Source organism: Rattus norvegicus, chromosome 7 (assembly GCF_036323735.1).
Source record: "Rattus norvegicus strain BN/NHsdMcwi chromosome 7, GRCr8, whole genome shotgun sequence".
NCBI classification, from domain to species: Eukaryota; Metazoa; Chordata; class Mammalia; order Rodentia; family Muridae; genus Rattus; species Rattus norvegicus.
Window position 1 is genome coordinate 91619075 of NC_086025.1, and position 71545 is coordinate 91690619.

A 71545-nucleotide genomic window follows, 5' to 3' on the forward strand; every position below is an offset into this window, starting at 1 on the left:
AGCAGTTGTAACAGGCTGAGGACATGCGAAAAGCCACGATCCGCTAACCTCAACACTGTCACTCAGAATCACTGTGGCTGGCCTGCCTGCCTGCCTTCCTCCCTCCCTCCCTCCCTCCCTCCCTCCCTTCCTTCCTTCCTTCCTTCCTTCCTTCCTTCCTTCCTTCCTTCCTTCCATCTACACCCTACATTCTTAATGTAAAACTGATTCTGGGGAGAAGAGTCAAAAAACCAAAATCAAACAGGAAACTCTTATCTGTTACGGTGTTTGTAATCTCCAAGGCTCAACTTTAGACTTCTAACTTTTCTATATAAAGGAAATCTTGTTCTTTTACATGTTCCTTTTCTCATTACAAACCTTTAAATTCAACTTAATTTCCCAGGAAATGGTGCTGAAAAAAAACCAAACATGGAGAACTTGTGGTGTAAGCACAGCTGTGAGATCCTGCCAGTCAGGGAGGCCCACAGTCTCCATTGGCCCGTACAGTACCGACCCGAGGGCGCTCTAACCACCAAGGAAGAGTGTGGACTGCCCCTGCCTTCTTCCTGCTCATGCTCGGCCATCTTTCCTCTCCTAGGACCACCCCAAGCATCAGTGCTTCGGTCACACCACACCTTCACATTTACATGGAACAAACGCCTATTTCTGCTTATTTTGCCAAGGGCATGCATAGTGGCAATTTTATTTGGAGATTAAAAAAAAAAAGCAAATACAGTTGCAAATATATGTACATTGTAGAAAAGCAACACTCTATAAAAAGTAAAAAATGAAAACATTTCCCCCACCCCAGGAATTAACTCCTTAAGCCCTGAGATCTCCTTTCTTCCACAGTGTTCATGTCTCTGCCTCGAAAGAACCCCTGGGATCCTTTTTCTTTTAATTTTCTTTGTTCTAACTCGGTCCCGAAACAAGCTTAAGACGAACACGTCTATCTGGCCGGAACTCCAGGCTTTCTTTTAAATCACGCCTCTGTGAAAAGTCCCAGTTCAGGATGACCCGAGTTTAATGTTGGACCTAAAGAACAGACAGAGCCTCAGCTCACTGCCCCGCCCAGGGGAAGCAGCCGCTGTCAGGATGCTTAACTGACTAGTATGAAAAAAACGTGTCTCTCAGGCCTCAGTTCACAGACTCCACTAAAGGTCCCAGATATTCACTTATCCATGAAGACACCCAAGAAGCCCAGACAGGCCCAGAAGTTAGAAGTTAGGAAGAAGGAAGAGTTAAACTGGGAGTGTTGCAGAGCCTAATTCTCTCTTCATGGCTTCTGCTGCTCTTTAACTGGTCTCCTGGTTCCCAACAGGAGCTACACCATGGAAGGAAAAAAGACGAAGGTACTGAGAGGGGTTGGGGGATCAGGAAGTCAGAACGAGACAGGGCTCTTTTTTCTCTCTTTCTGCCAGCCTTCCCAGCTTAGAACACTTTACAGAGTATAGAACTTACATGAAACACAGACTTTGCCTGCTAGATAATGTATGTTGCCAGAGAGCACGCTATGCTTTTAGAGGTAGACCATTGTGTGGCATCTTCATAGGCTAAGGACTCAGGCCCGTGCAGATTTCAGGTGGGTGGACTTCTTTGCCTCTTCAAAGCAAACCCCGAATCCAAACCCGAAGCCCAAGGGTTTCTCAATCGTAGCTTCCTTCTCCTTCTCCTTCTTCCTTGTTTTGTCCCAACAACATTTTCACATTATAAAGAGTGTTCCATCTTGTCCTTGAGTTTTGCCTTTTTCTTCCTAGGGAACTTAAGAGGACTCCATGTTCATGGCGGACACAGAGTTCTTGCCCTTATAGTCTTGCTTGCAAATTGTTAGGGGTGGGGGGGGGGAAACATCTATTTACAGTATTTTTTGCTTTTCTGTACCAGTTGTAATGTGAAATTCACATTTGTAAGTTTCCATTGGCAACCGCATCTCTTCCCACCGTTGTCTTCTCCATGACGTATCCCAGCAGTTTCAGGCCAATGCTTCAAATGTACACTATTTACAAACGAAGTGTCCAGACTCCCAACCATCCAATCAGGGGCCTTCTGAAGTGTTGGCGTGTGCGTGTTCAGAACTTGAACAAGTTAATAAAGTCTTGGGGTGAAAGTGAGACGGAGCAGCTCTCTGGGTTGTTGGCCGTGCATGGATGGTCAGTGCCCTAGAAAGAGCGTCATGGTTAGAGCTGAGTGCTTGGTGGCAGTTCGCTGGTGCTGTAAAGCACTACCCAGTCTTTAACAATTCTCTGTCAAGAATGCCACTGTAGGGGCTGGGAAGACAGCTCAGTGGTTAAGAGCATGTACTGCTCTTGCAGGTGACCCACATTTGGTTCTTGTCCCTGGGTCAAGAGACTCACAGTCACCTGTAACTTTGGCTCCAAGGTAGCTGATATCCTCTTTCAGGGCTGGAGTTACTGATCTCACACATGCATAACCACGCTTAAATGTGTATGCATGTGCGTGATTAAAAGTACCAATACATCTTAAAAACAAAAGAATGCCACGGAATTAAGGGGCTGGGGAAAGCAGTTAGTGGGTCAAGTGACTGGTGTGTGAGATCACAAGGATCTGGGTTTGGATTCCTCGTACCCACACCAAATCTGGGCATGGAGGTATGCATCTTGAAGCCCTAGCACTGGGGGAGATGGGTAGGGTCAAGATAGGTGGGTCTCTGGAGTTCATTGGTTTAGTCAAACTGTCAATTAGTCAAACTAGTCAAAGAGTCTAATTAAACTGGTGAGCTCCAGGTTCACGAAAGGCAAAAAATTAAAAAATTGAAAAGTGGAGAGCTATTGAGAAAAACAGGAGACTGTGACCTCTGGCCTCAGCATGAGTATGTGCTCACGTGTGCATATGTGCACCTGTACAGATATGTGTATACACAAACAGAGCACATTCAACGATTGACACCCCCCCCCCCCCAGAATTCCAAGGCTCTGTGAAGCTAAGGAATTAGTGCTTGCCTACAGTGCATACAAAGACAGATGGTGAACAGGTCTCAGAGACAAATCAATATAAGGGGTAGAGGGGATGAAAGTCTTTGAGTTTCCTTCCCTGTCCAAGTATTGAATGAGTTTTACTCTCCTCATAAGTTGGGGGCTGAGATAGGCAAGAACAGCCAGCCTCATGTTGCTGGCACTGCTGCCTCAGGGTCTGGCTCAGGGAAATCAGGGCAGGAACTCAAGGCGGGAACCTGGAGACAGGGACTGAAGCAGAGGCTTCACCCACTGATTACTGGCCTGCTCCCCATGGCTTGCTCAGCCTGCTTTGCTATAGCACCCAGGACCACCAGCCCAGGAGTGGCACTGCTGACAGTCAGCTGGGTCCTTCTACATCAATCACCAATCAAGAGACTGCCACATGGACTTGCCCACCAGTCAATTTGGTGGGGACATTTTCTAAATCGAGGGTCCCACTTCCCAAATGACTTTAGCTTGTGTCAAGCCAGCACAGACCCGTACCTTCCAGGAGAGAATGTGGCAGTGTTTGCAAAGCTGCAGGGTGACCCCATACTGTTCTCTTCTTGGGTAACATCGCACAAGCTTAAAGTACATCTTCTTCCAATCCAGCTGCCCTTTGTCAGACAAGATCAATCGCTTGCGGATCTAAAAATGAAATGGAGAAACACTCAAGTTATAAAGCCACACTTCCTTAGCTCTTCCCACTCACAGTACTGCGTACCCAGCTCTCCAAACAAACAGGTAGCTATGATTTCTTTTTCCTACTGACTGTATTTATGATGCTTCTGGCTGCTCCTTCAAAGCTTAGGTCACGCCCAGAAGCCAATTCAATGTTTTCTTTGCTGTAGACCTGAGTGATTATTTCTACGAAGACATGGTTATTAGCACCGTGGCTTTTTTTACATTGAAGTACCAGTGGAGTCATGAAAAGAACCCACTGGATGAACGCACACATATGAAGAATTGGAGAAAAACCCTGTGGCAGCATGAGGAAGAACACGTTGATAGGGTGTCCACAGGTCCAATTCAAATGTTGCATTCTGAGAGTCATTTCAATAATTTGAATACACTGGTCATTTGTGGCCTTGGTCTCTTCGCCTGGTAGAAGTGGGCATGACAATATCTACACTTCCTTGGTGGGTGGATAAAAGGAAGTAATGTTTATAAACCTGCTTGAATGTAAAGCAGCATAAAATGTCCTTTTTTTTTTTTTTTTTTCCGGAGCTGAGGACCGAACCCAGGGCCTTGCGCTTGCTAGGCAAGCACTTTACCACTGAGTTAAATCCCCACCCCCACTCCCTTTTTTTTTTTAAGGAAAAGAGGAAATACTGATTTGTGAAATTTTGGGGTGATCCATAAAATATAAACTGGGTTAGGGATTTCTTTTTCCTCTATTAAGACAATGATGGTAACAACAAGGAACCAAAAAGTAAAAACCTCACATTGACTTAGAAACGCCTCGGACCAATGGTTCTCAACCTGTGGGTCCCGACCACCCAGGTCAAATACCCCTTTCACAGGGGTCTCCTAGACCATCAGAAAATCCAGGTGTTTACATTACGATTCATAATAGTAGCAAAATTACAGTTGTAAAGTAGCAATGAAAACAATTTTAATGTTGGGGGGCACCGCATGCTGGAGAGGGATGGGTCAGGGCAGGGAACACAAAGGGACAGGCCACTGGGTTTCACTGACCTGCCGCTCTGAGAAGTGGTACTGGCAGAGTCTCTTCCACAGTAGCCGGTCTTCACTGAGCACATGCAGGTCTGGGGCTGCCTGGCCCAGGCTGACCAGGTCCCGCCCATCGCTCAGCCTCTGCATGATGTTCAGTTGTAAGCACACAGGCAGGTCGGTGATCGTGAGGCCTTTGAAGGCCGGCTGCAGAGAGAAGGGTGGATGATAAGCAAAAAAGTGCCATTTTCCAGGCAGCTTGCTCCCAGAATGTCCTGCTCTTCCAATCTACTACTAGATTCCTAAGCAGTAATGCTCCCGGTTCAATGTAGAAGCGGGAGCCATGGCAGGGTCTCCCAGAGAACAGCCTGGAGTGGCTTGGATGATGGCTGCCAGCAGGCTTTCCTTGTGTTTGCAAGCTTCTGCTCTAAAGAGCTCTCTAAATAGCACATGATGGAAATATATATATATATATATATAGGTGGGGAAAGAGTTTCTCTGTGTAGATCTTTCTGGCTGTCCTGGAACCTGCTCTGTAGACCAGGCTGGCCTTGAACTCAGAGATCTTCCTGCTTCTTGCCTCTTGAGTACTGGAATTAAAGGCGTGTGCCAGCACAGCCTGGCTATACTTTCCTTTATTCTTGAGAATTTCATGGATGTATAGAATGAAACTGTTCATCCAATTTCCCTCCCCTAACCCCCTGGTATCTTTCCCTAACAGGTCCCTCCCCAACTTCAAGTTGATGATTTGTTTTTATTTTCTGTGTATGTGTCTGCATGTCTGTAACTGCACCACATCCATGCTTTGTGCCTGTAGAAGTTACAAGAGGGCGACAAAGCCCTTAGAACTGGAGTTACTAATGGTTATGAGCTGCCATGTGGATGCTAGGAGCTGAACCCAGATCCTCTGCAAGAGCAGTAAGCACGCTTAACCACTGAGCCATCTCTCTATCACCTCATCTTTTTTTTTTTGTTTGACAACCCACTAAGTCCAATTAATTCTGCCCATACATGTATGGTGTGTAGCCATCCACCGACCCTATGCACAAGGTGTGTGGCCATCCGCTGTGATGGTATGGGGCCATCCACTGTCTTCATGTGTATGGTGTGAGGCCACCCACTGTCTATATATACATGTTGTATGGCCATCTACTACCCATATGTGCATGGTGTGAGCCACCCACTGTCCATCCATGCGTGGCATGGGGCCATCCACTGCCCAGTGCATGGAAACATGGCAGATTCTTATACTTCATTCACTTCACTATTAAGCTGCAAGACTCGCTACCTTCCAAAAGTGCTACTGCCCAGGACGGGTGACCCGGGCAGACCCTTGGCCTCCCATCTCACCATCCTCTGTGACCTCAGATTGTTCCATTTCGGTATATTCTCTGGCACCCAAACCACATCTCGACTACCTGTGCACAGTGCCCTCACCCCTCCTGGCCGTCTCTTGTCTCAGATTCACTTCAAACCCATTTCCATCGGGCATGGTGGCACATGTCTTTAATCCCAGCACTTGGGAGGTAGAGATAGGAGGATCTCTAGGAGTTTATAGAGAGTTCTAGGACAGTCAGGAGCTATCCTACACAGAGAGAGACCACGTTTCAAAAATCCAAACACCAAAGAAAGCAAAGCAAAACGAAACAAAAAGCAACCATTTCCTCTGATGACCATTTCTGTGTATGTGTTTCCCATAGGTCTCCTTCACCGCACCTTCCTAAGAATTGCTAAAAGCTCCTCCATGGCTGTCTGCAACTCTCTCTTCTGCACAACCTCTTCCCCTTAAGAAACACCCAGTTAATCTCATAAAACTGCAAAGCTTCTGTAAGGCAAAGGACACTGTGGTTAGGACAAAACGGCAACCAACAGATTGGGAAAAGATCTTTACCAATCCTACAACAGATAGAGGCCTTATATCCAAAATATACAAAGAACTCAAGAAGTTAGACCGCAGGGAGACAAATAACCCTATTAAAAAATGGGGTTCAGAGCTAAACACAGAATTCACAGCTGAGGAATGCCGAATGGCTGAGAAACACCTAAAGAAATGTTCAACATCTTTAGTCATAAGGGAAATGCAAATCAAAACAACCCTGAGATTTCACCTCACACCAGTGAGAATGGCTAAGATCAAAAACTCAGGTGACAGCAGATGCTGGCGAGGATGCGGAGAAAGAGGAACACTCCTCCATTGTTGGTGGGATTGCAGACTGGTACAACCATTCTGGAAATCAGTCTGGAGGTTCCTCAGAAAATTGGACATTGAACTGCCTGAGGATCCAGCTATACCTCTCTTGGGCATATACCCAAAAGATGCCCCAACATATAAAAAAGACACATGCTCCACTATGTTCATAGCAGCCTTATTTATAATAGCCAGAAGCTGGAAAGAACCCAGATGCCCTTCAACAGAGGAATGGATACAGAAAATGTGGTACATCTACACAATGGAATATTACTCAGCTATCAAAAACAATGACTTTATGAAATTCGTAGGCAAATGGTTGGAACTGGAAAATATCATCCTGAGTGAGGTAACCCAATCACAGAAAAACACACATGGTATGCACTTATTGATAAGTGGCTATTAGCCCAAATGCTTGAATTACCCTAGATGCCTAGAACAAATGAAACTCAAGACGGATGATCAAAATGTGAATGCTTCACTCCTTCTTTAAAAGGGGAACAAGAATACCCTTGGCAGGGAAGAGAGAGGCAAAGATTAAAACAGACACAGAAGGAACACACATTCAGAGCCTGCCCCACATGTGGCCCATACATATACAGCCATCCAATTAGACAAGATGGATGAAGCAAAGAAGTGCAGACCGACAGGAGCCGGATGTAGATCGCTCCTGAGAGACACAGCCAGAATACAGCAAATACAGAGGCGAATGCCAGCAGCAAACCACTGAACTGAGAATAGGACCCCCGTTGAAGGAATCAGAGAAAGAACTGGAAGAGCTTGAAGGGGCTCGAGACCCCATATGTACAACAATGCCAAGCAACCAGAGCTTCCAGGGACTAAGCCACTACCTAAAGACTATACATGGACTGACCCTGGACTCTGGCCTCATAGGTAGCAATGAATATCCTAGTAAGAGCACCAGTGGAAGGGGAAGCCCTGGGTCCTGCTAAGACTGAACCCCCAGTGAACTAGATTTTTGGGGGGAGGGCGGCAATGGGGGGAGGATGGGGAGGGGAACACCCATAAAGAAGGGGAGGGGAAGGGATTAGGGGGATGTTTGCCCGGAAACCGGGAAAGGGAATAACACTCAAAATGTATATAAGAAATACTCAAGTTAATAAAATAAAAAAAAAAAAAGAAACACCCAGTTAAGTATTCCTTTCAGATCCTAAGGACCTCTGGACAGCAGGAATTTTGCTTTGTTTCCCTATTGTGTTTTGGTGTTTGTAACATCATAAGCACTTAATAAAAATATTAGTGCAATGGACTAAAAATCCAAATAGTTAAACAAGAATAACGCAGAGACACTGTGTTTGTGCGTGCGTGCGTGTGTGTGTATGTGTGTGTGTGTGTGTGTGTGTGTGTGTGTTTGTATGTGTGTATGTGGGTTTGTGCATGTTTCCGTTTGAGTTTATATGTATGCATGTTTCTGTATATGTTTGTGTTTATATCTGTTTGTACACACTGGGAATGGTTGGCCCCCAAACCCTTTGAGCTAAGCTATGCTGTAACTGAGGCAGTCCTATTCATATCACGGAACATTTAATTTTTTAAAAACCCCTTTATTTATTCTACATGCATGAGTGTTTTGCCTGCATGTATATATGTGCAGCCCATGGAGATCAGAAGAAGGTATCAGATCCCTGCAATTGGAGTTCAGATGGTTGTGAGCCACCATGTGGGTGGGTGGTGGGAAGTGAACCCAGGTCTTTTGCAAGAGCAACAGTGAGAGAGCTCTCCAGCCCCTGCAGGGAATGTTTTAAAAACAGCTCATCTACATATAGTATTCACCTGCAATCAACCAGGAGCTTTTGAAGGAACCTCCTCTATACCCCCAAGCTTAATGCAAGACCTTTCTTATTTTAAATTTTAATGATCTCAAGATACCTCACCTAGACCTACAGCAGGTGTACCTTGGAGGCCTTAGAGACTAGTCCAGTACAAAGAGCCCTTGTGGCATTTACTGTGACCAGGTGCAGAGCTGTGCAGGGGAAAATAATGCTCTGGGAATAGGGATTATTTTTCTCATCCAATTTCTGGGGGGAGAAACTGTAGGAAGCAGAGCAGAGCCCGATCACATGGGAGACTCCAGGGTTTTCTTGGTACCAGCCTCACTGTGTCAGTGTCAGTGTCATTGTCTTGGCAATCATCTGAGTCCCTGGGCAGTCAGGACAGGTACCAGTGGGAAGCCACAGAGGGGCTTAAGCGGGTAGTGAGAAGAATGGATGTCACATGGGAGGGTGTCACGTGGGAGGGTGTCACGTGGGCAAAGAGCAGATGCAAATAGCATCTTGAGGAGACTGGGTCTCAGTCTGCCCAGCTCCCAAAGCCTGTGTTTAGAATACTGCCAACGATCCTTCTAGCTCCCATGATCTTGGACCTGCAGTGGACTCAGGCCTCCTGTTTCTTCAGAAGTGCCTGTGACCTGACAGTTTTTACTGCTCTCTTATACCCCAGGCTGTTGGGCTCAACTTTCAATTGTTTGTAACATTTAGGGCTTGGTATTGCTGCAGAAAGCCCTCGACCTCTCTGCCGTTTATCATCTGCTGTTGATCATAAGAGCTAATAAAACTGCCATGGGGTTTTCTTTTTGTTTCCAACACTTCAAAGCCTCGACTTTTTTGGTTAAAACTCCCAGGCCAATTATTACATTAACTCCCATTAAAGGCACACTTGCTTGGCAGAGTTTTGCTCTGTCAAATTTTCAAACCTGAACTTTTCCAAAACCCTTGCCCAGACCTCGTGCCAAGCCCTTACTCCTGATAAATGGTTAACTGCTTGCATGCCTTCTTCCTTTTGAATATAAACATATAAAAGGAAAAGTACGTCACTCTTGCAGCCCCAGTCAAGCAGTTGGCTAAACTCCATTTGTGTCTACCCCAGCTCCCATTTTCCAAAACACTGCTTTGCCCACAGCACCATAATTATATCTTATTTTTCCTACAAACCAGAGCCCTTAATTTTGTCCTTCATCCTTCATTATATAAATTATGTCTGCCAATAAAAGTTGGCTTGAAAGAATTAGATATGAAGATTTCTAAGGCAAACAAGGTTATGTGCTGGGACAACGGTGGCAGGACTTGGGCACAGAGGAAGCATTTACTACGAAAGACACTTGAATATTTTCATGGATTAACATACTTCTCTTTCTGACAAATATAAAAACAGTCCAGACTGAAGTGGAGGGTTCTCATTTTCTCCCCACCCCCTGCCTTCCCTCTCTCCCCTCCCATGACCCACAGGATCTCATAGCCTAGGCTGGTTTCAGATTTGTTAGTAGTTGGGGATGGTCTTGAACTTCCCGTTCTCCTGACTCCGCTTCCCAAGTGTGCTGAGATTACAGGCCTGAGCTGCCATGCCCCTTAAGAGCGGGGATTTATGTGGGATGCTTTTCTTTAAGCTCTCAGAACAATACAGCTCAGAGCCCCCTAGTGGGTTCAGGGGAGGACAGAGTGTAGAAAGGACCAGTAGTTAAAAGTGTAGCTTCCTGAGCAACCTGGAGTCTGATGCCAGACCTCCTGTGTAGAGGCCCCAGTGCAGTCACACTCTGCTCTCCATGTTTTTGGTTTCCATATCCTTGAACTCAATAAGCCACAGATGGAAATACTCATAAAAAGATGCATTTGTACTGACTGTGTGCAGGCTTTTTTTCTTGTGCTCCTGTCCTATGTCCAGAGCATCCTACAAGGTTTTACAATGGGGCTAGAGGTGATCCCGCAGTGCCGAGGAGGATGTGTGCAGGCTATTGCATGGTCATTAGCCACTGTGTGCTGTGTGCAAGACCCTTGCATCCAGGGCATCCTCGGGTGCCTTTGAGTCTATCCCCTGTGGACACTGAGGATGATTTTTCTCATTTACAAAACAAGGGAAGGAGAATCTTGAAATGTGGCTGGGTAGAAGCGATGAGGTCATGTACAGACACACTCAGCACAGTGGCCAGTAAATTTCATTCATTTATCTTAATTACAATTAATTACTGGATAAGTTAATTATCACATGGGAAGGATTTACTCTGTGTGTGTGTGTGTGTGTGTGTGTGTGTGTGTGTGTGTGTGTGTGTGTGCAGGCAAGCCTTTGATCATAACACCTAATGCATCTATAATAATGCTTACCACATACCAGGCCCTGTTCCAGATGCTGTCTGTACACTAGTTTATGCAAACTCATGTTAAATCTCACACAGGGCTACGAGATGGGCATCTCAGACTCTGTTTTCCAAAGGTCGAAAGCGAAGCATGGGGAGACTGAATACTATGTCCAAATCTTGCAGTTGCTAACTTATCTTTGTCATCCAGAATCTAGGATGATATTCTCCAATCCTGCCCCTCCGAGCCCTGAAAATGAACTTCAGCAGGCAGCGGTGGGGAGCTGCCTCTTCAAACAAACATTCACCTCTTTGACTGAAATCAACTGACTGCCTCTGCCAGGTATAGAGCAGGAGATGACAGTGTCTTTTCATCTGAAAACTATAAAGCAGTGGGTAGAGACAGACGTGTATGTGCACGAGATCATTTTACCTAGTCAGAGTGGTTCTGGTTCTGAAGAATGAGTGATAGGGGCTTTAAGAGTTGGGCTGGGCCAGGAAGGCTAGGAGCTAAGGGACCCCGATGTAATGTGTAGAGGTGTGGCGGTCTCTGAAGCATCTAAAGCAGATGTTGGAGGAGACGCACGTTAGTGTCGATCTCTTCTGTAGAAGACTTCATTGGATTAAAGAGGTTTTTTTTTTTTTTTTTTTTTTTTTTTTTTTAAATAAGCTGGATCAGTGGATAAATACATGGAAGGGAACTAGACGGGGAAACGTTTGGAAGCCAGTGATGCTAAGCACACTTTGCCATTTTAGGAATAAACAGTCCAAGCTTCTGACCTCAGCTCTTAGCCGAATTGCTGTGTAGGCTGGGAAGGTCACTGGAACCCTCTGGTCCCCACTTCAATGCCAGCCTCTGTAGGGTAATAGTAATTACAACGGCTGCTTTTCAAGAGTGTTTGGGCATTAACTAAAGAGGGTTTTAAGGAAGAAAGGACACAGAAGTACAAGGAATGGGCTATCAGTGTAGTTGACATGCTCATCTGAGGTAGCCAGAGGGAGCAGAGCTCAGGGCAAGCATGAGTATCGAAATGGATGCTCCAAAGTTGCTAGAGGGCAGCTGTCATTAGGACAAATGGGCCTTGTTCATTTCTGTCACTGGCTGGAAATTTTCTTTGGGAAATACTTCTTTGGGGAAGTATTCAGTGCAGGCCATAGAGAATGCTAGAAATCATGTAGCAGGTCTGCTCCAGTTTTTTTGTGTGTGAGATGGAATTCTGGTCTTAAATGTACAATGTTAAGCTCTGCCTTTCTTTTGGGGAGAGACTGGGATAAATCATTACATCACACTGTTCATAATACATGCTTAATTTTCTTAAAACAATGCGACAGTGGGGCTAATTTCTGAAAGGTGCCCTACATTCGGGCTCTGCTCTGTGCACGCATGTGTTTGCAGGCATGTGCATGTGTGTGCGTGCATGTGTGTGCCTGTACGTGGATACGTGGGTGCTCACAAGTGTGGGTTTTAGCCTAAGTGACTCTTAGGAAGCCACGTAGAGGTTTCTATCTTTCAGAATTTAAGAAACCAAGGCACAGAAAAATCATTAGTTGTAAAGAGGGAATGCTTTTTTTTTTTGGAACTGTCACATGGCAACTATTTACAACAGACCATACGGCTTTCTGCAGGTCACCTTCACCTGATACATGGTACAGTTCCAAACTGTATGGGTCCCGGAAGCCACTTACCCAGCCCAGGGTCTGATAAGATAAGTAAGCTAAGTGTCCTGTGAGGCTCCCGAGTGTGCCTGTCCACCGGAGAGACTGAGATCACACCAATAGCAGTCACAGGTTTCTGTATGTCTCAAGTCTTCCTGCTCACCATTAAGACGACGGGAGCCAACAATGAGGTTTTAATTCGGAAAGCCGAAACAAAGGTCTGATACATGTGGCCCTATGCCAATAACTTACAGGCTCTGAGTGAGTCTGACTCAGTATTTTCTTACATGTACGCTCAGGCTTGCTTCAAAGGCATCCCTTGTCATCACTACCAATAAATGGAACTGAGATTTTAAAAGGCCGGTAGTACCAGTTCTCCAAGCCTGTCTTCTGGGGACTAACCCCAATCCACAAACAGCTCATTCTTTCTGAGGAAAGGAGAGCTCCCCCAAGCCACACTGAAGACTTCAGCAGGACAGCCAGCACCCTGCCCCCAACGTCGTTCTGCGCGATGCTCCGGTTGTCTGTTATCCTTCACATTCCTTCCACCTACTTTTGCCAAGTTTCTCTTCCCACTCCCCTCCCTCTGGATGCCCCTCATGCCACCCTCCGGGACGAGGCATCAAATCAGAAGTGCCTTAGCTCCTGTATCACTGAGTCCTGGACTTCTGCTCGGTGGCTAAGTGGAGGGAACCATGGCATGGGGGGTGGCTGGGTCACTTACCCTGCTGATCTGGATGCTGTTCAGCTGCTGTTGCCAGTGTAGAATGGTCTCCATTCGATACACCCACATGTTGATGTTGCCCACCAGCACGGACTTGCCGACTCTCTGGACCAGCGTGCATAAGGATGTGTAGAGGGTCTGGAGAAGTTCCCGTATGAGTCTTATGTTTTGCTGGTCTTCAAGAACTTGAGTGGAAAAAATGAAATCAAAGTTATGTTACTGAAGCCAGGCATATTACAAGTGGGCTTTTCTTCTCCCCTGTGGGCTCCTGTTACTGAGTGCTGCCTCTGTCTTTCTTTCTCGCCAGTGTTTATTCTACACTCGGCTAATGGGTAGAGTTTCTCTCATCTGGGTCCCTCTTTGTTCCCTTCTCCTGGGTTTCTAAAGAACTCGTTTCTGTTTCCATTGCCCCACCAGTGCCAAGTGTCCACCTGAGCAGAAAGCGGTGTTTTTGTTCAGAAGATGACATCTTTCTAGATCAGTAGAAGACTGCAGTTTTGGGGTTCAGAAGGTTGGGTTCTAACCCTGTCTGTCACTTCTCTAGACAACCATTTCTCATACGCCTCAGTTCCCCTATATGTGACATGACTCAGTCGAGCCAGAGGTCTTAAGGTTCCCTCTAGTTCAGTTTATGCCTCAATTCTGCTTTTGCGCACAGCTCCATTTCTTGGGAAGATAGAAACTCCATGGTGCAGGGTGAGGTTCATGTCCTCATTGAGAAGCCAGCCAAACTTGAAGTAGGGCAAACATATGATCCTAGAGGAATGACAAGGGGGCAGTGCTCTTGCCCTTTGCCAAGGGCATGGGTGGCACCGCTTGTCTGAGCTGGAAGCTTTACTCCTGAGGTTCAGCTGGCAGTCTTCACTTCCATAGGCGCATGTGTCTTTAAACCCAGTGACATCTACTTGAGATGCCTATTCCCACACCTAGAAAAAGGGCCGAGAGAGGGCAGGGGAAGCTCACCTTTCAGTACTACTTTTTCCAAAATGTTCATGAAGTTCTTTTGGGCGATGCCACTCAGGGATGTGAGCTGTGACTTTGCTATCAGCTCCAACAGCTGTGGATAAAAATAGAAGTTGCCAGGCTTAGAATACAGAGATATTTTTTTCCTCTAATCTTCACTTTTGAGTCACATGACATGTAGATACAGACTGATGACTGATGGGGGTGGGGAGAGAGAGAGAGAGAGAGAGAGAGAGAGAGAGAGAGAGAGAGAGAGAAGGCAAGGCCACCAGGAATTAAAAAGCAGATGCACAGAGTGAAAGACAAATGGGTGGAATTCAAAACCAGGAGTCAGGCTGAATATTTAATTGCTTTTTTTTTCTTTTATATATCAAGGGTTTGGGGTTTAGCCAGGGCTGATCCATTCTATTCAGCCCACTTTGGAAAGGAGAGCTGACACTATTCCAAAGGGAACAGAACCTCTCATGACCTGTGAACAGCAGAGCTCTGCATAATCACCCCCAGGGGGATCTGTCCTTGTCCGACTTGAACCTTCGTCCACTGCTCTCAGGGCACAGCAAAGCTCACGTTTGGTGTATGTCCCAAGGAGGGGATGATTCTTTTTTAGACAGTACCTGCTTTCCATGTTCAATAACCTTGCCTGATTATTAGATTCCTCTCTCTCTTTTTAAATAGATGTCAAGGAAGAGAAACAGGGTGTATAGTGCATCTGCCTCTCCACAGAGGCTCAAAGAAGAACCCTAGAATCTGTCAGCTCTGACACAATCTTTTTTAAAACTTTATTTTATGTGTGCAAGTATACCATGTCTGCCTTGTGCTAATGGAGGCCAAGAGAGGACATTAGATCCCCTGGAACTGGAGTTACAGACAGTTGTGAGTCACCGTATGGGTGCTCAAACTGAACCCAGGTCCTCTAGAAGAGCAGCAAATGCTCTTGCTAGCTGAGCCATCTCTCTAGCTCCCTGCAATAGAGCCTTGATTGGATAAATTCTCAGCTCTTTGATTATGGGCATGCCTCTAAATATATTTTTCTATGTGGGTTCTTTATCTTTATGAATAATGTTCAGGGTCTTTGAGGTGGTGAGCTTTCAGTGAGAGAGTATACAAGGAACCCTCACCAAAGGACCCCATGTGAGTTAGATGCTAGGTACGTTCAGTTTGTTGTCAAGGGCCTATGTTAATTTCGATTACTCCCATTATTCCCAAACAAAAAGAAAAGACATTATAACACTGTACTGGCATCGTAGATACCATATCGGATGCTGGAATCAAGGCAGGCAAGGGAAGAAACAAAGAAGAATCTAAAACTCTGCCGTATAAAAACAAACTGTATGAGAACACAGGGACTGAAGCAGGACTGCAGGGGACTCACTTTGGACCTGTGCCCTACACTAATGGTTCTCAACCCATGGGTCATGACCCTTTGGCAACTCTCTGTCTCCAAAAATATTTACATTACAATTCATAACAGCAGCAAATTACAGTTAGGAAGTAGCAACCAAAATCATTCTATGGGTTGAGGGTCACCACAACATGAGGAATTGTTTTAAAGGGTCGCACACAGCGTTAGGAAGGTTGAGAGCCACAGCCTTACGTGGTTCAGAGCACCTCCATTGTCCCAGGCCCTTATTTAAAACATTTGTCTTTATTGAGTCCTTTGGACCGTTGTCAAACACAGACAGACCTAGTTCCTTGAATATAATTTTACTTTAAATTGAAAACAAAAAGTTCTGAACCTTGCGTGCCTTCGTGCTAGATGTGGTATCTTTCACATGTTCAGGGGAAGGAGGAGGAGGAAGAGAAGGAGGAAGAAGAAGAGGAGGAGGAAGAAGAAGAGGAGGGAGAGGAGGAAGAGGAGGAGGGAGAGGAGGAAGAGGAGGAGGAAGAGGAGGAAGAGGAGGAGGAGGAGGAGGAGGAGGAGGAGGAGGAGGAGGAGGAAACACTGCTGTGTTGTGCTTAGTGCTGGAGACCTAAACTTAGAAGTCAGGAGCCAACAAGAGTGATGCTGACAGGCAAGGCATCACAACAGTCCCCGGTTGTGGCGTGGGGGTTGAGGGGGTGGGGAGGCTCTGTCCATGCATAGTGACCGCAGGGCTCTGTGCCTGCCTGGTTCAGTTCTGCCACCAATCAGCGTGTGGCAGTGGAAAAAGAACACAAACCTTTCATTTTCTCCCTGAGCAACAGCAGGCTTAGAAGGCCAGGCTGATGGTTTATTAATGCCCAGAGCCTCACTCACATGACTAGCATAAAGCGAGATGAAAGACAGAGAAAGCCTGGAGGTCTGGAGCCTGCTCCTGCAGGGCGGGCGGCTGAGAGCTGTGACTCATCCTTGGGTAGGAGGTGAGGCAGGGGGCAGCCTTCAGATCAGCCAGAAATGCATCCAAAACACGGGTGCCATGTGACCCCCAGCTCCCCAGAGTGTCAGTCTTAATCTCATCTAAAAGGGCACCAATCACAAGGAAAAAATAAAATAAAAAAGACTGTGCTGCAGGCCCTGCCTGTACAGCTAAGAAACCTCTGCCACTCTACGTTTAGGGGAAGCAAAGAGCTCTTTGTGCTGAGCTTATCACCTGAGGAGGGAGAGGGACAGAGCAGCAAACTAGCGGGTGACAGGAGGGTGACAGGTGATCTCCTCTCTGTTTCACCATATCTTCAGGGAAAGCTTTCATTGCTAGGCAGCTGAGGGGCCCTGGAACAGGAGGATGGGATCCTCTGTCTGGGTGACCTTTCTATAACTGTCATTCATTTAGCAAGAATCTCCTGTAGCACTGAGGCAGATGACGGGGATGGCGAAGTGCCATCTAGCTTGTTCCTGGGTTTCTAATGCCAATAAAAAGACTCCCTCAGGGAAACACAAAACAACAATAAAAAGACGACTACCTACAGGAAACCCAAACCTGAACGGCAACAGCAAAAACTACCTCAGGATTGTTATGAGAATCAAGCGAGATACAGAGAAAAACAAAACTTGCTGTGAGTACCAAACATAAGGTGTTATTATCACTATTAAAATTATTCTCCTCCCCAATGCCGGGTCTCTTAGGGAAGTTTAAGGTTGACATCTGGAGTAGATGAACTTTCTAGAGGGCCAAATAGGAACTGTTTTGTTGTTGTTGTTGTTGTTGTTTGTTTGTTTGTTTGTTTGTTTGTTTCTGTTGTTTTAAGGAAGGAGTTCTCTATGTAATAGCCCTGGATGTCCTGGAACTCACACTGTAGACGAGGCTGGCCTTGAACTCACAGAGATCTACTTGCCTTTGCATCCCCAAGTGCTAGGGTTAAAGGAATGCGCCACCATACTTGGCCTCCAAATAGTAACTATTTTAAGATCCGTGGGTTATACAGTCTTTATACTAAAAATGCTCTGCAGTTGTAGTACAAAAGCAGTCCTAGACAACATGTAAATTAATGTGCACACTTGTGTGTATCAATAAAACTTTATTTACAAAAATAAATGAAGGGCCAGATGTGGTCCTGAGGTCCCTTGCGATACACATCATAGAGAGTATAACGAAGGTCCCAGAGTCAAACTACTGGCTTCATTTTTTCCTATCTATAAATTTTGTATAGTGATATCCTTTCCTTAAAAATTGTTGTGAAGCTCAAATAGATCCACTATCAAGCACTCACAAGTGCTAGGTACCAAGAATAAACTTAGCATTATCACAGCTTTTTATCATAATACAGAAAAGACAGCTTGGTAAAATCATTGCCGGGCAGAACATAGGGAACAACTAAGGTAAATTATAGCTCATTTAAAGACTATATTTCAGTCGTACCTGTCGTCAACTAAGTGAGTTCAGGCTTTAACATTCCTCTGACATCGTTACTACATTTGTGATGCATTTAACAGCTCTCTGCTGATACGTGTCATGACTTGTAGAGATGCTTCAACCATGAAGTCATACTTTGCTAAAGACGACGGATATTTACTGTGCATAGAGATGGTGCCACACAGTTCACCTATCTGGTCTCAGTTTTCAACGCCAAAGAGGTTAAGTTCCCAGTTGGCAAAACGAAGACTCTGAGGCTCAGGGCAGTTAAGCAGCAGCAGTAAGTTGGTGAGTCAAGACTTGAGCCCAGATATGTCTAACTGGGAATATGTATTTGGATAATCAATAATTCAGCACGTAGGGCCAAATTTTTATCCGAACAATTGCGGGAACATCATGACTTGTTACAATCTGCAGAGAGAATCTGGAAATTTTACACCAACACTGTTCTGTGCCTGGAGATCAGCTTCCATGCCGAGGTGAAATAATGATCAGATAATATTACGGACGCATTTAGGAAGAGGCAATGGTTTTGGGTTGCCTAAGGAGTCTCCCTCTTACACCAATACAGCTTACTGCCAAGAGCCAGCATGGCAGTGCCACGTGATATTAATGATGGGAAGAATCTGTCGGTCATGTTTGTTGTTGAGAGCTGTTTGCCCCAGAGAATAGATCGTATCCAGTACTTTGTTTACCAAGACGACTGAGCCAACTACATCCTTTGCCCTTAGCCACAGGGAAAGGAGAGCAGAGGAAAATGTTTGGAAGTGGCTGTTTTCTCCCAGCAAATTTTAGCTCAGGTGCCAGTAATTTGTGGCTGTGTTGAAGGAGAGGCAGAGGTGTGGGAACAGGGGAGTCAAGCCCTAGGCTGTCCCTGGGGGCCATGGTGTCCCTGTGAGTAGGCAGTGTGGGGATCTGCCATTGTGTGCAGGGACTCACTGTGCAAAGAAAGAGCGAAGCTCTTCTACCGGAGGGAGGAGGTGGCCACGACTTGCCCAAACCACATCCTGCCCTTCAGCCTCAGCTCGTGCTGGCTTTGGAGATGATGGAGCGGAAAAAAGTCTAGTTGCAAGCTGTTATCCCAACAGCCAACTGTGGCAGATCTCAGAGTGCAAGAGTGCATATCATCTACAGTTTGATGTGATGATTGGAGAGTCACTGGGCAAAAGCAATTAATTACTTCCCACCATTCTTTACTGGAAACAGGTTTCCTCTGCAATTCATCCTAGTATAGCACTTAAATTTATTAATACACACACATACGTGTGTGTGTGTGTGTGTGTGTGTGTGTGTGTGTGTGTGTGTGTACCATCGTATGTGAGTGCACATGAAGAAACACTGTATGAGAGTTGGTTTGGTTCTCTACTGTTACCTGTATGTGGGTTCTGGAATTGAATCCGTCAGGCTTGGTAGCAAGTGCCTCACCAGCTGCACCATCTTGCTAGCCTAGCACTAATATTTAAAAAAAAAAATATGTCACTTCCCCACTCAAAATCCTCAGATGCTTTTCCTCTGCATGTGGGAAAATCCCCAAGCTCCTTTTCACAACTGACAAGGTCCTCCTGGACCTATTTCCTGTCCTCTCCCAGTCTTTTGTACAGTGGCCCCCAAGTTCATTCTGTCTCTGCTGTACAGTCCGACGGCGGCATTCTGTGGACAGGTCAAGTTCATTCCCATTTGTGGGTCTCGCGTCTCTTCCATATCTTTACATGCTTGGCTCCATCTCATCCACAGGTCTTAGTTCAAATGTTGCCCAGATGGAGTTCAGAGGTATCACCCCTGACATCTTATTTGAAGCCCCTCCGCCGCCCTCCCCCATCTAACTTTCCTGACCCTTCACTGTTGCTTAATGCACAGCTTCCCTGAGCGTCACACACTTGCTGCTTGTCCAATCAGAAGCTCTCCCTTAAAACCCTAAAAGGAACCAGGTTTACTATTTCACCTCTGCCTAGTTCATGCCAGTCACTTCCACACGCACTTGGTTTTGTTTTGTTTTTTAAATACATTTGTCTTTGAGAGTCAAAGAGTATGACTTCTGGAAGGGATCGGGAAAGAGTTGGCCTGGATGTCTTGTTGCTTGGGATAGTTAAATGACATGATTCTACATTTCATGAACTTTCAGGTTAGAGGTCATCCTGGGTCAGAATGGCGATCCAGGTGCTGCACAGAGGGCTGAGAAGGAAATTACCTACCATGGGGAAAAAAAATCTCAGACACTCGCTGAAGGACAAGCAAGCCCCACCTCTACAGGGAAGCTGACTGTCAAGCCTTCAGGAGTATTGGTAAAAATAGCAGCTTCTGTTTCCTGTCAGTTTAAAAGGCCAAATCCAAATGGAGGTCAATCATATACATTCTATCTCTCAAGACATATTGTTAAGACTATATAAGAATGTATTTGTGTTTTTGGCTGGGTGTGGTGGTGTGTGGCTTTAATCCTAGTACTTGGGAAGCAGGGGCAGGTGAATCTCTTGGTTTTGAGGCCAACCTGGTCTACAGAGCCAGTTCCAGGACAGCCAGAGGTACACAGAGAAACCCTATCTCAGAAAATTCAAAAAGACTATATAAGAATGTACTTGTGACTTGGCTAGGTGCGATGGGACGCTCCTCTAATCTCAGCACTCGGAAGGCAGATCAGGTGGATTTCTGTGAGTTCAAGGCCAGCCTGGTTAACATAGAGACCCTGTCTAAAGACAAACAAGCAATCAATAAGAGAAAAGGATGGAGTTGTGTCTACACTCCTTCGTCTCCCGGGAAGAGGAACTCCATACCTTGCATGGAAAATCTGCCAGCATGATCAAGGGCTATGTCTCACGTGCTCAGTGCCCAAGCTGGGTGTCCACTGGAAGGCAGCGTCATTTATAACGAGCCTTCAGTTACACTAGGCAGCGCCACTGCCTGCGCTGAGTACCGTGTACGTCCAAGATCCTTATTTATCCAATGGATAACACAGATCGCATACCTGGAAAGTTTTGCCCTGACTTTGAGCTTGAACACTGGCAGGTTGCAAGAAGAAAAATTTCAGCCACATTAATAATCTCCAGGCATGTCAAGATTTGGGTAAATATTATTTGCAAGTGAAACGGCTCTTGAACTAAGAGAGTTAAAATGGGGAGGAGGGCCAAGTTTATGTGAATTAGTTGTATCCTCAGCCAAGAGAAACCTGTCTCTCCACCTTTCGACTGTCTCAGAACTTACAAAGGGTCCCTGATTTCTGCTGTATATCTCTGAGCAGCCATGGTTACCACTCATTGCCACTGGTTACCCCGAGCCTCCCCAATCCTTCCAGCATAGCCTCATTTAGTCTACAATGCCCCACGTCTCCCTATGCTCCCGTGAGGCCGGATGTGATGTCTTCGGCCTCAAGTTTCTACCACTCTCCTTTGCTTCAATCCCAGGTTTCTGCACACACCTTTTGTTCCTGAAAGCCTTCTGCCTGCCTCTCCGTCTGGCCAAATCCTGGCCAAACTTGAAGGAAGCATCTCAGGCACTCCTTCTGTCTAGAAGTTCTGTGTAGCACTCCTGGACAGCACCAAACCCAACCAACCAATTGCTTACATAGTTGTAAAAACACCTGACAGCAGAGGCAAGGTCCCGAGAATTTCTCAAGGGCCGAGGCGCACTGGCACGTGGTGGGTTCAGTACAGAACAGGGCTTCAAAAGTATTCACTTGAAGCATTTTGCCACGTCCAGAATGAAGCAGGGGCATGACGTCAACTCTTTCACCCTTGTCATTGGAGACCTTTCACAGAATCAGGAGGCTTCGAATTCTAAGTCACGTATAGCATCGGTTCCTTCACAAGCATCCTTCTTGGATGGGCACTACACTCGCACTTAAAATTCAGTTCGCCTGTTCATTCTGAGGTAAGTATTGACTCAACCTAGAATCCAAGGTGGACTTCAATATAAAATATATTTCTAAGACCTATGTTCCTATGTGTTTAGATTCTGGGTCCCCACAAAAAAGAACATGTTTTTGAGCCAGTAGTTCCGAAAGCAGGCTAAGAAAAGTCAGTCAGAAAAATATGGAAGCACGGCCACTCCAATCATTTCTGAGAGTCATTTCCAGAGAGAGTCATGTTGCTGCTCTGTAGCCTTGCTGCCCCTGCAGTGGCTGGCCTCCTTCCTGCTATGTCAGACACCAGCAGCTTTAAGGCCCTGATGGCTGAGGCCCCCTTCCACCTCAGGAAGGCCGCCAAGTGTGTAAAAGCACCAATTTAAGCCAAGGTTACTGTGGCCGAGGGACCTGCATGGAGAGCCGGTCTATTATGCATCTCACAACCCACTGAGGCTTGGCAACCGCATGCCCTTAATTTCAGTACTGGGTTTAAATTTGACTCATTGGCTCGTAGCTGGTCTTCTGTTTGCCAAACCACCCATCGACTTAAACTGAAACATGTTTTTTGGAAAGTGCATTTTTGGGGGGTTGAAGGAATGCAGCAACTTGCTAGAAATATTCAAATGGACTTAGGGTGGTAAAAAGAATGTGCTTTGAGCTGGGGATGCTCTTTGCTGCAGAGGGACACAGAGAATGTAGGGTGATAGGCTTTCTTTGTCCTTCCTCTATTACTAGCACACAGGGGCTAGTTTACCCCAGTCAGGAAGTGGGTATTCAAGTTCTGCATGGCCTTCCTGGGTTGATAATTGCAGCTATGGTTGCCAGGCGGCTGGTCTTGTTCATCCCATAGAAGAATGGAGACCGATGGTCAAACTTATTTTGGCCTCGTGGTTTTTCCCTGTGAATGTGTCCATGTGCATGCAGACAGTCGTGTGATATAAGAGGCAGAGGGAAGTGTGAGGGTGCAACAGGTAAACATGCTTGCGGCACACAAGCCTGCTGGCCTGAGCTCAATTCTGGAACCCACGATGCAAGGAGAGAACTACTGCTCAGAAGTTGTCCTGTGGCCTCCATGTATGCATTGTAGCAGTACATGTCTGCTCTCATATGCACACAGCACACGCACACGCGCACACACACACACATGCACACACACACACCACACACAGACATACACACACACACCAAATTAAAGAATGGAGACTCCATTCTGAAGTTCTCCATCTGAGCATACAGGTGGACAGCACCAAGTTCAGGACCACAGGACAGAGGATCAGAGTTGGATGCCCTGCGTCTCTTCTTGGCTAGGCCCACCTCGTACAAGTCACTTGATTCCCTGATGTTTGCTTTCCCATCTTCAAGATGAGTTTAGCATATCTGCCCACTGAACAGCCTGACCTCATCAGAGAAGCAGATGTACAGGGTTGGAGTCAGAGGACTGCCGGGAGATAGCTGGGAACTAGTTTAATGTCAGAAGCTGCTCTAAATCATTACTTACTAAAATAACCTTTCCAACATTCTCTATTCCCTGACTTTCTTCCCCACAGATCCTTCCTGGCTACCAGATGACATCACATAAAGAAGCCTCGCACTCAGAGCCTCTTCTCAAATCCACCTCCTGGTTTAGACGTATTTCCCTGATGCATCATCGCCATCCACTTCTTAGGGATGATGGACTCACACATTATCTGCTTCCACACCAGTTACAGTTCTGAGAGGGTGGGGTGTCTATGACCATCACTCCCATTTTACAGGGGGGATGACAGAGGTTTGCCCAGGAACATGTGTAAACCAAGCAGGCCAACAGCCTCCGCTGATCCTGTCTGCCGGCCACTTTCACCCAGATGGAGTATTCTACTCAGTAAGCTTTGGACAGACAGGAGCTCTGCTTGCCTTCTCCAGGCTCCTTGAGTTTTACTGCTACTCAAAACCCATTCAAACCTCACTTACTCCTTCCTGGTTGTCCTTCTTGGATGAGCTGCTCACAAGGATCCTCCTTCCTGAGACTTAACAGGCTACCCCCTGTGTGCTACCGGCGTGCTCACACTGTCTTGTGAGGACAGCTCTGGTGAGTGCAGTATGTACTTCCCAACTCACCAACTAGATGCACCAACAGAGGGCAAACATTTTTAAAGGACACTAAGTGTTCCAGGCTTCCAGGCCACAAGAACTGGACTCTAACTGGACCCTAATTCAACTGACTTCAGGACATTTACTTTGAGCCCTTGCTTACAAAGAACCCAGGGAAGCAGACACAAGTATGAGCTCTTACGGATGCCCACTTTTCATGGCCACATTTAGTTCCTTCTACAGTCCTGTGACATCGGGTAAGTCAGTTGCCTGGCTGTGCCGTTTGTTTACATGGAAATGGCATAAACAGTCACAATTCACAGGAACACTGAAGAGAGTAAAGGTGACAAATGGTTGCTGCTGTGTTCTACTCTGGACCCTCTGCCTTATGTCTTCTGAAAAGTAAAGTAGGTGGGGAGAAAAGCCACCTAAAACCAGATCATTCTGATGATCGATTTGTAACATGAAATCAGATCCGAGAGTCTCCTTTAACACAGATGATGGAAACTAGTCATATTCTTAGCAACAGAAGTTTCCAGATCTCCCCGGGACCATTTCCAATCATCCAGACTAGTTTGCAGGCATTGCAAGGACTAGGTGACCTCTCTAGACCAGTGGAGTCGTGCTGAATGACAGGGACATTTTGCCCAAGAAGGGTTCTTATTTTTATCTCTCTTGGACTGAAGAGTAGCTCAGCCAGAGAGTGGACAGAACAGGCCATACGTCATGGACTCAGCCCAGGGCTTCCAATCTGCTGCTTGAAGGCCTGGCCTTTCGCCAGGTCACTCTGTCCAGGCAGCCTGCATCTGCCCAGATGACAGGTGAATGAACCAGGCCTCAAGGGGGCTTGAATGTCATCCCTTTGGCTGAGTCTCTTCAGTCATCTGACTGTGTTATGGGCACCGAGAAGCTGCACAACCCAGAGAAAGAAAACAAAAGCTAAACCAAGCAACCCCCACAGGAGAAAATTCCCCTCTCACCTAACTCAAACAGCTGCTTCCTCCCAGGGTGAACCATCGGTAAAAAATATCCAATGGCGTGTGTGCGTGCATGTGTTCGTGAAAAAACGATCACCCAGATAGACTCAGTAGCTTTACAGTCACGTTAAACTTACTCCTGCTACTTCATTAACATTTTCCAAAGGTTTGCAATAGAAAGCAACAGATCACAGAGGAGGTGTCAGCTTAGTGTAGATGGAGACTTAGTATGAGGTGGGAGGCATGGGTGGGCCGCACCGAGGGGCGTTGAGCTCAACTATTTTGTGTCCTAAATGACTGATGTGATCCAGAGTGAGCTGAAGCAGGAGAGCGAGAACAATTAGGTTTCCACATAAGTTTAATTTGGGGTTTATTTCCTTAGGCATGATCCTTCACCGATGTTGCTGCCTTCTACTTAGATGGGGTAGGTGTGAGAGGACCAGGAGTGGATTTTCACTTGGGGTAGCCTTACCCATGGACAGATTCACTGAGAAATTATGGCACACCATGTCTGAGGGGGTCATCTCAGAAATGACAGCACAGCTACCCTCAAGTATTGGGGTTTGGGGAAGTTGTTTTCTGCTTGTCCTGAAACTCTTAGAACTCTTGGGGCCATGAAAATCAATCAATCAATCTCTCCCCACCTCAACCTCCCAGGACAACACGAATGCTAGCAATCCAATTCAAGAGTGTGGTAAGCTTGGGCTCTTGAGACTCACCCTTACTACGTAGTTGAATCTTCTGGAATCCAGGATGGCAGTCGAGAAGTCCAGTCTGTTGAAAGCTTCCCCCAAAGTGCAGTATCCATGGCGCTGCACATGAGAGAGACAGAGGCATACGTTACGCCTGCCACACAGAGGCCATTCTCCAGTACAGTCCAGAGGACTCCACTGAACCACTGGCCACTCATCAATCAGGCTTTGCCTTTCCTCCTGCATCTGAGTCCCAGGAGACACAAGGTGGGTGGTACCGCCCACATCTTCATCGGTTGGGAACTGACCTGTGGATACCCCTCTTCATGATTAGACCACCCTAGCTCTCTGCGTACACTAGTCTGGAAGTGCTAACAAACTCGAAGTGTGTCAGAACTGAGTACAGGCTATTTGGGTTAAACAATGAGTTCTACTTGCCTCCCCTGCAGGCCACACCACAGCCCCTGAGAACCCTGTGCTTTGTGAGGAAGAAAATAAGTTTTGGACTTTTAGTATAGAGGTACAGAGAATTGGGAAGACAAGTTTTGGCATATCATCTTGTCCTGTCCTAAGTTTCTGGGTAATTCGTGTTTGCCACTGATCTCTCTTTGTGTCTGATGTCACAGAGAAACAAGGTGTTTTCCATGGTCCCCGAGAGAAACAGGGATGCCGTCACTCTATCATATTGCCTCCTGTCCTAGGGATCAAATTGTCTGCTTTATCAATCACGTGCCATAGAGGATGATTTGAGGAAGGTCTTGTACCTACCTACAGCTCAAAGAGCAGGTACTGAAAAGGCTTGCTGAATTTAATGGCTAGTTCCCTCAAAGCTAAGCTCTAGCCAAGCCGAAGTCCAAAGAGCTCTCTTCTGTCTCCTCTCCCCGACAGAAAGCCGACACCCTCCCATCTTCTGTTGGAATTAAAGGACTGTTGTTGCCCAATTCTCTCTTAGGAAGGTACAGCATTACTAAGCATGGGGCTTTAGTAAATGGATGGTGACTTACCTCCTTAGTACTCCCTTTGTGAACATAGATCCACTTCTCCTGATGGAAATCTAGAAGCAAGAAAAAAAAAAAAAGGAAAAAGAAATATATCAGAAAACTTGGTAGCAGGCCTACCAAGAATTTAAACATGACTCATTATTTTATTAATTCCAAAGTTCGAATGTTTTGACAAAGAAGACCTCGCCAACAATCTAAGAGAATAAAAATACTCAATATCTGTGGGGTCTAAATATTGGATCTGTAACTAGCAATCTGAATCTTTGATATCAGACGTAGTGTTCCCAAACCTCCAGATTAAAAAGATAATCTAACACTCGAGTGCCTTTGTTTTAAATGCCAAGCCTAAAACTCACACAAGACCATAAAAAGTGGATACAGAACAGGTGACATGAGGGAAATGCAGACGGAGTGGATTCAATTAGAATAATTTATAATTCATGTTTTTAATAGAGCCTTATATCCTCTGCTAATATAGAAGTATCTAGACCACGTGAATACCATTTGTCCAAGAGGGACACACCTATTTCCTTCTTCCATCCTTTTGTATTTTGAGACAGAGTCCATGTATTATAGGTTGGCCTCAAACTCACTGTGTGGCTGATGTGATCTTGAACAATTTTAAAACATCTGTTATTTTGCCACCCCACACTTCTCCAACTCCCTGGAGCTGAGGACCGAACCCACCCATGGCTCACTGAGCTAATCCCGAACCCTTTGTTATTTTATCTTTTTTTAAACTTCTGATTCTCCCCACTTCTAGCTTCTGAGAGGAGAGCAGAGCAGAGAACCACAGCGCCTAGTTCATTCAGTTCTGAGGATGGACTCAGGCCTCAGCCTGGGAGGCCAGCACTGAGCTATATCCTTAGTCTCACAATTCTATTTCCAAAGCCTCACAGCACAGTTGAAAAACCAAAGCACTGCTGGAATGAACTCCGCTGGTTGAGTTCCTGTACCGTAACTGTCTTAGGTCACATGCAAGTGACAAGCAGGATAAACTCAACAAGCAACGACTTTTGAGCAGCAAAGAATATGCTGATCTTGCCTGGAAAATGCACAGTCAAGAAACCTCAGTTAGTGAAGTCAGAGGCATCAGGGCAGCTAGCTGTCTAATAAGAGAGGCACTAGTTTGTTTTTCAAGAACCATTCATAAGAATCGTCAAACAGCGGGGCTGAAGAGATGAGGTTTAGATCACTGACTGCTCTTCCAGAGGTCCTGAGTTCAATTCCCAGCAACCACATGGTGACTCACAACCATCTGTAATGAGATCTGATGCCCCCTTCTGTCATGCAGGCATATATGCAAGTAGGGTGTTCATAGACATAAATAAATCTTTTTTAAAAAGGAAAGAACCATTAGACAGCCTTTCCTTCTCTTTTGAGGCAGCCCCAGGCTGGCTTTGGATTTGCTTTGTAGCAAGGATGATGGCCCTGAACATCTGATCCTCAGGCTGGGAGGACAGGCCAGAGCCGCCATGTCTAATTTATGCAGTACTCAGGGACTGAACCCAGGACCATTTTGCTTCCTAGGCAGGCACTCTTCCAAGTGAGCTCTGTTCCCAGACACCTTTCTTCTTATATTCAAAACAAATGACTTACACTGAGTTTTGGTTTTGCTGTTCTGTATGTCTTTCTTTCTCTTCTTGGCTGCAACATCGTAGTTCAGGCTGTTGAACAGATTCTCCTTGTTGCAGTAACTGTGATGGGAGAGGAGAGGGCAGCAACGATAACTCTAAAGAGCTATAAATAACTCACTGGATTATAAAACACACCAACATATATGTCTCCCAAACAAGACCAAACAATAAAATCATCTAAAACCAAACCAAACCAAACCAAACCATGCAGACAGACTTCTTTCTACTGGTAAAAATACCATCACCTCCATGTGGAAGGCTGGGATAGGGGTATGTGTTTCTTTTGAATTCTCTAACAGGGCTTTCCATTATAATTTGATACAGAGCCCTATACTCTCTAAGAGCAATGCAGGCCATCACAACATCTCTTTAAACAAAAGGGCTGAACAGGGGGTGTCACTGTGCCACACAATGCCTGCATTCTGCAAGACACAGAGCGTCTGCACCAAGCTGCTTCTTTCTTCCCTCTCCCTAATCCTCCCTCCATCCCACTCTTCTTCTCGCCTCCTCTTTATCCTCCTTTCCCATCATCTCCAACCCTCCATCCCTTCCCTCTTTTTTGAGACAGGTCTCACTATGTAGATCAGGCTGGCCTCAAACTCATGTAGACTCACTTGCCTTTGCCTCCTCAGCACTGGGATCAAAGGTGCGTGCCACTGTGCCCAACTTGAGCTTTCTGTTCTTTTCTTTCTTTCTTTTTTTGCCCCTCCCCCTCTTCTGTTCTTTTCAAGATAAGATTTTACTACGTAGCCCAGGCTGGCCTTGAAATACTACATAGTACAGGGTAGTTTTGAACATAGTGGTCTTCAGCCTAAGCCCCCCAATACTGGGTGTAGAGAAGGCTAGGATTGTGATGTGTGCTACCACATCCTGCTCTTTATAAATGATTTCACTAGGCTATAATTCACATGTTATACAATTCATCCATGTACTGGATAACCAGGCTGCTAAACTAGCATGTTCCTGTCCTGTCTTTAAAACGTGATCATAATTACAAACATCTGACTTACAAACTCCCTTTCAAGCAGGAATACGATGCTAGTTGTTTAGGTTTCTGACCTAAGACACTAGGACTCAGGCTGGAGGGTTAAGATGTTGGTTCCTAACAGAAACTAGAAATTTTTTTAAATTTTATTTTTCTTGGATATTTTATGTATTTACATTTCAAATGTTATCCCTTCCCCCCTTCCATATCCCCTCCTCTCTCCCCCTGCTCCTATGAGGATGCTTCCACTCCCACCCACCCATTCCAACCTCAACGTCCTGGCATTAACCTACACACTGGGGAAATGTGCCTTTACAGGACCAAGGGCTTTTCCTCCTATTGCTGCCCAACAATGCCATCCTCTGCTACATATGCGGCTGGAGCCATGGGTCCCTCCATGTGTATTCTTTGGTTGGTGGTTTAGTCCCTGGGAGCTCTGGTGGGAAACTTAGCGGGGCTAAAAAGATGTCAAATATACTAATCCAATTTGTAGATCACTGAAGGATGGGCTAGTCCAACTTTGACAAGCCTTAGCAAGCTGAGGTGTCATGGGAATAAGGGCTCTAGTCTCCTGATTTAGGGGACCTCTCTGAATACTTTCTACAAAAATGATGGGGAGGAAATACTAAAATTTAATGGGAGAATGGGTTCCCTGCCTCCTTCAATCCCAAGAGGCAGGCAGGATTTATAACAGCAACCTGTACAAATTAGGTGTGTGCGTGTGTCCACTAATGTATTAAGAGACTTTAAGTTTTTCTGATGTCCTCTGCAGGATTTAAAACGTGATTTGTGCCTTTTTTTATTTTTATGGGGATGGATATAGTAAGCATATATGCTCTTTTCTGTTTCCTGCTTTGTGTAAATGATAGATGGGAAAAGAAGACTGGAAACAGTGCCGAGGGTTCTTTCATTGCAACTGGTGTCTCAGTAAGGAAGACTTGCCTAAGTGTCTTCCTGAAATGCTGATCACAACAGATACCCGGTGCTGCTTTTAGAACCTACAGGGAGAAACTTGATGAACCCCCAGTCAACCGTTCATTTTCCTTCTCCCAGCCATACCTAATACCGTTTATTGAGTTCCCTAATGTTTTTAGCCTTCTCTTTTTCATTCAGGGAAACAGGGTATTTTTAGGCTTCAGACTGGGTGTCACAGAAATGACCTCTCTCAGAGGCACTTGCTTAAGTGAGCCAAGGGTGAGTGTTTTGGGTCAGGCTTTGTACGACTCCCGGGTATGTCTGTCTGCTTGCATGGCTCTGTCTGTGTGTGTGTGTGTGTGTGTGTGTGTGTGTGTGTGTTGGGGGTGGGTGGGTTACAAAGTCACTGACCAGGGATTATCTGTTTCAGGACAGCAGGAAGAAAAGGGGCAAAACAAACAGTAGAACTCCGAGTCTCAGAGGCTGTCTTAAAGAATTTTAATCAAAGCTGAGGCAGAGGAAAAGATGGAGAGTCAGTCGAGTGGCCCCTGATGTCCCAGAGCTTCAGAAAATAGAGATAGAACATTCTGTGTACAAAATACCCAGGAAGGCTTATTTTTAAAGAAATATACACAGAGATGCACAGCCTACATCACCATACTACATGGTGGTGTAGTCTGTATGGCCTATAAACTACGGTAAAAATTCCATATGTAGGGAAGTACAAAACAAAGCTATCTTATTTTGATCCATATACATATGGGTCTGCAGCAGCTTTAGGCACAGATAGTGACCTTATAAAGGAAAGCGTTTGAGGGGATTTGAGCTTTGGCTTTCTCCATGGATACAAGAAGGAACTGCTTTAAGTTGGAGTGACGCATTTCAAAAACCAATGTGAAAAGGATCTCCAACCACTGCTGATGCTGTCTTGATGCAGCGGGTAGAAAAGTTTTAAGCACAGGGTTTGAATTCTGGAGGCTTGGGAGCCAGGCTGTAAAGTTTATTTGTGTTGTCTACTTATGTTTTCTTTTAAGCAATAATATATTCAGTGGCTATTTTGAGACTTCAGTTATGTCTCGATCCAGGAAATGCAAAATCAATGGAAAATTACAACTCAAAAATTTAACAGGAAAAACAACCACCATTTACAAATCATGGCACATAAATATATATAAATGCATTTAAAATAAGCAAAACCATGTCAAGGGGGCTGGTTTCCTCCACCAAATGCAATAGTAGTTAAGGAGTTGTTACTTTGTAACTACTTACTAATCCTCGAGTTTTTACTTTGTAACTACTAAAGTAACCACTTCTTACTATTCCCCGAGTTGTTACTTTGTAATTACTTCTTACTAATCTTGATGTTTACAGGCACAGGCCAAGAATAAGGAAAAAGTCCTTCCCCACAACACCCACATCACCATTAACACATATAAAATACTATAAGGCAACTGTAGAAGTGGTGGAAAGTTTTCAAAGTAAGACAATAAACTAAGGAACATTTGTGCAACAGACAAAGGAGGGGATGGGAAACGAGTTTTATTTTGTATTTCATTTGTAATTAAGAAAAATACTTAAAACCATTTCCTGACCCAAAGCAGTTATATCACCCTGATTATGTCCAGTGAAATTTTGATGCTCAAAGTCATATATAGGTTGCCAAACCTGAATAGGCTACTTCCTGGATTGCTTTGGGGGAAACAGGCTAGCCCATGAGGCTTATTACAATACTGTCCTGCACAGGGTAAGTGCTTGTAAAAATATCTCTATTATTTTTATTCAAGGTATCAAGGCCAACTTCCTCCTTCCTGGGCCAGTCTTAGCAACAAACAGTATGTAATGCTGGGATGGGCTTTTAACAGCAGAAGTGCAGGCTTGGCTATGAGAGTTGAGATTACTCATCCTGGAGTTGGGGCGGAGCAGGGGTGGTTGGGGAGGAGGCAGTGTGGGTCATCTCAACCACCACTTCCTTGAAGCATTCTTGGATGGCTCCAGCTCATAGAGTGCTCCTTCCTTGAAATTCTAATCTGCCACACAAACCTAACACTGGCCATCTCTTCTTTATCTTACAGTTTCAACTTTTTGTTTGGTTTTCGGAGATGGGGTTTCTCTGTGTAGCCCTGGCTGTCTTGGAACTTGCTCTACAGACCAGGCTGGCCTCAAACTCAGATCTACCTGCCTCTGCCTCTGCCTCTGTGTGTCTGTGCCTCTCTCTGTGCCAGGATAAAAGGTGTGCACCACCACAGCTAGGTTCAGTTGCAACTTTTTAAGAGGTCAGCTTTAAGCTTATCTAAAATTTTCTACTATGTCAGGAGGAATTTGGCTACTGAGACTGTAACATTTGGCTGTTGGAGGGCAGCGCCCTGGACCACAGAAACAATGGCCAGTGGAGTCTATAACAGGTGTACAGTGCAGACAAGCCATGGTTTCCTCTAATCAATAATCTCACCAGACGACGCCTTTATTCTTCACTCTTGCTGGGCAACTTTCAGGACGGTGCATGGAATTAGAGAAGCCTCAGTAGTTCAGTTTACAGTCACTCACCCTCTTTTATGAAGGACCTGCCTTTTGTTTTCTTAGAATAAGAGGCCATTCAAGCTCACCTGTGCAGTCAGGCACTGGGCCCAAACCTTACATCACAGGAAAACCAAGACGGAAAACAGAGAGCTATCTGAGATCACAAACCCAGACTCAGAAGGCCACTGCTTTTGAGAAGTTGGCAGGCTCTTCTGCTATGGAAGGAGGGCATTGTTTATGGTTGCTGGGGGGGAAAATCCCCTGCAGACAGTCAGCTGCTTTGCTGAGGCAGATGACCAAATCATTCCTCAACTGTGACTCAGCAGAGAACCGCAGGTGGCTTTGGTATTGATCACTGTTGGGACCATGATGACTGAGAGTGATAGCTTCAGCTCACAGGTGTGACACTCAAGAAAAGAAAGGGGATCAGGGAGGGACAAAAGGACAGGGTTTCTCTGTGTAGCCCTGACTGTCCTGAAACTCAACTCTGGCCTCGAACTCAGGGATTCAGCTGCCCCTGCCTCCCAAGTACAGGGATTAAAGGCCTCCATCACCACCAGGCCTCAGAGGCAGGTTTAACTCCTCTTCAGATCTTTTGGATTAGGGAGAGTGAGGTGTCCCTATTTCTGTCTCCTGGAGCAAGGATGGAGTGAGCGACCAGATGAACTGGGATTTCTCCATTTTAGTTCCCAGCTTGCTGAAACACAGTGGGCTGTTATCCTGTTTTAGTGGGACAAGTCATTGTGATGCAGTGGGCTGGACCCCTGCATCGTCACCCTGGAAAGAACCTAAGCTTTTTTTTTCTTTTTCTTTTTTTTTTTTTTCCCCGGAGCTGGGGACCGAACCCAGGGCCTTGCGCTTCCTAGGTAAGCGCCCTACCACTGAGCTAAATCCCCAGCAAACCTAAGCTTTTTATACAGGAACAAAGAACTGGGGTATTAGATTCGGGCTCCTAAGATAGTTGGTTCCAAGGAGGAGAAAGCTTCTGGTGTATCCCCTACTCACTTAGTCGAGGAAAAAGTATTAGGTATAACTGTTGACTTCATTCGCTGGAAAACAGTCAGGTGAGACAATGATTGACTATCTGATTTTCTGTGAATAAGATTTCTTTATTCTTTATAGTCTTTATAGTGTTCTAAACTTCTCTGGGACTTCCTCAAAGAACCTAACACAAGGCTAATGTATTTGATTCTCCTGGAAGGCCCCAAGTACAGTGATTTGTCTCACCTCATTAAGAGACAAAGGGAATTCAAGCATTACAAATCACAAACAAATGGGAGACAGTGGAGGTCACGCTGCGCACATAACCACAGTTTCTTGACAATTGCCAAAGCTTTATTCAAACAACCATTGGCAAATCTCACTCAGTGGGACCTGGCCCACTCACAGAAGTCTCTGCTGAAGTCAGCTTAGGGATGCAGGTGTGTGTGTGTGTGTGTGTGTGTGTGTGTGTGTGGTGTTAGCCAAAGGACAGTGGGAGGGGAAAGCACCTAAAGGTGACCTCAACTGCAAACAAACTTCTACCAGTTCCTCAGGTGTCTCAGGGAGTCAGCTGTTCAGGTTGGGAATTGATTCTCGACCTCATAATTTATGAGTGGGCACTTGTGACCTCAGATTTTCCACTAGATGACAGAGCTCAGGTGAGACTTCAAGTCTGGGTGGTCTTTCTGCGGCTGGCAAGCACCACTAAGGAGGGGAGTGTGCTCACCGTATAAAGACTGACTGGAAAGGGCTAAGGAGGAAACAGGTGCAAGTGTCTGGGCCTTCCTGAAGCAGAGCATTGTTCTCGCATTTCTTTCCTGCCTCCCTCAGTAGCCCCTAAGCTTTACCCCAAAGACCCATTCCACAAGTCTGCCCAGGAGGGCTGTTGTCCCAGGGTTCATCCTCTGCCCCTCCCAGTTACTCTTTTTTTTCTCGGCCCACTCAGCCGTCGCCTGTGCGTGGGAAGAGACTTCATGCACTCAGGGTAGGGCTCAAGACCAATCCCATCATCCGGCTGGTGACTACTACGGTTCTTGTACTCTTTGGGTCCTGTCACAGGACAGTGAAAGGCAAACAGTCAAGTCGCTAGCAACCGCTTAAAGCAGTAACTGTGCGATTCTGGGATCTAAAGGAAGAGTCTGTGAGTTGTGCGCCTGTGTTCAAGTGTTTAGGAACATAATCCCCGATTGCCAGATTGAGGGGTACCAGGTTCTGTATGGAATCTTTTCTTCTGGGTGACACTGATCTTGATCAGTAGGAGACACTAAATTACTCATCTCTCACATTCTGGTGACCTTTGCAGAAATCCCGGCCCCTCACTCCTATCCCTTCAGCCGGAAGCCCCTACTTTATTCTGGCCCAGAGCTGCTTGCCCTTCTTCACCTGCCCCTGAGGTGCGCACCTCCCCCTTGCCCCCCCCCCCCCCCAACAGCTAAGATCGGTTTTGTGGAAGTCCTCACCTGCTGAGGTCGCTCACGAAGGTGCCGCTTTTCTCATCCAAGAAGCGCTTCCAGCCGTCCGCCGTCTTCACCCAGCTCTGGCCCGGGGACCGCCAGTCCTGACCAAGGAACGGCATGGTACCGAGAGCGGACGCGACCGACGGATAGGACGGATCGACAGCCAGGAACCGGCCTGGCTTGCCCAGGGGATGCGCCGCTCTGGGAAGACGCTAGGGAACGCAGGCGGCAACTGGAACAAGAGTCGGGGAACTGATGTGGAGGGTTGCGGGTCCTGGGTGGGCGCGAGGGTCCTTGCACTGGCAGGGGATCAGGCGCTGAGGAGGGTCGCGTGTCGCGTCCTGACTTCGGGAATGCTGCGCGGCTGCCGGAGCGCAGTATTTATCCCGGGCCGCTGCCCCGTCTCTTTGTTGCCGGAAGAGCCTCCTGCTCTTAGCCCGGCCCCCCCTGCGCCCCGAGGCCACGTGGCTTTGTTTATGGGCTCGCCTTGTTTTCCGAGGCGCCCGCGGCTCTCGCTCTGCTCGCAGTTGCACAACCTTGCGCCCGTGGAAACTTGAAGCTGCCTGGCTAGGCCAGATGTCCCGCTGACCCTCGGTGCCCTGGCACCTCTTGCACCTCCCCTACTCCCCTGTCGGGCGTAGCTGCCTTCACTAAGATCCTGGCTTTGCACTCAGCACTACGTCCCCCCCTACGGGTCCCGGACAAACTAGGTGCAACCAGGAAACAGACATAGAAAGTTCGGAACTGTCAGTCCCAGGGGGTCTGGAAACGGCGGGACCGATCTTTGCTGGCAGATCAGCCTTGGGGGAGGTCAGAGCGTCTGGGGCTGGTTAGGGGCGCAGTCTGTGAACCTCTTTCACTGCCAGTACCAACTCCAGGCGCCAGGGTGTGCTAAGTGAAAGAGGGGATCCAGTACGGCAGGAGTGGGGAGGGACTGCCCCCACCCCTTCCGCCTTAAAGCTGACATTTGATGCGCTTGCTGTCAAACTCGACTCCCCCAGTGGCAAAGGAGGGGGAAAAAGAGGCCCCGAGGAGTCTAGACCCCATGTTGTGGAAGTGAAGAACTGAGATAGTCTTAGGTCCCACTCTGAGGGACCCTGAGGAGGCAGCGCTGGCGTCAAGGCGCCGGGCCCAGAACTAACCCTCCAGGGCCGGAGTCCGGAGTCCGGAAGGAGTCTCTGGCTATGCTCACTGTGCTTGCTCTCATGCCCCAGGGGCTCTCATGCCCCAGGGCTGGGCTTTTATCCTGTGGAACTACAGGAACCCTCCTCTCTTTTCCTTTACCCAGTTCAATTCCTGGTGTCCTCTGGCTTCTAGCTATAAAATCCTCCTGGGTTTCATGTCCACTTCAGACAGGGAAGAGAGCCTGTTATGTACTTAACTCTCCTAGCACGAGGGGGTTGCCTGTCTGGCTGATACTCTGGTTTTCAGGTGAAAGGCTGTCGGGTCCTCAGAGGGGGTTAAGTCTATGATTACCTAGGGACTTATGACGGCTTCTCAACTCAGAGCGATCCTCTCTGGCATGCAGAACATAGCCCCCCCTCCTTTATTCTAGAGACATCTCAGCCTTACCACCAGGGTCAGAATTGGCCGTTCATAACCATCCTGTCTGTCTCCCTCCTCTGAGTGTGTGTGCATTTGGGCGCATGTGGAGACCAGAGGTCAATGTCAGGTGTCTTCCTTGTTCGCTTTTGGCCTTACTCTAATTTATTTTTGAGACAGACTCATTGAACCTAGAGCTAGCTGTTGGCTACACCGGCAGGCTAATGAACCCCTAGATTCTTCGTTTTTTTTTTCTCCCAGCACTAGAATAAAGATATAGGTGCTTTAATGGGTTTGTTTGTTTTTGTTTGTTTACGTGGGTGTTGGGGATCTGAACTCAGGCCCTCATGACTGCTCATCAAGCACTGTGCTCATGGAGACATTGTTAATTCTGTTTTGCACAAAAAGCAAAATCAAAATAACAAACAAACAATTCCACCATGATGAGGCAAATTTGAAGCAAGCTTTAATTAAATACTGACCAGGATGAATTTTGGTCAGGACCTCTCTCCAGAATTCCCAGTTTAGCGGCTCCTAGACGCGTGTTACAGAGGCTTTTAAGGCCATCATATTTTCTCATGTGACTTTTGTTATTTTCCAAGGACTACAACTCCCAGCATTTCAAGAAGTTACCTAGTCCTTGTCTTTGGGCTGGTGGGGCTTGCCGGTTAATTTTTGGGTCTTATGACATCTCCCTACCAAATCAACTCACCAGCCTCTCCATAGCCAATTCTTGTGTGAACTACTGCATTAGGGTAGCTTCTGGCCTCCCACCATCACTAGTCAGACCGGGAAGTCACATTCATTTGGATCTACATGGCACTGGGCAGTAGCAGAGAAACAAAAACTTCATGCTAGAGAAATAGCTTCCAGTTCTTTTCTTCCACACCCCTGCCTCTGGCAGTGTCTCTTCCACTGTGCATTGAGGCTGGGTAGGCAGAGGAACTGAGTGTGTCTTGTGGGCTCTGTGTTGCAAGGGGGAAGGAGATGTTTTTAATAAAGTCTGTCTTCAAGTAGCCAGGATTTTCTGATTTTGGTTTCCCACCATAAATAATTTATTTGTGCAGCAATAATAAAAATGGCTTGTAAAAGCCCTGCAGACGATCCCAAACAAATGTTAAAACACCAAGCAGGCTAAGAGATGAGGCAATGTTGGGTCTGAACTTTGTTGGGGGGAGCTGATATCTGCAAGAGAACACAGTTAAGGGATGCAGTTATTAAAGATGCAGGGGGCTACCTCCAGGAAGAAACCACAGAGGTCCGGAAGGCAGAGGAGTTGAATCTAATTCTGCTAAAGCGGCTTGCACTTCGTTGGATAAACAGCAAGAGGCTCCAGGTACTGAAGACGATGTTGTTGGAGGGCAGAGATGCCTGCCTGCCTTTCAAATTGTTTAGAACCCATAGTAGTTGTGGTTATTAGTGCTGTTTCTTCTCTTCCCCCTTTGCTGTAGGAATATGTATCTACACTTTTGAACTGGCAAATTGCAGAGGAGAGGAGGAAGCCTTGGGTAAATGTGTAAAGAGCAGATGAAATTCTGAGTATACATTTTGGACATGTTTACAGATATGCCATGGACCCAAGTGCATTAAACTCCTGGGAGAGGCACAGCCTTCTCCAAGTTCAGCTCTGGGAAATAGCAAACTCTTGTTTGTTTATTTGCTTGTTTGTTTCTATGTTGTGTAACAGTTTCCTCCAAGATTGAAACATTTCATCTTGCACAGAAGGTTTTTGAGGAGGGAGGTGAGCAACTCAAAATAGCTTAAGGAAGTCCCTAAAACTGACCAGATTCATTAGGCCCCTCCCTGCCAGAGTAAGCAATAAAGATTACTGAAAGTCATTCTCAGAGAAGACAAGTTGCAAAGGAGATACTCAGCCAAGCCAAGCTGTAAGAAAGACTCTGAGACCAGACCAGCTGCCAGGAAAAAGCACAGACCACCTACCGGCCTGGAAAAGGTCTGGACAGAGTCACTTGGAAAGGACATTCTCCAACCTGAAGAGCTGCTATAGGCTGTGAAGTGTGCTTCAGGTTCCCATCCTGTGAGCTGTCACCCACGGTGGGTGGGCCTTGGTGATGTAGCTGTCTCTGAGTCATTTCTTTTTTTTTTTTTTTTTTTTTAGGAGCTGGGGACCGAACCCAGGGCCTTGTGCTTGCTAGGCAAGCGCTCTACCACTGAGCTAAATCCCCAACCCCTCTGAGTCATTTCTGCTCCTGTAAGTAACCCCTCACCCATATTCCTGTAAGTAACCCTAGTTGATTTACCAAGCCGGACTTTGGTGGTATTCATACTTTGGTCTGTCATGAGTGCTCTGTCTAGGGTGAGTAGATATGTATAGTGTCTCCCCAGAAGTTTTGTTACATATCACTATGGTCCATGGATGGATATTTATGAATGACTGACCAGTGTGTATAAGAACTATCAACTGCAGCTCCCTCCTCTGTGAAGACTGCAGCCTGAGACGCCTTGCCTACAGAGACCTTCCACTGAGACTAGGTAAACCTGCATACAATCTACCTGCCTCCTTGAGTCAGAGGTATAAGATAAAGGCTGGGTTTCTGGGCTGCTCCTGTTGTTGATGTAGAGTGCATGGCCAAGCACACCCAATCCCAGATTTTCCGGGCCTATATCCATTCTCTTATCATCCCTGTCAGGTTTCCAGAACCAAAGCCATGCAGGCCATGCCAGCATCTGGGTGAGCAATATGCACCTTTTGAGTTATTGGCCACGTGACTTGCTTGGGCCAGTGGAATACCAGGACATCTGATGAGGACAGAGGTTACTTGCCTGTGGGCTTGAGTTTCCCTTCTTCTACCCATCCTTACCCTGGCTAGTCAGTAGTCTTTGAACTGCTTGTGTGGCACCAGATGTCCTGGTTGTGACACACGAAGCAGGTATCCCTGCTCTCCTACATATATTAGCAATAAATGAGTGTTTCTTTTAGAACTCGGCTGAGCTTTGCCCCACAGCATCATCTCAATAGATGACTGTTAGCAAGAACCAGGTGGCTGAAATTGATGCAAGATTTTTTTTTTAATCTCTAAAATTCAAACAAAAGTAAAGCAACCAGTTTTTCTCCTCCCTCTTTTCTTTCCTCCCTCCCACCTCTCTCTTTCCCTCCCGTTCTCCTTTCCTCCCTTCTTCCCTTTCTTTTTCCCTCCCTCCCTTCCTCCCTCCCTTCTTTTCTCCCTTATTCCTTTCTTCCTTTTTGGCCAAGAACTCGTCTCCAGAAGCCTCAGTGCTTGTCTTGAGTCTTTCAACATTCTCCTTTAATCAAGCATTTCAAACTTGACAGAGAGAGAGAGAGAGAGAGAGAGAGAGAGAGAGAGAGATTGTATACTCTGTGTGTGTGTGTGTGTGTGTGTGTGTGTGTGTGTGTGTTTTGGAAGAAACCAGAAGAGCATGTTATACCCCTTGGAGCTAGAGTTACAGGCCATTGTGGTGTGGGTACTGACTGGGAACTTAACTCAGGTCTTCTGGAAGAGCAGGCTGTGCTCTTAACCTCAGAACTATCTCTCCAACCTCAAGCTCACTCTTCCTTAAAAAACAAAACAAAACAAAACAAAACAAAACAACAACAACAAATGACTAGCATGCTTGAACTCAGATGACTTTGAAAGTATAGTCCCACTGCCTTAGATTTCCTCTACTATCAAAACTAACTGGCCCCTTCCTCGAAGACAGGTTTCAGTTAGGAAGGCTCACAGTGCTGGGCCCTTGAACATGGGAAGCATGTTGGCTGTGTCTCGTTGCTGCTCAGCCACCTTCACATTTGATGCTGGCCATAGTGTGTAGAGACTGTGACGGGCAGCCATCTTCTACCTGCACAGTTGAGCATCACCAGAGCAGAGCTATGGATGCTGCCATGCTAGGCTGAAGATAACAGAGGTGGATGCATGCTGGGAGGCTCTCACCAGGCACAGTCCTGCTAGGACTTGGTATCATTACCACAGTACCTGCCGTGCTGCATGCTGCATGGCTGGCAGCCAACTATCAAGTCAACAGATGTCGGCCTGACCTGGAGGGCTGCTCTTTCCCTGGCTTCCACCTGTGGTCATTTTTATCAGGGACACTGGAATAATGTCCTATCCTTGACCCCATAGATACCCGTTTCAAACAAAGGTGTCTTATGGGTGGATTGGTGAAAAGAAGAGAGATTGCTAAAGATGGCTTCTTAGAGAAACCCATGTGAATGTGTGATCCTGCTGACGGCTGATGCTGGCTGGGATGAGAGCAGTGCTGAATACTGTGCCAATCCTGTCCTGCATAGTCCTCCTTGCAAACCTGTGATCTAGGATGAACAGATCCAGACGACTGTCTTGTTTTTCCCGAAGCTTTTGTGGAGTGACTTCTCACTAAATTGCAATTTTTTTTTTGTTTTTTGTCTCCGTTTCTGAAAGGGTATTTTTCTTTTTAAATGTGAGAAATACTTATCAGCCAATGCTGTAAGTTAAAAATAACTTGCTGGTTGGGTGGGGCAGGGACAAGAAACCACCGGATCTGTTCAAGTTAGTGACTTTTACAGAGAGGAGCTGCATGAGCTCAGGGAATTAAGCTTGACCTGCTGTCAGTGTCACAGGAATGTATGTTTAATGTCACAATAATTTGCATATGGCCTTACAGCCCATCGGTCTAGGGAGGGGCATCCGTAAAGCAGTGTGAAATACTTCTTTGGAGTGTATTTTAGCGGGGCTGGCCAGCCTTGAGTTATTTTGGAGACTTTGGCGGCTGTAAGCCTCGCCAACTAAACTCACGTCAGTCAGACATATGTCACTGAAAATATCCTCGTTACTTTAATGAGGATCACTTGGCATTCCTCAAGTGTGGGCCTGGCTCCGTTTATGAGAAAAAGTCAAGAGTGGTTTTGTTATAACTCTTTCTTTCACAAGACAATTGCATATTCTTTTGTTGAAAATTATTTTTACTATTTAAACATCTTTACATAGATTTATATATACATATACATACACATATATACACATACACATACACATACATATACATACATACTAAGGCCCAAGTATGGAGGTCAAGAGGACAACTCATGAGAGCTGGTTCTTTCTCCTATAATTTGGGTCCTGGGGAATCAAACTCAAGTCATCAGGCTTAGTGGTAAGCACCTTTATCTGACAAGTTCATAGGTAGTCAGAAAAGACTTTGAGACAAGGCTAATTCTTTTTTTTTTTAATTTTTAATTTGAGAACCAATTAATTTGACTGGGATTACTCACAGGAATGTGGATGAACCAATTAATGCTATTGCGACTTATTTATTCACAGGATTATGGGTGAAGGATTACTTACAGGAGCAAAGATGACTAAAAGACACCACCAGAGGCAGGTGTGTATAACCTAAGCTACCTTGTGTGTACCTTGTGTGTAAAGGAAGTAGATAAGACTGAAACATCACACTGAGGGAAGGACAAACTTCCATCAGTAACTTGTTCTCCTTCCTTTAAAATTAGGTTATGGGGGCTGGAGAAATGGGTCAGTGTTTAAGAGTACATACTCCTTGTGGTTGTTTGAATGAAAATGGCCCCCATTGGCTCTTAGGGGAACATTATTTGAAAGGATTAGGACATGTGGTCTTGGAGTAGGTGTGGCCTTGTTGGAGTGGGTGTGGCCTCATTGGAGTAGGTGTGGCCTTGTTGGAGGAAGTGTGTCACAGGGGCTGGGTTCTGAGGTTTCAGAATCTCAAGCCAGGCTACCTCCCTCTTCTTGCCACCTGCTGATCCAGATGTAGAACTCTCGGCTGCCTCTCTAGCACCATGTGTGCCTTCATTCCACCATGCTTCCCACCATGATGAAAATGGACTAAACTTTTGAACCTATAAGCCAGCCCCAATGAAATGTTTTTCTTTATAACAGTTGCAATGGTCATGGTGTCCTTGCACAGCAATAGGACCTTGAGCAAGACTGCTCTTGCCATAGACACAAGTTTGGTCCCTAGCACCCATCTTGAGTGTCTCACAACTGCCTGTGACTCCAGGTGCAGAGGGATCTGATACCGCTGGCTTCTGATACTTCGGTGCACATAGCCACACACATACATATACCTAAAAATCAGATAAGTCTTTAAAGCCTCTGTTTATTTATTTATCTATCGATTTATTTAATCTATTTTTGAGACAGTGTTTCCTGTAGTACAGACTAGTCTTAAAAGCCAATCTCTGTGTAGTCAAGATTGGTTTTGAGAACTGAACCTTAAGCCTCTATTCTCACTTGTTGGGAGTGACATGTGGGCACTGCCTTTTCCCACTTAAAACTATGTTTCCAAATAGAGTTTGTTTTGGATATTAAGTTTACTATGGACACACTGCTTTCAATACAACATTGATGTGTGGTACTGATTAAATTGAGACTTGATAATCCTCCGAATGGCATTTGGAATTGTTGGACAAAAAGAAGTTGTAGTTCTGAGATCTCACAACCACAAATACAGCTTGCACTGACATTTATGTAGACACAGTGTCTGGTGGCTTACTTAATTCCCAAAATATTCACATAGTTTTGCTGGTTAGCTGTCTTTACCCCCAACCTTACAGAGGAGGAACTGAGCCATAGGTGTGACAGCGACTTGACGGTGTTCTTAAAAATCAGAGCAGCATCTGGAGACAAACTTTGGTCCCAAGAAGTGCTGAGGTCCCCAGAACACAGATTCACTGTGACTTCACAGCAGCCCTGGGAGCTGGGTGGCCGTGACTGAGCCCAGGTCTCATGAATGCCAGGCAAGCACTCTTCGAATTGAGCTACACCCCCAGCCCTGCTCATTACTTTTGACAAATTCTTGTCATCACTGCCTATTTCGACTGGTTGACCTTGGTGAGCCTTTAGTGAGTCAGGTTAAATGTGTTTCCTTGTGTGAATCAGCTCCATGTTTATGGAATTCCAGAGAAGTCATTTGACCTGTTTGTGGTTCTAAGTTCATGTCTACACATACATACGTGTTACAGAGGTGGTTGTATGGCTCTTGGACGACACCATCAGAAGGCCGATTATTAACAATTAAAATTTTCTTTTGCCAAGAAACAAATCATCATTGTCTCCAGTTTCCCTGGTTGTGTTGTATCGATCTTGTACATATCTGCTGCCTGTTGTATCTGTAGTTTTTCAGTCAATAGGTTCACCTTGCTTTCTGTTGTATGCCAGAGGCCTACAGGTATGTGATTTGGAGTGTTTAGAATTTGCAAGTTAAGCTTGGCAGTTGCAAGCTGTAAACCATTTCACTGTCTTTCCCTCAGATGATTCGGTAAACATAAGAACAAAACAAACCCAAGGTTTCTTTCAGATGACAGTGAATTCACTTAAGAAAGAAGAAAGTAGAGTTTACAAAGGAGTATGGAACATTCGTCTTCCTTTCCACCCTGACTTTACCCTGAGAATTCAGGTTCCTGAAGGGATATATTATTTTTAACCAGCCTTTACCGCCCATAGTAATTTAAGAAATAATTTAGTCTTTTAAACATCTGCTTTGCTAAAAGTGGCGTTCTATAAAAGCCCGATGCCTTTTGTCCTCTGACTGTGCATTTATTGATGAGCTGGGGCTCACCAGAGTCTCCTCCCCAGACTCTGTCAGCCAAGCAGAGGGGTGATTATGTTGAATTCTTGTCTCCATCATTTTACAGGTAGTAAAATTTATCACAGGGTGTCATTCATTCCCCATCCTGCTGTCTGTGTTCCTGGCAATGTTCCAAAGGTTCTCAGTAAGAACAATCACACGGAGTTTTAAGGCTGTGTAGATCTGTGTATCTAAAGTGGTATGATCTGAGCGGCCAGAGGATGGGTCCAGGTGTTACCAGAAGACACCCAGAAGACTTGTCATGGTTTAACTCTTTCCTGCCCCCCCCCCATAGACTCATGTTCTGTTTGGTCCCCACATTGTTTTGTTTCAAGACCGTGGGACCTTTAGGAAATAGGAAATGACTCGTGGAAATGGGGCTTCTGATGGGCCTTTGAGGACTGAACCCTCACTCCTGATTTCTGACCTATGCCCTCTGCTTCTTGTTCTACTAGCACATGAGGGAATTCTGCCATATGCTCACACTGCCATGAACTCCCCATACCGTGATAGACTGAAATCCTTTCAAAACCATGATCCCAAGCAAAACCTCCCTCTTTTGAGTTGTTTCTGTCACAGTGACATGAAAGGAACTAATTTAGGGACAAATCAACTAACCAAGCCTGAAACCATAAGAGAAAACTTGTAGTATTTGCTCTTGAGTTAGGGCTGCAGGACAGGCTTGGAACTGCCAAGCAACTGGAGGCAGGATTGGGAAGGGCATTGGCATTCTGGGTAGAGGCATTGGGGACAGTCAAGCATGGGCATGGTGAAAGTGAGGGTGTCAGGCAAGGGATGAGCATAGCTGGCAATGGAGGTACCGTTAGTGGGACACTCAGAAGGCCTATGGGCCATGGCAGAAAGGCAGGGTTTTATGGGAAGCAGTGAAGCCCCGGAAGAGCAGTGGGTAGGGGTAGCCAATGGGTAGCCTATCGGAAGATCACTCATGGGGGCTGGAGGGAGGGATAGAAGCAGCCTATGGTACAAGACAAGAGACAAGTTAGGAGCCTGGGCACCAGGTTTAATTAAGGAAGGCTAAGCCTAAATGTGGGTCAAACCCCTGTGAGCCGAGGTCCTGGATTGAATAGAAAGGGGAAAGCTAGTTGACCACCAACATTTACCCCCTCCCTTTCCTTTTGCTTCCTGGCTATGACTAACTGTGTCAGGTTCCTGTTGCTACATTCTAGAACACCCACGATACAATATATCCTCAAATGGATGCTTTTGCAAATGTGCTGATCGGTTTTGCCCACATGTCACAAACTAGAGCCACCTGGGAAGAGGAACCCCAACTGAGAAATGGCCTCCAACAGACTGCCCTGTGGGCATGTTTATGGCAGTATTTTTTTTTTTGATTGATTGATTGATTGATGTGGGAAAGCCCAGCCCACTGTAGATAGTGCCATCTCCAAGTGGGTGGTCATGGACTGTATAAGAAAGCAAGCTGAGTGAGCTATGGAGAGCAAGACAGCAAGCAGCTCCTTTGTGGTCTCTGTGTCAGCTCCTACTCTGATTTTCCTTCATGATGGGCTGTCATTAGGACTCATGGGCCAAATAAACCCTTTCCTTCTCAAGTTGATATTTTATCACAGCAACAGAAAGTAGCTAGGATAGTCGTGTATTTTGAAAAGTAACCAATATAAACAGGTTTCAAGATTTGGTTTTATTTAGGTAAAAGAAAAATTATATGTAGGATGTTATGCCCTCCCTCCTTCCTTCCTTCCTTCCTTCCTTCTCTTTCTTTCCTTCCCTTCTTCCCTTCCTCTCTTCTTCCTCCCTTCTCTCCACTCCTTTCTTTCAAGTTTCTATATATAGCTGGGTGTGGTGGCACACACTTTTAATCCTTTAAGCAGGAGGCAGAAGCAGATGGATCTTAGTGAGTTTGAGGCCATCCCATTCTACATGAGATCCAAGACAGCTAGGGCTATGTAGAGAGACCTTGACTCAACTCCCCCCGAATCCATATATATGTACTGTATTTATATCTTCCCTCCCTTCTTCCAATTCCTACATTCCTCTCTTGCCCAAATTCATGGCCTCTTTTTCTTTAATTATTATTGTTATACATATACATGAATTACATAAATAAAACCCATTGAGTCCATTTAGAATCAGAGTGCTGTTCATTTGTGTGTGTGTGTGTGTGTGTGTGTGTGTGTGTGTGTGTGTGTGTATACACATGAGGGGAGCTCATCCCTGGGGAAGACTAATTCTCAACAGAAATTATTAATTGCCTGCAGCTCTTCATCCAGGGATGGTTTCCCGTCTGTGTTGGCATGCCAACTGTTATTGTCATTGCTCGTGTCTTGCTTAGGCAGCCATGGTTTTGAGATTTCATGGCTGCAGCTTTAATTTCACATGTAGAAGACACAACCTTAAAGTAGATATCCTGCTTCTCTGGCTCTTATAGCCTTTCTACCCTCTTGTCTATGGTATTCCCTGAGACTTAGGCCTAAGGCTTGTATTGTAGATGTAACATTGGAGGTGGTACTTAATACTCAATATTAAATAAGTAAGCAAGCAAGTAAATAAGTAAGTAAATGAATGAATGAATAAAAGACATAAAGGATTGAATTTAAAAAGAAAAAGGCAGAGAGATAGAGCCTTAGAAAGAAATTTCTTCTATATAAATGAGAACTGGGATTGGTCATACACCTGCTATTGAGCAGCCCAGAGGAGCTTTGATTGTCTTGGTTTCCCCCACAGTATCACCACTAAAAGAACAAGAAAACATAGTTTTCCATGCAACTCATCTTCTCAGAACATTTTAGATCATGAATTTCCCAAGAGAATCTGGTAAATGCCTTAAATGATGGTTGCTGTCTTATAGAATAGAATTAAAGTGTTTCTTCTACCACATCACATGGACTTGGAGATGGGTGTAGTAGGTCCTCTCGGTCAGACCGTTCTGCCTAGTAGCTGACTTTGAGCACCTTGGGTTCCCATCATCATAACTTCAGGTCCTAGTTTCTACAAAGCAACGCAGGCATCATTTCTATTAAGCCCGAAGCAGAAACTATTGCCAGGTCATTTTACGCTCCTCATCCTACAGCACCAAGATGTTACTGTATTCACTGCAGTGATGGAACTTCGTCATTAAGGAGAATTAGTTTACTGCTACTCAACAATGACTATAAAGCCAATCCCAGACATGGAGGACCCACTCCTTATCACGTCTACACACAGTTGTAATGCTCCATGGAAAGCCATGATAACTCAGTAAATGCATAGCTCACTGGACTTAGAGCAGGGCTTATTCTACCAGGTCAAAATGTCAACCTTCTGATGTGCTGAGGAATGGATAAGGAAGAAAGACACTGTAATTTTTGATCTTGGTCCCAAGGCCAGCTTCCTAAGACTCTTACCTTGTTTGAATTATTTTGCAGATGTTTCATAGGTTCTGATGAAACCATCCAAAGTTGAAAATGTCATTAAGTCAAACTACATGTAAACGATCTAGTCTTCCTAAGGTCATAGCTGTTTACCCCAACTAAACAAGCATGACATCCCATATAAATCCTATTGTATGATAAAGTGCTGAGCACCTCATATTGTCTCTTGAGTACAGTGCACCTTGTCTTGGCTAGATGGCTGAGAACTACTACCTTACCTAGATTGTGCTAAATAGAGCTAGCTTTGGAAATCAAGGAGAGTATTGCTTCTGCATTATTGTAAAGTTATGTTAAATTCGGTTCTTAGTTTTTAACTGACTAGAGCAGTCTCCACTCCCCAAAGGATGTGTAGTAGTCTATACCAAAAAAGCAAGAATTCTTATGACATTTAAATATCTGATTTACATGCAGGTCTCCCTGAGAAATTCATACTAAGAGTAATATAAAACAAGGAAGGAGCTGTTTCAAAGATTTAATTTAGCTCAGAAACTTAACCAAATGACCTTGACTCTCAGGTCAGTTATAACCTGAGTTATGTCATAAATGAGCAGATTGGTTTTTGCCAACGTGGAGAGGGTACCTGCTTTCTTCACTTTTCTCAGTTAGTTGACTGGCACTGTACTGTGATCCTGGAGGATCTATGGAACCCAAGCATTCATCTATTTCTCTAAGCTTTTATTGAGGCCATACAAAGACTCTGCAACTGAGTGGCAGATTGTGATACGTGGCCCTTACCAAGTGTACCCAGGGTGCTGTGTGAACAAACCTAAGTGTAAATTCAACCCGTCACCAGTGTGATTATGTGCAAGCTCAACGAACTCTCTGCTTGTGAGGGTTCTTATGTGAAAAAATAAGATTAACTTGCATTAATTTGTCCCATAAATATTTGTTGCTTGTTTGCTTCCTGTTAGTGTTGGGGGACCAGAGCTGTAAAGTTGAGGGGAAAACAAAAAGATCAAGCTAAAAACCTGAACTAAATCCAACTCCTAAATCACAACAGCTAAGCAGAAGCAAAACTGGTCCTCAGAAAACCTACTCAGTACGTTGCTTCTATAGTTAGACACTTTTGGATCTAGAAATCTACTTCACAGAGTTGTAGTGAGAATGAACTGTGGTTTTGAGAAAGCAGAAGGCACACTGTACATGCTTTAGAAATGCTAGAGACTGTGATCATGTCTTGCAGAGCTAGACATGTAGCACTAAATATGACGTGTGCAAATAGCAGATGAGGGCAGAGAAGATGGGATTTATTGTAGTATTGGAGAATTGCACTAGGGTTCTCTAGAAGAACAGAATGTATAGAATGGATCTATCTATCTATCTATCTATCTATCTACCTATCTATCTATCTATCTCTATCTATCGACTATCATCTACCTACCATCTATCTATTGTCTATCATCTGTCTATCATCTATCTATATACAATCATCTATCTTTTGTGTCTGATCTATCAATTTCTATCTATCACCGATCTATATATCACCTATCTATTACCTACCATGCATCTGTCTCTATCACCTATCTACTTGTCATCTATCTATCTCTCTCTATCTATCTTCTATCAATCTTTTATCTACCATCTATCTTTTATCTATCATCTATCTGCTTGTCTTTCTCTCTACCTATCTTCTATTTATCTTTTGTCTATCATCCATCTGTCTCTTCCTATCATCTATCTTCCTGTCTCTATCACCTCTCTCTCTCTCTCTCTCTCTCTCTCTCTCTCTCTCTCTCTCTCTCTCTCTCTGAGACTTATTAGGCTGGCTTATAGCCGTAATCCAGCTAGTCCAACAGTGGCTGTCTACCAGTGGAAGGCACAAGAATCAAGTCATTTTTCAGTCTACAAGGCTGCATATCTCAGCCTATCTTCAGTATGTGCCAGAATTCCAAAGAAATAGGCTCTAATGCCAAAGAAATAGGCTCTAATGCCAGTGTAGGAATGGACTTGCTAGCCATAGCAAGCAGGCAAAGAGAGAGCAAACTTCTTTCTTCTATATCCTTTATATATATAGGCTGTCCCCAGAAGATATGCACCAGTTTAGAGGTGGGTCTTCTCATCACAAAAGATTTGGATTAAATATGTAGTTTCCCACCTCAAAGATTCCAACTTAAAAGTGGATCTTTTCCACTTCAAGTGATTTAACTAAGAAAAGGTTTCTCACGGGTGTGCCTAGCCATTTGGGTTTTAGTTGTTCCAGATATGGTCAAGTAAATAATTAAGAATAGCCATCACAGAAATCACGGAGGATCTCAATGGAAGGAAGAGCCCTGTTCTCTAGTGTCTTGGGAAAGGCACCAGTGTGGCTGAGGGACAGGCTGTGCTGTGTACACAGTGGATCACTGAGTAAGAAGACAAGTTGGGGCTCATTGCAAAGACTTTCTGTCATATCATGTCTTTGCTGAGGACAGGGGCAGGATGCCCTTGGGGGTCAAGGCAAGCCTCTTCTATGGTGTTTGGCTTCAGAACATAGGAGACATGTTGCAACCCGTGTATACTCATCCTTGTGGGTAGAACACTCTATCTTCAGCTTAAATTGTGTTGAGGGTTGAGGTGTATTAGCAGACCTAAGGGAAAGAAATCTGTTAGCTTTTGGGCTTGGTATATATCAGATCAACTTCTATTTTGCCTTTTTTAAAGAAAGGCAGTGAGAGGCTGATGACTCTTGAAGCTGTGTTTTTTTGAGCTCATACAGCACACCACACTCATTGGCAGCTGTGGGTGAGGCAGAACCACTGAAGAGTGACTGAGCTTCGCCTGAAGTGAAGGACACGCCTCTGCCCTGAGGAATATAGGTATTCCTTTGAGGCTCTCAGAGGCAGAGTCTTGTTTGTTTCTAGTGTGGCGTTTCCTAACTGGGATATTAATCAGGATGCCTGAAACAGACGACATCTTCAGATGGGCAGCTGAGTGCAGTATGGTAACAGGATGCTGATAAAATATGGGCAGTGTAAAGGAGATGGGGTGCATGTGAACGATTTTGGTCTGGGCTAAAGGACAAGTGGAGGGAGAAGTTCAGGAATCCTGTAGAGGGATCCTCATAAGGAGGGTCTCTAGAGAGGAGCTGTGATCTGCGCTAGAATGATGCAGCCATATTGCAATGACAGAGAGGAAAGGAGTCAAGTGACCTCACCATTATTCTCCTTCTTGGCAACTTCCTGCTGGTGCCTCCACTGGTACAACCCACCCAGGAGCTGTAGGTCCAATAAGCCCACTCACTCGTATCATCAGGGTAGCCTCCTGTGTATACTAGAGGCTAAGAGGGTACAATCTGAAAAGGCATTGGGTCAGAAGAGGCAAACGACTATTTGGCTCTGGTTCATGGTGCCTGCCCTTCCTGTGCTGCCACACTGAAGGCAGCAGCTGCATGTTTCCCATGCAGCCTGCACAGTTGCCCCACAAGGTAACAGGCACAGTCTGCAGAATGGGACTACATGGAGTGATGGATCACAGACCTGTTGTTTCTGGCTATTCTGACAACCATTCCCCACTCCCTTTTTAAGCAACATTTTTTCTTGGTTAACCCACCCCTTTTGGGTACTTCCAAAGTTCCTTTGCCAAGCTGTGTCATTTGGATCTTGTATCTATGTTCCAGAACGATTTCTTACTGGGAGGGTAGTATCATTTTGAAATACGGCTACATATATGCAGTGTTAGATATATGTTAAAGTTGTGATAAATATCATCCCAGAGTCACACATGGGTCAAATGACAGTGATAAAATAGTAACAGTGCCCAGAGTGTGGGCTCTGGAGTAACTATCATGTGACCAGTATCAAAGTACCAGGCTGAAAAAGCCTGGGGGAGAAATGTTTAGTTTAACTCAGTTTCATTGGGGCTGCAGTCCATCATGGAGGAAGGGAAGAGTGGCTCAGTCAGTGGGAGTGGATATGTGGGGCAGTGGCTGACCACACTTTCCCAGGCCAGGGAGCAGACTAAGAAGGCTGGGAACCAGGAGGCAGGTTGTAAACATCAAAGGCCAGCACCTACTGACCCAAACTACCTCCACAAGGCTCCATAGCATCTTAGAATAGTGTCACAACCTGGGGACTAAATATTCAAAACATGAGCCTGTGAAGCAAGGATAGCGAAGGTGTTGAGCACACCCTATCACTGATTGTCTTAGTATGGGGAAGAATTCACAGCAGGTGGTCCAAATCCAGCCACTCAGAGGAGGAATGCCCATGTTCAGGAATTTCACGGAGGGTGGGCCACAAGCCTATATACAGTCTTTGTTAGTAGGGGAGGCGTAGACAGGTTTATCCCACTTTACCTGGGATCCTACTGATTTTGAAACTTGAGTCACTCAGCCTAGGAATCCCTCAGTCCTCAGACCAGGACATCTGGTCATCCAGACTGGAAAGTGAGAGTGTGTCCTGTTAACATTATTGGAGCTCTCAGATCCAGCCCTGTCTGTGAACTTTCACTGGTTTCAAATGGGTTCTCTGGGAACAAAAACATCTGTGTGCCCTCCCAGCCAGTTCTTGGATTTTTTTTTTTTTTTGATCTTTGAGATGAGTAGCTGGAGTATTTTTCACATTCTCTTCCAGTCCCATAAAAGCTATGTATCTGTATCAGGCTAGCTTTGCAACCTCCTCTTCTTCCAATTGCCCATTAAAAAAAACCAAACCCACAAACACCCAAAAACAAAGAAGAAAAGAGCAAATCTGTGCAGAGTGTTCCGAGATGCAAGCAATGAATCCAAGCTGATTTTATCAGCTTGCAGCTCAACTTTACCTAGATGAAAGCAAGGGCCATTAAAATATCTGCTTGGAATGTTTTTATATGAGACCAAGGCACGAAATGCTATTTATCCTGCTTGTGATGCTCAACAGCCGAGAGCCTTCAAGAAGTTGCTCCCAGGAAAGGAACTCTCTCAAGGCTGAGCCTCTGCAGGGCAGAACTTGGGGCAGGATGCTTTCTGTACCCTTGGTCTCCAGAGCAGAAAAGGAGCTACCCTGGGAGTTCTGGGTCTTAGAGTAACAGCAACATAGCTCAGGGGTTCAGAGCTGATGTCTGCTGTAGTCCTATGTATGATGGTGTGTATCGCATGTAGGGCTGTCCTTTACTCCCACGGATCATAGCAGTCTTTCTCAGTATTGTACTTCCTATTTCTATTGGTTCCTCATGTTGTATCTTATGTATCTTTTTCAAAAAAATGGGTCTCTGTATGTAGCATGCATGTGCATATGTGTTTACATGTATGTGTAGCTGTGTGCATACACATGTATACATGGGCCTTAGGCCTGAGGTTGAAGTTGGGAAGCTTTCTCTATTGCTTTCCACCTTATTTACTGAGGTAGTGTCCTTTCAGTCCAGCCCATATGGCTAGTCTCAGTAGCCAGCTTGCCCTGTCTCTGCCTTCCAACGTCGGAACTGTGGCCATCGTGCCCACGTGGCATTTCCCTGGGTTCTGGGTATCTGAACGTCAGTCCTCTCAGGTAGATCCATCTCCCTATCCCTGAATCTTAACCACCTTTAGGGAGGCCTTTCTGACTGCGAAAGAGCCTATGGCAGATTGAGATAAGCCCTACCTCATCTCCCTTCTTTCTCCTTGAGGAATTTCCTCCCTTTTGGTGGAGCTGGTAGGACTGTTTCCCACAGTGCCCATTTCCTACCCCATTGCCAGGTAGCCAAGCAAACCAGTCTTTTTTAGTGTAGTAACTGGTTTATAGGCAGACATGTGAGCTAAGCAGGGTCAGTCCTTGGGATTGATCTAGTGGGACAAGAATAATGGGAGGGTCTACTAAGTAAATAAATGAAAGATGGTGTGAACCACAGTACAGACAGAGTCTGAGTAAATTAATTTATTTGAGGCATGTAACTTGTCTGTCTGCTGTAGTCCTAAATATGAACAGTGGAAATCAACTCTAGATGTTTTGAAGTGTCAGAACTGCTGAGCTGGAGAGTGAGTACCCAGTCACCAGAGGAAAGCAGTCAGCCTTAGGAGAGAGAGATGGCCTTCCATGAAGGTGGGCAATGGTGAGGGGGAAAAGAAGGATGAGTCCTCTTCACAAATACCCCATCTAATGATAAAACTCTTCCCTTTAAAGTTTATGCTTTGTTGGCCTGGTGTTTGCTTGTTTGTTTCTTTGCACTCATACATTTGTACAAACATCACTACTATCATTCTTAGGACATTTTTGCCACATCCAACCTTTATCCATCACTCTACATTCTGTCATTTCTCAGACCCTGAAAACTAGTAATCTCTCTCTGGATTTGCTTATTCTGATCATTTCATATAAATGGAATCATGTGCTTTGTGGCATCTATGCCTGCCTTTATAGTTATAAATTGTTTCTAGGATGATTTGTTTGTTGAACTTTCCTATCTCACTATAAATCTGTGAGTGCAGTGTCTAGCACTTAGTAGATGTTCAAAAATTATGTATTTTCAGAGTAAATAAATGACATCGTGATATCACAGTACTGACAGAAAGAGTCTGAGTAAATTAACTTGTTCGAGTACATAACTTGTCTGTCTGCCATACTCCTAAATATGAACCATGGAAATCAACTCCAGATGTCTTAAAATGTCATAAAATGAGCTAAGACAAGGAAGGTATGATGGCTGTCTTTGCTTGTCAATTTGTCACACCTGGGAAGTAGGAATCTTAGTTGAGGAATTGACTACATCACATTGGTCTGTGGCTTGTCTTTGGGACCAATTTCCTGATTGTTAATTGATAAAGGAGGGTCCGGCTGACTATGGGTGGTGCCATCCCCTTGAAAGGTTGCTCTGGATTGTATAAGAAAGCTAGCTGAGCATGAGCAGGGAACAAGTGAGCAAGCGGTATTTCTTTATTGTTCTGTTCCCACCTCCAAGTGCCTTGAGTTCCTGCTTCGGATTTCCTGGGTTCAGGCTCCATCTTGGAGGACCTGACCTAAGGTTGAACTCCAGTTAACACCAGGCCTATACCTAGCACTGGTCTCCAGGCCACTCCTTAACAACCACCAATCAGGAGGAAACAACAGTGTACCTAGACATATTTTACTTATAAAAGTTTATGGTTTGGCTCCCAGCACCAGCCATTCATTTTAAAGGACAACAAATTCCATAATATTCCCCCAACCAGATGTGTGCCAGGCTAGAAACCCTGTTGCTTGTTTGCTCGCCTCTATAAATGGCTGCTTGAAACTGGGCTCAGGGCTTCACCCTCCCATCCTGCTGCATCAGTGATGACAGTGTGGCCTGAGCTCAAGTTTGAATAAAAAAAGACCCTTGTGTGATTGCACTGGAATTGGCTCCTTGGTGGTCTTTTGGGGTTCTCGAAATGGGTACAACAGTGGAAGCTTTCCCTTCTGAATTGGTTTTGGTCATGGTGTTTATCACAGTAACAGGAAATAAGCAAGGTCAAAATAGAGGATAGCGGGTTAGATGAGGCTAAAATCATGCTGAAATCAGCATAGTGATGACATTGCTGACACCTGTTGTAAAGCATATACTGTGGCTATCACTGTCTTTGAATGTAGCTGTTTTACTGCTTCTGCTATTTGTTATCACTAGAATATCTGTCTCTCTAATTCACTCTGAGCCTTTGAATCCTTAGCTTCTGATTAAAACTGTGGGTCTAAATGATTGGCTGTGACTTAGCTGCAAGGGAAGCAGGAAGAGTGAGTATCTGACCTTGTTGGTTTCTCTATTTAAAATATATTGAACCCCATTCAACAGTGAGGACTTCTCTAGAGCAGTGAGACTGGGTAGAAAAAATAACTATAGTGACAGAGACAGGGTCTCTCCATACTGAACACATCACAATTGTTTGATGTTTGACCAGATGTCCAGTCCTCTGGAGTTGTTACTTTCCATCCACTTCCCACCTCCAAAAGTCAGGTGTCAAGGCTATGAAATGTTATTATGCACTCAAGAGGCTTATTAATTTCTTAAAGAGGTTTGCCAGAACACAGTACCCTTTAAAATGCAATTGTTGATTGCTTTAAAAGACAGAAGCCAAACGAAAGCAGAAATCACTAGAGAAAACACTAAGACTTTAGCCACTAGTGTGTCTATGCTTATGAGATTTGTCAGCGGTCTAGGAGTGGAGGGAAGAGGGGGCAGGGAGGATGTCTCTCTGATACTTCTGAAGTCAAGAGGTGTGGTCTTATGGCTTAGGAAGGCTAGTATTAATTCTAAGCTTGACAAAATCTAGAATAATTAGGGAGTTGGGTCTCTGAGCATGCCTGTGAGGAATTGTCTTTATTACACTAACTGATAGGGGAAGGCAGGATTACTTCCTGAGCCGGGAATCCCAGACTTTGTAAGTAGAGAGAGGAGCATGCATTCATTGCTGTCTTCTGACCATGGAGGGAACATGTGTGACCACCTGCTTCAGGCTCCTGCTGCCTTGAGTTCCCTGGCATGATGGCCTACATCCTGGAACCGTGAGCTAAGATTAACTCTTTCTCCCTTAACTTGCTTTTGTCCAAGTATCTTATCACAGCAACAAGAAAATGAATGAAGACACAGCCTTCTCATTTCCACCTTCTGTCCCAAAGGGGGACATGTTGAGAAGCCCATGATTCTGCCTTGGCCAGTGCCCAGGACTTCCCAGGAGGGAACTCTTCCATCGTTTCATCTTGCCATCAAGGGAAGCCTGCTATTGCCACGTACCTGGTGCTCGTGGCAAAGGAGATGTGCCACATGAGAGGTACCATCCTGAATTATGCATTCTTTGACTAGATCAGTATAAAAATGCACCCACTCTCCTGGGCCCCTGGGTACATGGATAATTAAGCAGCATAGTTATCCAAACCATTAACAAGATGCCAGGTTACCTGTATTTAAGCCAAGATGCATCGTGTTTACCAGACCATAAGGAAAGGAATTTCAGAGGACAAGGCTATCTCTTATTATTATCTTGGGCATTTGAGTTGGAAGCACTTGGAGAGATTTGTTTCCAACCTCCCACTTAACAGAGGAAGAAACAGGGACCTGGAAGGGAAAGGAACTTGTTTGGAGTCTTTGGTTCATCCTGTATTTTTGTGTGCATGGTATGCATGTGTGTTTATACATGTTATGCAAGCGGGTGGGCACATGTGTGTAGGTGTACATGCATGAGTATTTACCTGTGTATGCATGTACATGTGAAGGTCTGAGATTGATGTCACATATCATCCTCAATTGCCCTTCCACCTTATTCATTGAGTCAGAACCCTCTCAATCAAATGGAGATGTCAACAATGGCTAGTCCTACAAGCCAGTTTGTTCTGGGTGTCTCCTGTTTATCATCTGGGGCTAGAGTTATATGGATGCTACTATATACACACAACTCAGTCCTCACACTTGTATGTCAAGTGCTTTAACCACTGAGCCATCTTTCAGGCTCCTTGCTTGGAAGCACAATATTTGTAGTCTCAACTTTGGCTCTCCATTTCTAAAGGGGAGATATTAAAAATAAGAAAATACTTCTCACCAGCTTGTTATAATTTCAAATAAGAAAATATACATGGAAACACTATTAAAATATTAGGCATATCTAATAGAAATTGAGCAAATGCTTTGTCTTTTTATCCCCAAATTTCTTCAATTGTGTAGTGTGGATAACAACATTTACTCTTTTCAACAGGATGAGTGAGGACTAAATAGCCTGGGCTAGAACTCTGAGCATTGTGTACACCACACCTGTTAGTTGTTACATTGAATCTCACATTCAAAGGAGTCTTCAGTTAGGTTCTGCTATTTAACTAATAAAAGCTAATGAAGTGTTCTAATTGTGCTTCAAATTGTCTTAGTGGAAATTCTTTCAAAAGTTAGATCTCTCTGTCTTTAAAGGATATTTATTTTAATTTTATGTGTATGAGTATTTGCCTGCCTGTATATAAGTGCATCGTGTGTGTCCCTGATGCCTGTAGAGTCCAGAAGGTATCAGATCTCCTGGAATTGGAGTTAAGATGGTTGTAAACGACCACGTGGATGTGGGGAACTGAACTCAGCTCTTAACCCCATTATAAGTTGAAGAGCAAAAGTTAAGCCTAATCCCAAATTCAAGGCCAAATGTATGTGATTTGGATGAGTTGTTTGGTTAATCTGAGCTTTACGTTTTCCATGTGTAGAGTTGATCGATATGAAGATTCAATTAGATAATGACCATAAATTAGTTGGCACTGTTTGTTGCCTCTTGAGCTCCTGGTAGGTACTGGATACCATAACAACCATTGAAAAGTTCTGTCACTTCTTGAGCTCCTGGTAGAAACTGCAGTGCCAAGGTCTAGCCTCAGCTTGGAGAGGGGTTCTGAGGAAGGGGTGTTTGGGAGTGATACAAGCTGACAGCCTATGTTCTGCTCAAGACAGCTTTTTGAAGATCACCAGATAGCTCAGCTCTTACAGACCAAATCCTAGTCTTTTATTTTCATATCAATTCAATCATCCACTCCAGGTTCCCTTTTGATTATCGCATGAATCAGTATTTTATGACCCTAACCCCTTGATTCTCAGAAAGCACAGCTAGTACACATTTTATTTTTTAAATGCAATGAATTCTGCCTGCCTTTGTAAGCAAAAACAATAAGCTAGCTTATTGGCGGGATCCAGCTTTGAGCTCACTATTCCCACCACACCTGGGCCTAAACTCTGTCCTAGGCTGACCTTGAACTCAGGGATCTGCCTACCTTCATAAGCACAAACAATAAGTTTAGCTGGGTGGGGTCTTACCCTGCGGTCACCACTTTCTAAATCTATCTTCTTCCTTAATATCTTTCTGACAAGATGGCTTATAGTGCAGCTGCCTTTGTTCGTTTAGGTCTGAGAAGCCCCGCATATAATTCATATTGCATTCTTATATTTTGCATAGTTGAGAAATTGAACTCATGTTTTCAGAGTTCTTTCCCACAGCCTTAAGAGCTGTCCCAAAGGTCACAGTGTTCTACCATTTTGCTGAGGAACATGAGACACACCCTCACCTCCTGGATTCATGCTACTTCTAATTATCATGGAGTCATTAATCTTAACAGAGAGATCATTCCTCTAAGGAGGAACATGAAAATATGTACATTATTATACAGACAAACCTTATGCCTAGCAATCATTAATACTTGTGGAGGCCCATGCCCTTCTACAGGGACAGAACAGTGTCATGCCGTACCATGCAGGACTCAGTACTGGATAATGTAAAAACCACCAGAAAGTTCTTGCATTTAAAGTGACCCAACTCCTACTATCATTTCCTTTTTTCCATGTTGTCTTTTCTTTGCAGTGAGGTACAAGGTTTTGAGTAACTAAATTCTGCTGGGTTAAATGTTAGTAAATCAAGAACTATCTTTCCTCCTACTTCATTATCCATATGACTCCAAGGACAGAATTTATAAGGAGCCTTCAGGATGTCAGATGATACTTGTCTTTAGCATACTTGCTCTAAGGGAAGGAGTCAATGTGATTTCCCACAAGTCAGTCACCATTCTCTGATCATAACACAAGCTGAGCTCTTGGAGGTCCAGGATAGACAGTACCCACCAGAAACAGAAGCAACTTCTTCAAAAAAAGAAAAACATGCCCAACATTCCACTTTATCTGGTTGCATCAGGGACTATATTTTTCTTGGAGATAAATAAAAAATAAGTGACCACACCATCCATACAAAATAAGTAGTAATAAAATCTTCTGTGAAGATACACTTCTTAATCCCCCAGACCTGGCAAAGTCACAAGTAAGTGCCATTAGATTTATCATGTAAAGACACAAAGTGTGGACAACTTGACTATGGGTAATGACATGTTTACAAGGCTGAGTAAGTGCTTTGAAATGGTCTACTTTTCATGGCTTGGCAGCAGGAAGGCAGCTCTAGATAATGTTCTGTTTGGTCTCCTAGAAAGGAATGGGAAAAAGGTGTGGCAAGAGACAGAGTACTGTTTATCTGATTCCTGAACTTGAGCAAAAGTGTTAGTTCCTTCTCACAGGACTTTAACTCAAGAGTCTTGGTATTTGTGGGCACTGGTATTTCTGAAAAGGGGGCCTTGTAGAGGTTCTATTCCAGGGTAGGCTCTAGACCACAGAATCCTTGAGACATTGGGAATGGAGGTATTTGCCTTTCATGGCTTTTGAGTCTCATCCATAGCCTTGGTCCTCCCAAACTTAAATCTTGCCAACTGGTGACTATCATTGCTGGCCATCCAGACCTCTAACAGCATGTTTTCATGGGCTTTCTTTCACTGAGTCCTCTGCCCTAGACATTGTCCTATTCATTTAGTTCATTAATTTGTCAGCTAATGACATCATCTTAGTATTAATAATGTCATGTTTAATATGTCCACAGAACTTTTTTTTTTTTTTAAAGACAGAGCTTCACTGCGTAACCTTGGCTGGCCTAGAACTCACTATGTAGACCAGCCTAGCTTCAAACTCACAGAAATCTCACCTGTCCCTGTTGCCTTGCGTGGTGGGGTTAAAGGAGTGAGCCCCCACATCTCCTAGAAATAGTTTTATCTACTTTTTAAAAAGGAAGATGAAGTTTCTGTTTGGTTACTTAACATTCTTAGTCTGTCTGCATGGCTGTATTAAAATGTTTTAGAATGGGTCATTTATAAATAAAGGTAATTTATTTCTCACAGTTAGAGTCTGGGAAATCTAAGATCAAGGGTTGGCAGCTTCAGTGACTGACTGGTGAGCATGCTTCTGCTGCCCAGATGGTGGCTTGTGGCTGTGGTGTCATCATGGAAGGGGAAGTAGGAACTGAGTTACTTATCCCCTTAAATACTCTAATAAAGGCACTAACTCCATCCAGGAGAGGGGACCTCCCCAGAGGTGTAACCTTCTCCTAAAGCCCCAGATCTTGATACTTTGCTTTTCAATATGAATTTTAAGAGAACTCAAATACTTAACACATAATGTTTGACTTGTCTAGAGATGCATAGCTGGTTATATAGGGATTCAGAAATTGTGTGTGTGTGTGTGTGTGTGTGTGTGTGTGTGTGTGTGTGTGTGTATTTGTGTATGAATGGTGGGAGGTTTGTGTTTATGGAATCTATACAAGATAACAACCTTGATATCTTTCCTTCTTTTGAGAAAGATTCTTACTGGCCTGGAACTCATTATATAGGCTGGGCTGGCTGGTTAGCAATTCCCCAGGGTATGCCTTGTCTTTGCCTTCCTAATGCTAGGATTACAATTATGCCATATTTTGCCTGCCTTTTTATTTTCCATCCTCTCCCCTTCCCTCCCTTCCTCCTTCCCTTTCCTCCTCTCCTTTTCACTTCTCTTCTCTTTCCCCCTTTCTTTTTCCTTCCCTTCCTTTTCCTTCCCTCTTCTTTATTTCATTAATTCATTAGTGAGTGTTCTAAGGACTTAACTTAGGTTTTCATCTCTACAAAACAAGGGCTTTACTGACTGAACTACCTCCTCAGCCCGTCTTCAGAGCCAGAATTTAAACCCTAACTCTCTCCCTCTGTAAGAACAAGACTCAATCCCACACTTTGAAAACTCTGTGTGGCAAGAGACTTTTTCAGAATAAAGTCACATAAAAGATAGACAAGGGTGGAGTTCTTGGCGGGGCACCTATCACATGCTTGCAATGAATCATCTACTGCCAGGAGCTGTTAGGTGAGTTTTACTTCTTAACATTTGTTGGGATAGGGTTGGATTTGGGCACATGCCTTATGGTGTAAACAAAACTTTGACCAACTAATTGCTGTTTTGAAAGTTACGGTAGACAGAGCATCCATAGGAGTTTACTAGAGTTAAAGGAGAAATGCTTGAAGGGTATTATGGAAATGGCAGTGATTCATAGTTTATATTTACTTCCCATCACCATGCTAAGATTATGGGACTACTTTCTCATTTCATGAGAGATCTAAGCAGGTACTGGGTTTTTTGAAGCTACCACAATCCAGTTCAGTCTTATAGGTCCTCTAGTCTTCCATGAAGAAAAGGGCCATTCTTCAGGACAGTGCTGAGGCCTTACAGACATGGGTAAATCTGTGGAGAGAGATGCATAGCTGTTTCCTAGGGCAGATAAATTGTCAAAAGGAATTCCAAAATGGGACACTGAGTCTCATAATACCCTGGACAGGTGGCTAGGTAATAACTATTTTTTTTAGACTTTTTTCTCAATGGCTCATGTGTTGGTTTGAATAGGCTTGGCCCAGGGAGTGGTACTATTGGGAAGCGTGGCCTTGTTGAAGTAAGTGTGGCCTTGTTAGAGGAAGCATGTCATTCTGTGTGTGGGCTTTGAGACCCTCCTCATAGCTGCCTAGAAGTCAGTCTTCTCCTGGCTGCCTTTGGATCAAGATGTAGAACTCTCATCTCCTCTAGTACCCTATCTGCCTAGATGCTGCTATGTTTCCTTCCTTGATGATAATGGACTGAACCTCTCAACCAATAAGCTAGCCCCAATTAAATATTGTCCTTTATAAGAGTTCCCTTGGTCATTGTGTCTGAAAATGTCCATTGTCCATTGTTTGAAAACAATGGAAACCCCAAGATAGCTGATTTCACTGAGGGTAGGATTCTGCTGACTGTTGACTGCTAGAAGGAGCTGGTCCAGGAAGCACTGTCCTAGAATGGGGTTGGGGAGAACAGAAATAGCTTTTCTTTCCTCTATTGGGCTCAAAGCAAGCAAGCTATTCTCTCTCAAATTTTGTTTTCCTTTTGTCATGAGCTACCTTATCAATGCCCTACAAGAGATTTGGCAGCCTGTGGTTACCTGGGGGGATTGGTTATCGACCCAAGCAGATGCAAAATGACAAGAGAAGGACAGTTTCCAGGAGTGTTCTCTGGTTACTGAGGCATTTCTCATAGAAAGTTGTAGACATTGTAGATGCCTTTGGACCAATCCTGATCAAAGAAAGCAAAACTGACAGTGTGTGAGAGTCTGTCAGGGATTATAAACCTTGAAGGGCTCAAAGGTCCAAGCTACTCATTTAGAATCACAGCATTTTAGATATGGGATTTCACAGATACCCCAGGGCTCTGAGGAGCTGTGATTTTCCCCTATATACATCTTCAAGGTACCAGTGGAAGCACATGGCTGCATATTAAAGTCAGTTTTAGGAGAAACAAAGGAGCAGAGAGGGTTTATTGGCCCAAGTCCTTGTGAAGAGCAGAGTGGACCTGGGTGAGAGGCTCAGTTGGGTCCTGTGTCACTCTTTCTATTTTCGTTTTAATTCTGGAGAACAAAGAGAGCCACTGGTGCTTCTCCGTTATTACTGTCCTCGGAGCTGGTGATTCTAGAAAAACAAACAAACAAAAAACCCAAAAAGGGTTTTAGTGATCAGATATCTGACAAGAAGAAGCAACTTGGGGAAGGAAGTTTTTATTCTGCTCATAGACACAGTCAGCCACTGTGCAAAAGTTATGGATGGCCACAGAAACATAAGATGGCTGGTGACATTTTACCTACATTCAGGAAGAAGAACGTGTATAGAAGGAGAGTCAGGCTACACAAGTTTGAAGTTTACCCTTAGTGAGTCACTTCCTCTAGTAAGGCTCTGTCTCCAAAAATTCTACAACCTCCCAGTACAGAACCACCAGCTAGGGACCAAGTGTTTGAACATGTGAACCCTCACGGGACATTTTGCATTCAAACCATAACAGGAGGCTATAACAATTTCAACCCAAGCAGCACAAATGACAGGATTGCTCTGGCTTGGGTCATATGCCTGTTACCTGAAATGGCAGCTCCATCCAGAATAATCCTGATTGGCGCCATCTCTGAGATGGACTTGTGCTCTTTGCCCTTCTAGAGTAGTAGAATTTTACTATAGTTGCTTGTGGTAGGTAAGGTAGTACCCCCATACCACAACCATTCTCAGCTCTCCCCCAGAATCCAGGGATGTGTTAAGTTCCATGGCAAGAGGGAGTGAAGGTTGCGGAGAAAATGAATGATGACAGTCAGCTATCCTTAAGATAAAGGGATGATTCTAGACCCACGTGGCTGGTTCAGTATGGTTAAGAAGCTAGAAAAGGCAAGACAGAAGCTGCACTAACCTGAATTTTAACCTAATGAGATGCAGACTACACTGTGGACCTCTGGGCCCACTAGGCTACGTTGACTTGCATTGTTTAAAGCTACCGAGTGGTAGATATTTGTTCAACAGTAATGGGAGACTGACATTAAAGTGTCAGTGCTCAGGTGTCCTCGTGCTCGTGTATGACTGTAGCTGGGTCCTTGGTGCACGTGGAGCAGGCACATGGGCACCTCTAATATTCTGCTGCTGGACCTGGATGCCACTTGGGCCACGGGGCGGAGGGGGTGGTGGGAAGAAGGCGCATGCTACCAGAGGTAGAGGTGTAGAGGTGTGAACCAGGAGGAGCAGAGGCCCAAGACCAGCCTTGCACTTTCTTTTTTTTTTTTCTTTTCTTTTGTTTTTGGAGCTGGGGACTGAACCCAGGGCCTTGCGCTTGCTAGGCTAGCACTCTACCACTGAGCTAAATCCCCAACCCCAGCCTTGCAATTTCTAACTCCACACTTTGAGAAAGAAGTCAACTTCTATCTTCTTCGAGTTACTGTCATTGGGCTATGTGCCAACCTCACAGCTGGAGCGATCCTGATGGTTATAGAAAAGGCATCGGCACCGAAGTTTGAAGAGTCTCAGCTGAGTCCCTTCCACCCTGAAGGAGGGATCATTTCTATGATGTGCAATGATGTTCCAGAAGCTGCTTGGGTCCTCCCCTGCCCACAGTAGCTTTTTCACTGGATGATCTCATCTTGGTGTTATAACCTTACCTCTGTCTTGTCTCTTGCCCTTGTCACTGGCGTCTGTTTTTAGGCTGCAGCTCTATAGCCATTCTGAAGTGGCTTGACTCAGTGGCTCTCTGGGCTCTGCATAGCCTGGGAGACTTAGCCTTGATCTAGTTCTAACCACATGAAATCCCCTATCTCAGACATTGACTGACTTCCCTACGCATCTTACCCAGAGAAAGAGCAATAAGAACTCTTTCCTTTTGTTCTTTTTTTTTTTTTTTTGAGGGAGAGTCTTGATATTCATGTCTCAGGTTGGCCTTGAGCCCTCCATCTTCACCTCCTGAGTGCTGAGATTAAAGATACATGTCATCATTACTTAACAGCATGGAAGACCCTATCATCCAGTGAGATTTCAGATGACTTCATAGTTAACATTTACTGAGCACTTAACTTTACACGGCAAATTCAATGCTTAATCTTTAACTTCGTCTCACTGCCTGAACATGAGGATAAGTGTACTGGTGTCACTTCCCCAAGTCATGACAGCTGTAAGAGCAGAGACCTTGATTGATCTAAGGCCACTCAGCTGCTAAATGTCAGAGCCAGAGTTTAACCATGCAGTGATTGTGATTCTGAGGCACATGTGGTGATGTTACCTGCATTACCATGCTCAGCTTCTTTTATCTTCTGAGTGGCCCTTAACAAAGTGCTGAGAAAGCTGTGACAATGGTCCAGGGCTGCCACATGTGCTTCGGTGGGCTGTGTACAGTACAGTTTTACAGGAGAGAGCTGTTCACAGTCATCTATATTAATTATATTCTGGAGTTGTGCAGTGCAATTATATGTGGTCACTCGGCCCCTGTGTAAACCAGTAACGAGGTCACAGAGTCATGTCAGGAGCTCTGCCTGGAAGTCCCCTCATTCTTTTCCAAAGTCACACACAGTGGGGTTTGGGTCCATGACTGTCCTGGGTGCTGAATAGAGACCTTGGGCCACTTGTTATACATTTTCCCTTCTTTCTTTTCTCTTTCCTTCCCTCTTTTTTTCTGATAGAGTCTAACTTGTAAGCCAGGCTGGCCACAAACTTGTGGTAGTCCTCTTGCCTCAGTCTCCTGAGGTTACTGACATGAGCCATGGCATTAGGCTTGTCTTTGTAGAAAATAACTCTCTTATAACGAAAGCCATGAGTGGTCCCCAGCTAACAGGCTGCCAAGGAACTGGGCCTCCTTGGCCTTGGATAACATCGAGTCATAACATCAAAGCTGCCTTCGGAGTGTCCCCACCCACCCAGCATGTTGGTACTGCTCTTTTTTTCTCAGCTCTTGGAATGCCAGAATCTGTTTAAATGCTTACTTAAGAATTTAAAAAGGGGCCTCTGTTTCAAACCTGCTGATCTCCTAAACAGTGTGTGTTCCTTAAAGCCAGTGTAGAATGCTGCTGATAGCTCTCTGTTAACAACACAGTATCTGGTTGGAGGTGAGATTATGTCTCTATAGAAGGATCCTGGGAACAATCTGGTTCTTTATCCTATAAAAGAGGAAATATAAACTCTGAGATCACCGGCAGTCATGGAGCGATTGACTGCTAATCAGGCTTCAAACCCAAGTCTCTTGATTTTTGGTTCCATTTCCTTTCATTTACAACATTCTGACCTCACATATGATCATACCACTTACTGTGTGGCTTTTTTTTTTTTATTAACTTGAGTATTTCTTATATACATTTCGAGTGTTATTCCCTTTCCCGGTATCCGGGCAAACATCCCCCTCCCCCCTCCCCTTCCTTATGGGTGTTCCCCTCCCAACCCTCCCCCCATTACCGCCCTCCCCCCACCAGTCTAGTTCACTGGGGGTTCAATCTTAGCAGGACCCAGGGCTTCCCCTTCCACTGGTGCTCTTACTAGGATATTCATTGCTACCTATGAGGTCAGAGTCCAGGGTCAGTCCATGTATAGTCTTTAGTTAGTGGCTTAGTCCCTGGAAGCTCTGGTTGCTTGGCATTGTTGTACATATGGGGTCTCGAGCCCCTTCAAGCTCTTCCAGTTCTTTCTCTGATTCCTTCAACGGGGGTTCTATTCTCAGTTCAGTGGTATGCTGCTGGTATTCGCCTCTGTATTTGCTGTATTTTGGCTGTGTCTTTCCGGAGCGATCTACATCCGGCTCCTGTCGGTCTGCACTTCTTTGCTTCATCCATCTTGTCTAATTGGGTGGCTGTATATGTATGGGCCACATGTGGGGCAGGCTCTGAATGGGTGTTCCTTCAGTCTCTGTTTTAATCTTTGCCTCTCTCTTCCCTGCCAAGGGTATTCTTGTTCCCCTTTTAAAGAAGGAGTGAAGCATTCACGTTTTGATCATCCGTCTTGAGTTTCATTTGTTCTAGGCATCTAGGGTAATTCAAGCATTTGGGCTAATAGCCACTTATCAATGAGTGCATACCATGTATGTCTTTCTGTGATTGGGTTAGCTCACTCAGGATGATGTTTTCCAGTTCCAACCATTTGCCTACGAATTTCATAAAGCCGTTGTTTTTGATAGCTGAGTAATATTCCATTGTGTAGATGTACCACATTTTCTGTATCCATTCCTCTGTTGAAGGGCATCTGGGTTCTTTCCAGCTTCTGGCTATTATAAATAAGGCTGCAATGAACGTAGTGGAGCACGTGTCTTTTTTATATGTTGGGGCATCTTTTGGGTATATGCCCAAGAGAGGTATAGCTGGATCCTCAGGCAGTTCAATGTCCATCTGGTATTTAACCTCTCTGTTCTTGGCTCATCTGAAGTACAGGTATTCTCAGCTACTGAACTCATGGAGTTTTGTACTAAGAAACACATGAGGTTTTTTTTTTTTTTTTTTTTTTTTGGAGGGGGCTGGAGAGTGCTTTTCTAAATGTCAGGCACACATAATTAATTTTCCAGTAAATTAGAGTTTTAATTAGTGTTTTGTGATGCTGGGGGCTGAGCCTAGGGCCTCGTGCATGTTAGGCAAGTCTTTGACCAGTAAGTTACATCACCAGCCCTATAGTAAAAAAAAAAAAAACCTAACAATTGGTCAAGATCACATTCTAGAAGCATATTCTTCCTAATTGGGTTAGGGGAAGGAAATGCATCCTGTGCGTGATGTTTGTGCTGGGAATTTCTGTGCTAACTAGTGTTTGTTCAATATAGTGTTCTGTGGGACTCAAGGTTTTTCCTAACTCTGAGAAAAGTAATCTGTTAAATCTCTTCAGGCCAAGGTAACAGTGATAGTTTACACAGTTCAAAAATGCTATGGTCAGGTTAGCACAATGTTATTCTTTCCAACAGCAGGTGGGGAACCTCGGCAAACAATGGCTGGTGGGTGGGAGAGAGCGTGGATCCGGTCTGGATCTTCTTGGAGATGAACAGGAAATGATTGTGTGTCTGGCCCCTAGCCAGGAATCCCTTGCTAGCATCTCCCCAACCTGGTATGTGGTCCACCCTCACAGGGAGCACCTCCTATCCAAGTGAGTGTGTGGGCTATTGGTGGAGGGAAGGGGCAAGGGCCAAAGCACCTGGGATGTAGGCTGCATCGTGGGTGCTGGACAAGTTGGTTGAACGCTATTGTCTTCTAGATTCTGCTGGGGCTTAGGGATCAAAAGTGGAGGCTTCCCACGGTGAGATTAGCTAAGTGAAAACTGTAACCCAACACAGCGAGTTTGCATCTTGATGAGTGCAAAGCCAAAGCAAGCATGACCAAGACACAAGGGTGTGGAGAAAGACTTAACACCTGCAAGACGAAAGCAAAACCCAGACTTAGTTCCAAGACAATGCCCTCTCCCAACAAAGGAAGCATGGGGACTTCGTGGAGGGACTCACATAGACTCATAGACTCACCACGTCAGGGGTGGACACATTCCTGAGCATGCGCACCTAGGGAGTGTATTCTTGGTCTGTTCCCTTAAGGCCTTAACTGAAAGAGGGAAGGGAATAGACACTTTGGGGTGGGTGTGTGTGCACAGAACAGCACTTACAAGGTTAACAATGCCGAGTTCATTGCCTCTGAGCATGTCCACCTTGCATCATGAAATTTTAGCTGAGAGGAAAGAAAAGGACCTTGCCTTGCCTAGCCCCTTTGGTTTTCTCTTAGAGGTTTCCATCTCAGGTCACTGTATTTCTTAGTTAATATTGGACTGCACATCTTGCTTCGTATAAGGTAGAGCTGTTTGTGCACGAGGGGAACTCGGGAGCACTCCATGCCTTTTCTTTCTTCCCTCTGGCTCCAGGGTTGGCTCAGGGTTGAGTGCGTTCCTAAATATTTTATGCTTTGAGTTCTTAGCTAATGACTGAATGGTTACAATCACTTTAAAGTGTTAAAAGACCTTTCTGTTGGAGATGTTTTCAAATATATGCAAAACAGAGAATATTATATAACCACAAGCCACTTACCTGTTATCAGCATTCCGTCAAGGCAAGACTTGGAAAACCTTCAGTTTAACTGTCACTTTAACCCTTCAAGGTTTTCTCTGTACTGTGCACTTTATAACGCACTTGAGGATGATGGTTGATCTTTTCTGTTGGTTGGATTTAGAACCACTTAGGACACCAAGGAACCTTTTGTGTTGTTGGCCAGCTTTTCTGAAGGTTTATCTAATTAGACGGTGGAGTGGGGGCAGACCCATCCTGTACATGGGTAGCACCATCTGATGGCCTGGTAGGGGGGGTCTTCATACATTAAAAGATAAAGAATGAGAAGGCTAGCCATGGGGACTGACACCTTCTCTCGCCGCTTCCTGATTACCATAACTTGAACTACTCTGCTCTACCATTCCATCCCTGTCACTTGGCCTATTGCTCCAAAACTGACACACACACCACACACACACACACACACACACACACACACACACACACACCCCATACAGGTGTACAGCGATTGAATCTCTTCAGTCCTGGGGTTTGTGATGAACCGTTTAGGGAAGGATACCCACCCTGCAGGTGAGAAGCACATCCATTGTACAGGGCTGATTCTGTAGACCCGAGCTGCACACACTCATTCCGTCGCCTTTAAGGAGAGTTTTGAAGGACCCACTGTCCACCTTGCTTTCTCTGCTTTGGTAATTGTTGCAAGTCAATGAAGAGTGCACACTGCCTAGCACAGGTAGTGATCCGTGTTTGCTCCTGCCCATGGCCTTCGGACATTCTTCCCACTGTTGCTTCCCACCTGGGCTCTGATACCGTGTTCTTCGAGAAGTCTTTGGTTCTTTCCAATCCAAGCTGGGTTTTCTAGTGATACGTTCGTACAGAATTGAGCCGTTCTCTCCCTTTACTCTTATCTTAATCTCTCACAATATATTCATCTCAGTGATGGCAATATATTTTCATTCCTTAAGAGTACACTCTCTAAGCCTGCCACCTTTCCACTGTCTGTGGAGTGCCCAGAATGTGACAGATGCCAACTAATTGTGGACTAACCGAACGCTACTTTGCTGTCCAAGGTTAAGACAGTACAAAGGTAAAATGAGATCCCTGGAAACCAGCTGCTGGATGAATCACTGTGGCATGGGAAGTTCAACCCTGGGAGAGATAAGAGACAATGAAGGAAAACAACTCCAGTTCACAGGCAGTGCACGGTTAACTGCCAAACAAGCAATGTCTGAAGATGTCAAAGGCATCAGGTTCAAAGAGAACAATCTCTGTGGGCTGGGCTGGGCTGGCTTCAGACTGTATCATCTTTTGAAATATAAAAGCCACATGTGAACATACTGATGTCCTGGAAGCTGAAATTCTTGCTCATGATAATGAGTGTAATTTAATTTCGAGTTACAAGAGTCTCTAGTTCGACCCCGAAGTCATGACAGTAACGCTGCCTCTCCACATCATTCCAGCATGGATGGAAACTGCCCTTTCTCAGGTTCGGAGACGGGTCTCTGGCTTATTAGCGATAATTGTCCTCAGGCCTCCAATCTGTCCTTCCTTTGCCGGATTTCTCATGTGTTGTCTCTCATGGTTTTGTGATAAGGGACTTGTTTTCATATGATCTGATAAGGAGAGACAGGCCCCGGGATTGATTTGGAAGTCGTGGGCTGACTTGTAGAAGCCAGCCTGACATCTATAGACTCAGAATCTGGTACCTGAGACCAGCTCTGTGTGCATCTGCCTGAGTTTCAGCACATCCCCATTCGTGTCACTCTTTCCCACACATCTTGCTTTAAAGCATCATTCGTGAAGGCAAAGGTCCTCAACTAGGCTGTTGCCACGGAAACCTCAGCACACAGGGCTTGGCGGGTGTTTGGTACCTGCTCGTTGAGTGGAGGAGGGTGAGGTTCTAGCCATGAGTGAAAGCAGAGACCAGAGGCTATCCACCTCGGATTAGAACCTCCTCTGCTTGTAACTTCAGGGTGAGGTATTGTCCTCCATTTCTTTATTTCCTTTGACATTACCCAATTCCAGGTGCTTGGTTGTAGTCACATGAGCAGACATCAATTAAGTGGAACTAGAGAACCCTGGGCAGTCATTTGCCCATGGGGTGAAGAGGAAGGAAAGGCAGACTTGAACGAGTTGACTTAGAGTGAAGTCCCTGTTCTCTTCTACCCATTGTGCAACCCTGGGCAAATCACTAGACCTCAGGGTCTTAGCTAACTCATCTGTGTGATGGGAATATTGGTGACAGCAGTTGTTGTCCCAGGGCAGTTGTGAGGCAGCCTGGCTGGGAAGAGTACGGTAAACAATGGAATGCTGGGAGATAACGTCATGGTGGAACCGTGCCAAGACAACTCGGAAAGGCTGGGGATTCCCACAGGGCAGTGAGCAGTGTCTTCGGCCTTCAGATGGACTCTGAGCTGACTGGGTCTAGATTTCCAGGTCTTCCTCTCCAGGAGCTCCAGTTGTTACTGCCTTCCTTTGCCCAATCTCCCTCTAGGCTCCTTATGCTGGCTTACCCAGCCTGGTGATGAGTCAGAACAAATGCAGCCTGACAGCCTGAGTTATCTGGAATCACCTTCCAAAACCATATCTGCATTCATGCGTGAGTGGAGGGAGGGAAAACAAGGACAGGGTACAGGGGTGCAGAGGATATGCAAGGTATGTTCTCCCCTCACTGCCAACCTTGAATTTGTCTTGTGGTTTCCCAAGGTTTTCTCCACTCAGTGCCAGCCTTGCAGATACAATAGAGATCTACTGGGTTTGATTTGAGGGAAGCCAAAGACCCTCTCTCAGGCTCTTAGATTGGCCTGGAATTTTCCCACCTGAACTTTTAGTTTGATGACTGTATGTGCCCAGCGAAACACAATTAACCATTACTAACCTCTGAGTTTCAGTGTACTTTACCTTAGAGTGGAGGGTCAGGGACACAGAAGGGGTCATTTGGGGGTCGGAAATACACCGTTAGGAACCATCTTGAAAGGATGTCCTGGGGTGGAACACT

General features: G+C 45.1%; 1 protein-coding gene and 1 long non-coding RNA gene across 4 annotated transcripts; both read right to left on the reverse strand.

The window, feature by feature from the left end:
* Nucleotides 1–1850: 1850 nt before the first annotated feature.
* Nucleotides 1851–35417, reverse strand: Fbxo32 (F-box protein 32). The gene is made up of 9 exons (NM_133521.2): nucleotides 35066–35417; nucleotides 28170–28267; nucleotides 26574–26623; nucleotides 25597–25689; nucleotides 14226–14319; nucleotides 13263–13447; nucleotides 4632–4814; nucleotides 3438–3581; nucleotides 1851–2138 (listed from the first exon to the last, which is right to left on the reverse strand). The coding sequence occupies exons 1-9, from the start codon at nucleotides 35179–35181 to the stop codon at nucleotides 2049–2051; spliced, it is 1053 nt and encodes a 350-aa protein (NP_598205.2). The 5' UTR covers nucleotides 35182–35417; the 3' UTR covers nucleotides 1851–2048.
* Nucleotides 35418–62526: 27109 nt separating this feature from the next.
* LOC102549374 (uncharacterized) lies at nucleotides 62527–71501 on the reverse strand. Of its 3 annotated transcripts, XR_005487505.2 has the most exons (3): nucleotides 69111–71429; nucleotides 68569–68693; nucleotides 62527–62708 (listed from the first exon to the last, which is right to left on the reverse strand). It is a non-coding gene; the product is annotated as an uncharacterized LOC102549374 (long non-coding RNA). The 3 variants fall into 3 exon arrangements; XR_005487504.2 differs by lacking the exon at nucleotides 68569–68693 and having other exon boundaries at nucleotides 69111–71501; XR_593537.4 differs by having other exon boundaries at nucleotides 68569–71501.
* Nucleotides 71502–71545: the final 44 nt, after the last annotated feature.

Bases quoted from the DNA above. Each gene is read 5' to 3' on its own strand.
- Fbxo32 (NM_133521.2), bottom strand. From the start codon at position 35,181: ATGCCGTTCCTTGGTCAGGACTGGCGGTCCCCGGGCCAGAGCTGGGTG. The intron at 25,690-26,573 runs GTAAGTCACCAT...TCTCATGTGCAG, and splicing joins ACAAAGGGAGTACTAAGGAG to CGCCATGGATACTGCACTTT. The intron at 14,320-25,596 runs GTGAGTCTCAAG...TTTTATCCACAG, and splicing joins GATTCAACTACGTAGTAAGG to CTGTTGGAGCTGATAGCAAA.